The sequence below is a fragment of the Vitis vinifera genome, chromosome 18 (genome assembly GCF_030704535.1).
Source record: "Vitis vinifera cultivar Pinot Noir 40024 chromosome 18, ASM3070453v1".
NCBI classification, from domain to species: Eukaryota; Viridiplantae; Streptophyta; class Magnoliopsida; order Vitales; family Vitaceae; genus Vitis; species Vitis vinifera.
This window is the reverse complement of record NC_081822.1, coordinates 8809184-8877389: the sequence shown is the minus strand read 5'-3', so window position 1 is coordinate 8877389 and position 68206 is coordinate 8809184. Positions and strand designations below refer to the sequence as shown.

Below are 68206 nucleotides of genomic sequence, written 5' to 3'. Positions count from 1 at the left end.
TCTATAAATTTTAATTTTATGCTGAATATTTTTACTCAACAAAACTTAATAAAAATCTCAACAATTAAAACATCCTTGCAATTATTAATATTTTTCACAAAAAAATCAATCAATCCAGAAAAGAATTGAATTGAACTCGAATTAAAGCCCAAAGTAGGACGATGGAAGTGGAAGCATTTGCCTCATCTTTTTTCATTTAACATGGCTAAGAGCATTATTTTTCCACATGCATGATGTAAGACAAGTCCCCCACTTTTGGAGATGTCATCAATGATTAATTATGAGAGGCTTCTTAAATTTTTCCTAAATGTAAAAGAAGAAGATAGTGTATTATTATTATTAAAATTCATATTAGATGGGTCGCCAACATATGGTGCCAATAATTTTTTATATTTAATAAATATGACCACGTTTAATGATTTCTAATCATTATTTAGTAAAAAAATATATTAATAAAACAATTTTTTGAGAATTAAACATATATTTTCCATAATAATCCAAACAACTATTTTTTTTTTTTTTAAGTTTTTGAGATATTTGTAAATGTTGAAAATCATTGAGCTGCATGTGGTATATAATTTTTTTTTTTGTTTTGTTCTATACATCAAACTCCATGAGGATTTTAGAAATAATTGTTGAATTTTTTTTTTATCAATTTATACTTTCTATTTAATTTCTTTCTAAAACATTCTCTTACTTTGAAGACTTTCAATCTACTTTAATTTAGACATGACTCTTGTCTTTGCAAATTAATCTACATAATTTACTAAGTAGCACTAAGCATTTCATTTCTCTCCTAACCTATCACTAGGAGAAGCACTATCTCGTGTATAGGTGACACTACACTTGCATACAAGTCTCACATTTATGGTCATTTTGAAATTCATACTACCTTATAATTGGTGGAAAAGAGTAAAAAAAAAGAAAGAAAAAAAAAACTAAGTTACATAAAAGATAGATAATTATAAAGTTTTAAGTTACACATATAAAAAGGAAACACAACAAAAGAACTTGTCCTTTTTGTTTCCTTGGTCACCAAATAAGAAAACTACATGCATTATTTATATATAAAATAGGGACATGACATAATGACATGCCCTTTATTATAAGCACATAAGTAGATTCTATTTTACTTAATGCGATATCCTAGAGACATAGCATAATTGATGAGAGATTCCATCTCCTCGGAGTTGATTTTTCCGTCCCCATTAGTATCTGCATGGAAGAGTGAAAGATGAGCTCTCAGATTGGGGATAATTGAACCTAGTTCTCCATAGGCTGTTGCAAGCTCCTCCAAGCTTAGACTACCATCACCATTAGCATCATGCTTTTTGAAAATCTGTTGTACCTTTTCCCTAGAGATAGGTATGGTTACACTCTTGTGAATATGGAAGTGAATGGGAAACACAGAAAACATGTTATCAATTGTAAAAGATGCCTAGGTTGGTTTATGGAAAATCAAGAAAAAACTCTTGACTCTTATACTATAATCACAAGAGTATTCAAACATATATATAGAGGTGCCTTTGTCTGTACTTGTGGACAAGAATGTGATTCCAACTTATCCTCATGGATGAAAATTCTAACATGGAAAGGTTTGAACTTGAGATTAATGCATTGAAATTGCACCTTAATATTAACGTTTCTATGGATCCTATTATAAGATTGTATGCAAAAGTCATTATGCTGATTAAAAAAGAAATAAGAATCTATGTCCTTTTATATCATTTTTCCCTTAAATTACTGTAGTATAACACAAATTAAGTTGCCTAAAAATATATAAGAAACAAAACCTTTTTCTAATCATTCCGTGAGGTATTTCTAATCCTTGAATGAAAAATGTCTCTCTTTCCACTTTATAACCATTTTGTTAGGGTTCAAGAGGCCATTGAAAGAGGGAAAAAAAAATTTCCATTTTTCTCTTAGCACCTTCATCTTTGGAAATGGCAGAAGAAGAAGTTGCAAGTAACATAGAATTGTTTACTGGGGTATTTTATTCCACAATCAGTGTCGACCTGGTTAATACAGTTTATGATAGCATTTAATGTGGACAGTACTCAACTTCTTTTCTCAGTCAAAATATTCAGTGAAAGCTCCTTTCAAATTTAAAAAGAGATGCTTTCTCCAAGGTGGGTCTGTCTCTTAAAGAAGTGCAAGTGAATAAATATGCATGGACCTCTGATTTTCATGTCGTGGTGAGTCAAGGTGACAAGAAGATTGATACAAGCTGGGGTCAATCACTCATTAGAAGGCAGCCCTTATAAACCCAACCACTAGAGCATAAAAGAAATATGTGTAAATGATATGTTGCCTCTTTTAACTTAGAAATTAATTTTATTAAAAAAAAACAATGCATTTATCAATCATAACAATTGGAACTTCCAGGGTCTCCATCAATGGATGGATTGGATAGAGTCATTGATTCTTATGCATTTGGATAAGAGTCATAAGCATCATAAGAAAAGGCAGGTGGAACCCATTTATCCTTTTTCTTTTTCTTCTAACATGGCTAAGAGCATATTTTCCACTTTCATGGTGGGGAGCAGACGAGTCCTCTACTTTTGAAGATGCCACAGAATATATAGAACATGGGAAAATGGTGGAGTTGTGTTGGAAAAATCACTACACCCAAATGTAAGAAAAACAAATTACAACACTCAACCCAAACATAAAAATTAAAATAAAATAAAGAAGACAAAATATTTACATGATTCAATATAATCCCCACGTCATGCAGAAGGATTGATGGTCAAAACTTAAGAACAAAATGTACTCCCAAATTATTAAAATTGCAAGAAATCAAGTCTACGTGAATAAAGGATTGAATGAACAGAAATTCACCCTTTGATTCTTTTGGATTTGGATTTGGATGTTGAGAGGATTGGGGAATTGGAACTCTTTTTCTCATCGAACATAATAAGTACCACTTGCTCTTTTTTTGGAAGATGCCATAAAGGGTTATTTTCTTTTGAAGCTTGACGTTTGAAAGAAAAGTTTTTACTCTTCACTTGAAAATTGAATAAAATTGTGATATGTAATTTATAATTGATAAATTGCATATAGAATGAAAAATATTTGTTATTTAAAATATTTCTCAAATACGTGGTAGAGGTGCATAAAATTTAACAATCCTCACCTCAGACACCAATTTGATGGCTTAACTAGAGAAAAACATAAAATGCGTCAAGGAAAAAATCATAATTCCAAGGCTAATCAAAGCTCATAATTTCAAGGCCTACAAAGTTGTCAACTCCACAAAAAAAAAAAAAAAAAAAAAAAAAAAAAAAAAAAAAAGACATGAAAAAGTAAGAAATGTCATAAGAAACAGAAAATTACAACTCAACAAGTCCTCCTTCATTAAAGTTTCTTTATGTTAACAGAATCTAAACTCTCTCTTGTATCTTTTATGACATATTTAGATAATGATTCATAATTTTTATGTTTATCCATTACTTTCTATTTTTTTTTTTTGTTAAAATATTAAATCACTGGAACTTGTAATTAAATTTGTTACACAATAATAAGAATAAGCAATTAAAAAAAACAGAATAATAATATATAGATTTACGTATAAAAAAAACCTTAAACCAGAAAAACCATGGGCAAATGAAAAGAAAATCCATATCAAAAGAGAGTTGTGAGCGAGAAAATTTATGAGTAGTTACAATAGAAATATAATCATCATAACTCTATACACGTGTTCATACATACATACATACTGTTGCATCGCAAATTTTTCGAATCAGACCAAATAAAATTCGGGTCACCAAACTCTAACAGAATTATAGTATCATGTTAAAAGAAAATTTGAGAGAAACGCTCTATCTTGCCTACATGTTTGCATCTATGTCAACCAGTAAATGTGGGTGGGCTGTTCTTCACTTCTCAATATCTAGACGTGTAAACGGGTTGGGCCGGTCCAGGCCTAGGGCCTCTTATCTTGAGTTCGAGTCTGTCCCAGGCGGGCCATAGGCCCAAGTATTTATTAGTTGAATAATAATCTTTTAAGAATGTCAGGCTCACTTGTTGGGTTTTTTATGGCCTTTAATGGCTTGGGCTGGGGCTCTAACGTGCCAGGCTTCGATGCGGGCCGAGTTGACCTGAAATCTTAGACAGGCCTAAGCTGGGTATTATTTAAGCCCACGCGGATTGATAAAGAAACCATGAATGAGACGAGACCAGGGCTTGCAAAGCCTCGACCTCAGAAACTGAACTTCACTCTAAGAACTAAATGATATTTTCCCATTTCAAAAAGAATTTACTGGTTCTCTCTTAAACTGCTCCCCTCTCCTGATCTATTCTTATGCAAATCATAGCAAGAAAATCACTGCTCATGATTTCAATCTACAATCTAAAAAATGAAATTAGATTTTGTGAATTAGACATTTGTCAGAATAATTCAAACAATTGGCGTAGCAGTTGATAATTTGTAAATGTCCAAAATTCTTCAATTCTGCAGGATAGAGTTCGGTTTGTTCTACATATTAAACTTGCTCATTGGAGGTTATAACCAGGAGACAACTGTTGATTTTTTTAATTCTTTTTTTCCTTTTTTTAGCAGTTTATGTCTTTCATTTAATTTCATTCCAACACTCTCTCCAAGAGGATTTCAATCCCGTCCACTCGTAACACAGCTTAAGGCAACATCATTTTGTTTATTTACCAACTAATTAGAATCTATGTCTAAAGCCAACATCACTTTCTCCATATTGTTTGTGGCTTATAAAAAGTTAATATAAAAATCAGAAAAGTATAAAAACTCTATTCTAATTTATCTAAAAATTGTTTCATATTTAATAAAAAATTTATAATGCCAATATTATTTTTTAAATAATTAAAATAAAAAACAAAAATTTATTTTAAAACGAAATAAAAGTGTTTTTTATAGTAATCCTAAAATATTTTTTTAGTTTTTTTAATAATTAAAATAATTGATCTTTAAAGTATTAATAAATATTAAAAATATTTTCTAAAATCATACAAAACCACTTAAAAAATTATCAAATGCCCTGCGGGAGCATAAGGGAGCCTTGATCAAGGGTTGGGACACTTTTGGACCAAAGCCCTAGCCTCTCTCATTGACATGTGGCATCTTTTACCGTGAATCGTTCGTTCCATAGTTGAAAACACAAACTTTTTCAGGCTAGTTCCCTTTTCGGCCAGTTCATGAACCCAAATATGCAATGACCCATAATTTGGTTTTCTTCCTCTCACGGAAAGAATTTTAGGCCGGTGCCATGAACCAAAAAAGGTTGGACCGACTTGGAATCCTTCACATGGCCACGAGTAGCTCAAAAATGGCGATTCATTGTTGAAGTGCATGGCTCTGCATCACTCCGCTTTAGAGCGACAGACATCTCTTATGATGATATTCTTACAAGATGTTAGACAAATATCCTTTACGATATATTCAACGATGGCAGTTCAAATGAAATACCAGTACACTTCAGTGCGAACAGCTGAGTACTACTCTTGACATATACCTACCAGGTCAAATTGCATATATGCTTCGGGATAAAAAGTGGGCCCATGTGGAACCCGGTCACCGCATCCTTTCTTGTAGGTCACACTAGTTTTACTACTTGTATGGTTGGAATTCCTTTGCTTTAGCGGATATAATCAGCGATTCTGATATAATGCCTGAATATTATCACATGATTTTGTCTCCTGCAGACCACTCTCTCGTCGGACATGCTCAACTTGAATTGAGAAGTTAACTTTTCCTTAATTAATCGTGTTTGGTTGTTGGGAAATTTTATGGAAAATATGAGAGACCAAAAAAAAATGAAAGGAAGGAAAAAGTGGAGAAAATCGCAAATCAGACTTGAATTCAATAAATGATATTTATTATTTTAAACATTAAATAATTAAAAAATATAAAAAAAAAATTTAAAAATTATTTTTACATATTTTATCAAACTTATTTACCTTATTTTAATTTATATATATAAAGATTAAATAATTAAAAATACATGAATTTTAAAATAATTTTAATTGTATTTTATTTCTTATTTTTTATATGACAATCAAACACCATCAAATGTTATTCAACATTTTTTCTTTCTTTCTTTGTTCTCTCCAATAACCAAATATTATTTTTCTTTCCTCATAATTTTTTGAAAATAAGAGGTAATCGTAAAGTTAAAAGTACCCATTTTGTTGGGAGTTCTCAAGCCTCCAACTAAAATAAATGTGTAAAGGATTCTCTTGGCATAGGAAGCACATCCAACAGTGCTGTTAAGTTAAAAAAGAAACATAATCTATCATGTAAATAACGGATTGAGGATAGTAATAACATATTGACAACATCTCTTGCATTGGGAGGAACCAAATTTGAAACATAATATAAACATCTTCAAGGAAAGGCCAGGAGTTTGAAACTTGCTTCACGTCAAAGTTCCTTTCTCAAACAAACCTAGAATTAGCTGGAGTTCAAGTAACAACCTGGGAGGCTCAAACTAAGATATGTACAAAAGTAAGTACGCACCACAACATGCTAAAAGCCTAAAACCTTTCTTGTAAGAAATATTTAAGAAAGGCCTAACGTAACTTAAATCCCCATTTACTATGCGCATATTTGACGAGCTCGTTCAGCTCATCCTCGCTAATGAAATGGTCTCCATTAGCATCAGCATGACGGAGCGCTCGTCCAGCTCTCCACCCACTGAAATGCAAGCCCATCCCTCGGAAAGCCTTCTTCAGCTCATCCTTGCTTAGCCGGCCATCCTTGTTGGTGTCATATCTCTTGAGAAGACCCTTGAGCTGGTCTTCGGACAGGGGGAGACTTATGTCTCTGGTAATCGGAGTCCACAGAGGCATCTTGTTGCTACTTCTTAGGTTGCGTGACTTGGTTGTGAAGGTGGGTTTGTCTATTTATAGCGAATGTCGGGATATAGGACTTATCTGTTTCATGGAGTTTGGAGATCCGCTTTTTGTTGGATAACTACGAAGTGGGTCACCTTCTCCAGCAAGCCTGCAGAATTTTATTTTATTTTTTCTTCTTAAATAAAAATAAAGAATTACCCTAATTCTAAGCCAATTCATATTAGACCTCCTTTCACCGGAGCCAGTGATAAAAATATGAACCCTGGTTAATCAACGGAATAAATTAATTAATTTTAATTATTTTATTTTTAAATTTCATTCAATTGATCAACAAATATATAAAAACTATAATATTTTTTTATATCATTTATATATTATTCAAATATTAAAAAAAGTATACATTATTTATTTCATATCATTAAATACAACTAAATTAAATGAATTAGAATTTTAATATTACATATATTTTAAAATTAGATATATTATAATCAAATATGATAGTATTATATATTATCAAATAAAGCTTAATGTAATTTAATAATAAATATATATTTATAAAATTCATTTTTTTTATCTACGCACACAATATTATTATTAAATATGATAAACTATATCATACATATCTTAATTTTTTCAACAAAATAATTTAAAGATGTCTATTATTACTTCTTATATCATTTTTAGAGTTTTTTTTTTAAATATTTTCATAAGATTTGATCAATTTTAGTTTTATCAATATTTTGTGTTAAAATATTCATAAATATTTTCTAATATATTTCAATATATTTATAAAATTGAGTTACCTATTTAACGTGATTCATCCATATTTTTTAAAATTAAAAGATTCATACTTTTCCTCGTACAATAATATTAATTATTATTATTTTTAAATGTGAAAACTATTTAATTTCTTTAAAACATTTTAAAATATATTCTCAAAAAATCTCTCTCTCTCTCTCTCTCTATATATATATATATATATATATATATATATATATGATATAGACGCCCCTATAACACGAATCCACCATCAATTTTTATCAAATAGACTACAAAGGAAGCCAACACTTGTGGAAGTTCAAACATTTTGCATGAAGTAGTTCCAAGTTCCTATCACTCCCGACCAGAAAAGAAACAACAGGATGGGCAATTAGTAAGCCCATTACTTAACAAACAAATTTGTACATTATTTATCTCTCCCTCTCTCTCTCTCTCTCTCTCTTTCTTCCTGTATATATAAAAGTGCTAATTTGCGGGCAACCCCCATTTGGTCGCATATTTGACTAGCTCGTTTATCTCATCCTTGCTAATGTATCGGTCTTTGTTAAGATCAGCATGGCGGAGAGCCCTTCCAGCTCTCCACCTACAGAAACGAAGGCCCATCTGGCGCAAGCCGAGCTCCAAATCTTTCTTGCTTAGTCGGCCATCTTTATCGAAGTCAAATTTCTGGAGAAGACGTTGTTTTTGTTCTTCAGAGAGGGGAAGATCTAGACATTTGGGATTCCACATAGGCATCTTGTTAAGACTCTTGGCGTGGGACTGAACTGTTGGAAATGCGTGGTTGTGCATGCTACTAACCAAGTAACAGTCTATTTATAGCGAAATTCAACGGTGAGTGCGCAGTGAGACATTAAGAATATTTGTAAAACCATCAAACTCTGTGGGGTTGAGGATTTCCATTTATATACTTATACAAAACAAAGTGAGTTTGAATATACAGATAAAATAGGAAAGACAAGTACAAATGGAAATCGTATCTCCTAAACTATATCTCTTATAATCAAGGAGGATATTGATTTACTGGGATTCTCTACAGCCCAGGAGGATTCCGTAAATCAATAATTGATTTACTGGAATTCTCTACAACCATCATGGAAGTACAATCTGCCTCGTGTTGGCAGAATTGAAAAAACATGAGATTGCTAAATTTTAGAATCATTGAAGAATAATATCACAGAAAGTGCGATCAAGAGATCTTCTTGCTTTTTAGCTCTAACTTGTAACGCAATTCACAGTAAAATATGCAGATAGAGGAGGATCGGGTGAATGCAAAAAGAAACGGATCATTAAAGTGAAATCCATTGTATATCAAAAGTGTTTCACCTTTTTCTTTCGAGTCCAAACTAAAGTTTGGAACTCGCTCTTTATGGGCCTACGGAACCTAAAGTTTGGGGAACTTTGTCCAATTTGCAATCCTGTTAAGCTTTCCGCTTCAGAACTCCCTGTACAGACACTTCAAGGCAAAGAACCAATCAACCTGCAACCATGCAGTAGCTCATGGAAAATGAAAATTTTAGTCAGAACTGATAAATAGCCACACTTTGGCCCCAGTTCATGCAAAGACTAATTTTGATCCCAGTAAAGCATCAGCCCTTGCATAAACAATTTAATTGGGAAGAGATGGGACATGAGCTCTTTTCAGGTTATCTTGTTTTTTCTTAGATCACTGCTGGCTACTCCGAGCCAGTAGGATAGAGGCACGTAACTTCTCATCCAAGAATCCTATGCTGCCTCCTGGTGAGGGGAATAAATACTAGAAAAATAGATGGTTGCAACTGTATGTACGTGGTCGTCCGAGAATCATATTAAAGGTCAGTCCAAGGATCCATGAGCATTATAGATGTAGATTTTTATCCCTTTAAACTGTCATCTCATGTTCAAGTTCGAGAATCCTAATAATTAAAGAATCTTAAACCCATCATGATACGGGTTAACTGTAAGGTGCATGTAACAAGGGAATCATCGACTCAATAACTTTGCTAACAAGCCAGGCTATAGCTAGACTGCTAGAGCTACGTAGGCCCAATGGGCTTGGAATCCTCAGTTGATTTAACTGGGCTGGGCTTGGTCCACACCCTGTTGGACGCCCCACACTTGCCACTTCGGCGATCAGACCTTATCCACGCGCTCTTAATTTACGTGTACACTGTATACACCCTCCAGCTGCTGTGACAAAGTTGCTCCTACTTTCAACTAGATCCTTTTCATTGATTGGGCAGTTATTTTACCATTGTCACTGGCATGTGAAGATATACAGTGTCTCCACACTACATGTCAGATATATCGAATCCGAACCGGGGCTGTTTGTTCTTCTGCAACGTCGGACTATGGAGCCTCCAAAACCCTCAAATCCTCTGCTATCATTCTCCACCTTCATCCACCAACACTGCCTTCGACTTGGCGCCGAACTCGCCAGTCGACTCGATGATACCAGGCGACTCGCGGGCAACTGGCCGCCTCCGGCGCTGAGGCGTTCGCTTCCGCTCAGTTCTTTGCCGTTTGCGTCGATGTCGCAAGAGGCTCGTGGGGCTAAACGAGACTTGGGCGTCGCCCTGAGCTCCGACCACGTGGCCAAGAGCCTCGCTGGAACCGCGGTGTACACAGTTAGCAACTCTAACAACGAGTTCGTGCTGATTTCCGATCCCAACGGGATCAAGTCCATTGGCTTGCTCTGCTTTCGCCAGGAAGACGCGGAAGCGTTTCTCGCTCAAGTTTGTTTGTTTCTTTTTCTCCCTTTTTTTTCCCTTTGTATAATTTCTGTCCAGAGTAACGGAAAAAGGGAAAAAGAAAACGAAATTTCTCTGGTTTTCCTTCTCCGGATCGTTAACTAGAAAAAATCTTAACCAAATTTTAGGTTTTCTCTTAATGCTGTTTCTGTTTATCGTGATTTACAGGTTCAGTCGCGGACAAGGGAACTACGAAGTCAGGCTAGGGTTGTTCCCATTAGTCTTGATCAGGTATATATTTGGAACTTATGTAATTTCTTATTTTCTTTCCGTTTCAATATTAGTGTTGTAGGGTTTTGTGGTTCGGTAATGGAATTGGAATTGCCTGATAGTTTTGTGCATAGATTTAAACCCTTAATCTAAGGGAATGACAAATATTTCATGGAAATGCTTGAAATGCAAGCCTAGTGCTAGAAATTTGAAAGTTGATGATGTGCATTATCTAGAATAGAAGTGAAATATTTGGTGGATGGCATGTTGAGGATTTCAGATGGGTGCTATATCAGGGTTGAGCGTGTTCTACTTGTGGTTTCACAGAGAACAATGATCAATCTTTTTTACTAAACCTACTATAGTTTAATTTGATGAACTAGGTTCTCCTCATGGTGAGGATGCTTGTTAATCTAGCTGGACAATTTGCCCAGGCAGTTGAATTATTCAGGAAACTAGCACATGTAAAGCATCCACTTTTCTCTTTTAAATGACCCTTATATGTTGGGTTTTCTGTGCAAACCTTTTTATGGGACACTATAATAGATTCTAAATTTGATGATCAATTATGGATGGGGCTAGATTAAATATGTGTTTGCCTATGCGAACAAGTGTGCTTGTAGGATATTGTGATGCAGCCTCGACTTTTTTGATTGGTTGGGCTCTAGGTGAGAACAGGTGAGGTTTTTGTTTTACTCCTATTTTGCTCTTTTTAGCTTTTTGGCACCAACTGTATACTTCCTGTATGCCTTGGGTTGCCCTTTGGGCTTCCTTTAATATTTGATATATTCTCTTCTGTGTTTACCCATACAAAAAATAAATAAAATATTGTGATGTGGCCATGGATGATGAGTCCCGTCAATGAAGCTAAAAAGACGTTTTTAGCTGGCCATTGTGCTGGGTGTCCCAGTCCAGCTGAAAATATTCTGTGCTGGCAGGCTGGCTTGCTCCACCACATTTTCCTTAAAATATGTAAAAAAAAGATTTATCATAGTTATTTCTAAAATTTTAAAAATGATTTATTTATTATGTTGCAAGTCTTTCTATTCTCTAAAAAGACTTTCTAATTTCTTTTGAAAACAAATTCTTGGATAAAAAATTTAGAATATATTTAAAGTGCACGTGGGTTTTTTTTTTTTTAATAGTCACTTTGCATTCTCATAAAGTATTCTTGTTTTTTTTTTTTTCTTTTGCTTGAAAACTTAGATAATTATGTATTTTTATTTTTATTAGTAATGTTAAAATTTGTACAAGTTTTAAATTTTTGTCTAAATTACACTCTAGTAACAATAACAATAAATAAATAAAAATTGGAATATAAAAGTAAAATAGATAAAATATAACTTTGTTATTCAATATTTCAACAAAATGGAAAACGTAAATGTTCAAAAATTACAAAAAAAAGGTGAGAATTGTATTAGTACATCCCAAACAGGTTGACATCAACCCAACTATCAATTATATGCATTAGTTAATCTTTGAAAAAAATTTACATCATAAGAATTGGGAAAACTAGAAAAATATGCAATTTTTTTTTTTTTTTGGAATTGAAATTTCTTATATAAAGTTCTTATGCAAATAGAAAATTAAATTGAAATATCTTCATTCTTATATAGCCACTATAAGGGGATATTTACTCTTGGATGCATTTATGATCATTTATACATTTACACTCCAAACTAGCCATTATATGACCATTGGAAGGGCCCTTTTTTTTAGTTTTGGATGCATTATAGCCATTGGGAATTAAAAAATTTAAATAACTGTTGCCTATTGGCTTGGACCCTACCAGGCCATCGTGCCATCATGCTTGGTCCAACACTACATGAAGGATCCAGCCAGGCTAGCATGAACTAATCTTTTGGCATGCTAGGCCAATCTGCCCACCTGTTTCTACACCTCTAGTCATCAATGCCAAATGAATATCTGACAATGTGATGCAAGTCATAGGAAAATGAATATCTAACAATGTGATGACTAGTGTTGGAGTAGTAAATTGAGCATGTTAACCAATAACAACAATGCATGTAATAAACTCCATCTTTTATTTTGACTATTCTTAGTTAACCATGGATTGGATCAGGGTTTTTCCACCACACAGAGAATTTTTTAGGGTTCATAGGTTATAAAGCAGTTGCATGATTGGGAGTTAAAGGAGGTTGAAGCCTTTATTGGGAGGTTGCAAGAGAAGACCATTAACAGGGACACTAAAGATATTTTGGTTTGGTGTAACACAAAAGGTGGAATAGTCTCAGTGAAGTCTTTCTATTCCTCTCTGTTAGTTGGGAGGGTGGCCTTTTGGTACAGTTTGGAATTCCTAGGTACCATCAAGAGTTAGCTTATTTGCATGGGAAGCCATGTGGGGCAGGATTTTAACTTGGGATCAGCTTAAAAGGGAGGGTTGGAGGTGCCTAACAGATGCTATATTAGGAAAGAAGAAGAAGAAGAAGAAGAAGAAGCAATTGGTTATATTCTTCTTTGTTGATTGAAAGCAGTCTTATTGCGGTTGTTGATTTTTGCATTTTTTGATGTTTGTTGGGCGATTCATTCTTCATTGAAAACTGCACTTCAGAGCTGGCAGGTTTCCTTGTTGGAAAGAAGAGAACAAAGGTTTGGGAAGCTGCTCCATTCTGCCTTTTCTAGACTATTTGGAGGGAGAGAAATAGGAGAGCTTCAATAATATTGAAAAGGTTGGCCAAACAATTAAACAATCTTTCATGTATAATTGGTTGGAATGGGTTGCAGTGTCTATAGGTGACTACCCTTTGTCCATGGTGGACTTTGTGGATTGGTTAGGCTCTAAGGCATGGATATTGTTTTTTGTGTGCCCCTTACCTTGGACTTTTGTCTGGTTGGCATCCTTGTATACAACATGTATACTTTTGTGCCATTTAATACAATTAATTTTTACCTATCAAGAAAAAAAAAAAGAAGTGTAAGAAACAAGTCAAACAACCAATTGGTTAGAAAACTTATTTGTCTATAAACCACCCCTATAAACTCTCATTGTTTTTTCTTTATGGAATGGAAGTATTTGAAGAGAAATGGAAGGAATTTATTTGATACTCAATTCTAGTGTGTGGAATGTAAAGACTATATATGGTAAGGATTTTTGTTAATTTGGTTGTGTTTTTTTAAATTTTATTTTTTCTTTTTAAATTTGAGTTCCTCCAAAGAATTTTGGGTTATTTCAAACACAAGTTAGACCGAAATTTCCTATCATCCAACATTACCCTTTTTGTTCCCATCTTTTTTACAATTTATTATATGTTTCTTGACTCTTTTTATCATCAATCATCTTGTTTCTTCATCTACCATCACATAGTATTTTTTATATTTTTACGTATTTCAAAATCTTAAAATATACAAATAAATTCTTCCATCATTGTCTTGGATTTTTTTACATTTTCAAAATTTATATAGAATACAAATAATTTAATGATTTTTTTTCTATTTTACGTTTACATACAACTCAACAATTCAGAGTATATAATGATAATTCTGGACTTTTTTTTAATGAGTATACATTAGCTCTTCTTTTTAAATGGTCGATATAGAAGACCTAATGTATATGTTGTTCTTATTGTTAGGTGTTATTCATATATTTTTTTCTCGCTTATCCAAAAAAGGCAAAAAGACAAAAAGAAAAAAAGGAAAAAAAAAAAAAAGTGAAGTCCATACAAAATGAGCAAATAAATTTTTGTCTAGCATGTTTTAGATTTTTTACACATTGAAAATCTATAGAATACAAATAGATTTGATGATTTTCTTTTAGTGTTTTCGAGGATGGTAATTCAAAATGCATCTTTTAAAAAAATTTAAATAATAATTTGGACCTTTTTTTTTTTTTCTAATTCTCTTAAGAGTATGCATGAGCTCTTCTTTTGGACATGGATGTCTAAGTGAACCATTTCATTACTTTGGTTTTATTAATGGATGAGTAATATATTAATCATATTTAAAATTGTTTTTTCTTGTCATTGAACCAAGGTTGTGATAGTAAAAAGATCAATTCTTTTATAAAACCAAATGAAAGAAATGAATTATTTTTATTTCAATGTCAAATGCCGAACAAAATGAATGGAATAAAGTTTAATTCCTTTCATTTAACCTCTTTTAATTAAATGCTTTTTCTTTAAAATTTGGTTTTAAACATAGTGTAATAAACTCAAGCCACAATGCCAGGTGATTTGTGCCATATGGCTACCGCATCTGGTTCCAGCGGTCTCTTGAAATTCAATTGCTCAATTATCTCAGATTTATACAGATGAGGTGCAATCTTAGATTATTAACTCTAAATATTGGGCAGCCACCCAAGCTGGAAGCAGTACATATGTAGTTTTTTCTTGTACTGTTGGTAAAAGATTCAACCAAAATCACTTTTAAGCAATTATAAATGGGTTGGAAAGACTTGGCAAACTATGATCGGTGAATATAACTAGACATGATTATATTAGTAGATTGGTTTTTCTTTCACTTACAAATACTGTGGAGGATTTTTGGGTTTTGGAGTGGTTATCAATTGCTTCTTCAAAATATTAGTTATTGAATTTTCTTCCTATTTTTGTAGCTATTGGATGGTTGTTATATGTAGAATCTCCCCTATTCAAGATTGAAAGCAAACTGAAAAAGGACTTTGTTTCTATTATCTTAATTACCAAGGATTGTTGTTAAAAGGTATAAGCCATGAATCTTCATTTTAGTGATATGGGCTACAGATTGGTATTCAATTATACAAGTGTTATTTATTAGTTTAAGTGTGTGTCCACTTTTCTTCACTAAATCATTCCTCTCTTTATTTGTTAGTTTGATATAGATCCACATTATTTCTTGGCTGAAGTGTTGGCCTCTCTTTCTCTCTCTCTCAATCCCAATTCACAGGTTTATATGTTGAAGGTTGAAGGAATTGCATTCCGATTTTTACCTGATCCTGTTCAAATAAAGAATGCCTTGGAGGTTAGTGCTAAATATAAGTTATAGCTTTGGAATGTAATCTCAAAAGTTTTTATGCATTTGAATCACTCTGAGAAAGTGAGTACCAGTGTACCACACCATGCTACTGAGGTTGTTGATTCATTTCCACTAAAAAGCAATGGCAAAGGTGGTCTATTTCTTTCTTAGGTTTCCACCAAAATGGATAGACTACTCCTATATGGGAGAGTGTGGACTTGTTTGGGCCATGAAAAAGTTTGGCATCAATTTATTTGCTTATTTATATATATATATTAAAAAAAGTATGACTCTAATTTAACTGCATCACATCAGAACCTTGGCTCACCTATTCAAAGTTCAACAAAAACAAGCCCAAGATGGGCCCATGTGCATCTGCTTTGATATACACTGATTATCACTTCTCATTTGATTCTGCATAAGTAATTTATGCACATGTTGCCCGCCTGAATGAACTATCTTCATATTAATAAAAGTGTTGTCTTTTCCCTTTTCCTTGTATGTCTATTGTCATTCATAAATGGACCATATCAAAAGACAAGATGGAAAGGGGAATTGAGGAGGAGGGGAACTATAGGAAATTTTTACTCCAATTTTGTGATTATCCACTATTAAATGCCTTATCGATTGTGTAATGATCCAAGTTTTGGTATTTAAAAAATGAATGCTATGATGACTATTGATCACTGAACATATCCTATATTTATTAGTAGCTGTTTTTTTCATTAGACACACACACAACACACCTATGGTTACCAACTATCTTCTAGCGATTTTGATGAGAAAGTATACATTGAGCAAATATAAATAATGATGATAGAAAATTTAGGTAAAAAATAAACACATGACAATGCACAAACTGCCTTCTATGTGTGCATGCTTATTGGCAAGGAAAAATTTATTGGAAAAGTGCCTAACAAAAAGGAGGGCACAACCTACATACATAGGTGGTATACAAATGATGCCAAAGTTGAGGGGGAAAAGAAGAAAAAACACTCACCAGGCCTTAAAACACTAAGGGGCTCCCAACCAATCTATGAAATCAAACAAGGATAAAGGGCCAACATCCATAAACTGATGGCACCAAAGGAGCATGGTTGAAATGGGAGAGGCTTTAAGAGATTAAACCAATGGTTCCACCCCTTCTAAAGTCATGTAATTATATTCCTGCTAAATAGTGTCTAAAAGAAAATGTTCTTGCTAATAGTGTAAAAAAGGCATAATGAGGTGGTTCTCGAATGTTTTCCCCTCTTTTTCCCCCACAGCTCTTTCATGCCAAGACCATAGGATTTTTTTCACTATGTTAGGGAGAATGGTTTAAAGTAGTGCATTGGTCACTAATTTGGGAGGTTCCGATTAAGCATTGATATGGGGCAAATTTTGAATGTTTAGGAAGCTTTTGGTAACTTATATAACTTGCTTTTTTGATAATTTTGTTATGACCCACTAACACTAGGTGGATGTTGTCCGCTTTGGTCCTTAGCCTTCATGGCCTCCTTCTAAAGTTATGTCATTATATTCTTGCTAAATAGTGTCTAAAGTTATGGCCTCCTTCATGGCTTTAAGAGATTGAACCAATGGTTCCACCCCTTCTAAAGTTATGTAATTATATACTTGCTAAATAGTGTCTAAAAGAAAATGTTCTTGCTAATAGTGTAAAAAAGGCATAATGAGGTAGTTCTCGAATGTTTTCCCCTCTTTTTCCTCCCACAACTCTTCCATGCCAAGACCATAGGATTTCTTTCACTATATTAGGGAGCATGGTTTAAAGTAGTGTATTGGTCACTAATTTGGGAGGTTCTGATTAAGCATTGAGATGTGACTTGCGCTCTTTTTGCGCTTTTTTTAATACAATTTCTTACTTATGAAAAAGAAAAAAAAAAAAGCATTGAGATATGACAAATTTTGAATGTTTAGGAAGCTTTTGGTAACTTATATAACTTGCTTTTTTGATAATTTTGTTATGACCCACTAACACTGGGTGGATGCTAACACTGGGTGGATATTGTCTGCTTTGGGTCCTTAGCATTCATGGCCTCCTTCACCGCTTTAAAACATGTCCAACCAGTTCAGAGGTATCACTTTTTATGAATGTTAGGTACTTCTCCTCCTTAAGGGATGTGGGACATCCTAATCATGACCCGCTGACACTAGATGGATGTTGTCCGTTGTGCGTCCACAACCTTCACGGGTTTAAAACACTTCCACTCAGTTAAGAGTTGTCATCTTTTATAAATGTTAGGGGCTTCTCATCCCTAGGAAATGTGGAATGCTATAACTTTATACTTGATACTTTTGGTTATTTTTTATTTATTTATTTGATATTAAGAAAAGAAATAGATGTTTTTTTTTGGAACACTACATAATGCATATGTGTGTGTATATATATATATATATATTATTATTATTCAGGAGTTTATCGTTTATATATGAATAACTAAGGATTGTATCTTACAATACACAATACATTACTTTTTGACAAAACCGATACGTTATGATTTACATTTTGACAACCATGCTCTTGACCAAGCAGTTAATTGTGTTACAGGATGCATAGGAATTACACACCTTTAGAGGCTTAGAGGGAAGAACTCTGCAGGGTGTGCAACTTGTTTGTTTGTGTGACCCAACCAAGTCGCCCAAATCCAGCCAGGAAAATAATGGAAAACCTTTTGGCCTTCATTGAGTCTGTCAGGCATAATAAGAATCAACTGGCTGTATTGCTTTGCATCTCCGACCTATTGAATATACCACCTTTCTGAAACATATTGAGAAAAATGGTTTCCCATCCTTATAGCAACCACAGAGCACCCCATCAAGCTGCCATGACAAACTTTTATCTCTGAATTTAATCCATATTGAAATACTCTCCAGCATTTTATCCTCTATTTCTTTCAAATCCTATGTTGAAATATGATCTTCCAAGGGCTCACAGCTCTTCTCTTCTCCATGGCTCTCCTGCTCTCCATTCGCCTAGTTGTTGATTTCTATTTTTTCACTAAATCATCACATTGCTTGTGAGTAGGACATTTTGAACTCTGATTTCATCCTATTGCACACTGTGCATGCTTTGAGAAGGAAGACCACCCCCCAACAAGAGAAGAAAAATTGCTAGTTTCATATTTTTAGGAAGAGGCCCTTTAATGAAATGACTAAAGTTGCATGCTATTTCAAGAATTATCACCTACTTCGGTTGTTGGGAGGGGGTAGTTGGAACTGCTAGTGCCATATTCTTGGGGAAAGGCCTCGACAAATTACAAAAAGTCACCTTTAATGTAAAATTAAACGAAAATAGTGGCAATCTTGTCCACCCAAAGCTAGTTGTGCACACAGCATAATGACTAAGTCCAGGTTTTCTGCCACATGGACATTTATCATGACTAAGTCTAGTAAGCCCAGATGCTGCCAACGTACTAGACTTCTAATATGCAGGTGAGATCCTTCTAATATATATATATATATAAAACGAAAATAGAATTGAAGAAATGGAAAAAAAATGTTTGCCATGTGAGTATTTGAAACTTGGGAGGATATTTGGCAATAGAGGCCTCTGCTACCATGTAAATGATGGTGTAACATTTTATCATTATTTTGTCCAAATGTTAAATACTGCTTATTTATTTGCTTGTATCAGCTGAAACATCTAACCTTCATGTTTCTTAGCTGAAAGCTGCAGATATCAAGAGTGGGTTTGATGGGGTTCCTGTTTTTCAGGTATGCTGATTTGCTTATCAAATCTAATAGGCAGCATTGACATTATCACTTTTCTAGTAAGCTTTGAAAATTGTTCAGCATGTGCATCTCATTTGTTATGCTCAACATTGCATTTGAAATGATATCTATGATGAAAGAATTTTAGGGCGCAACCAGAATAGTGATGTGGGACGCATGCAAATGCTGAGGACAAGATGCAACCTTCTGATATATATATATTTTTAATCATGGATAGGATGTTTCTTCTACTTGAAATGCTATGTCTACATGATTGACCATTTATGGTTTGGTAGAAGCTGGTTTTTCTCTCTGAATGGCAGGAAGAATATGAAATTGCTTTCTGTTACAGTAATTTGCTTGGATTTTGGAACCTCTGCTACTTTTGTTCAGTTTGAGTATCCTTCATTATCATCTACCACATCTGCAATTTGTAATTATAAAGCTCTCAAAGCATTAACATCCCCAAATAAGCTCATGGGTGAGATGACCCATGGATTGTAAATCTCCACTTCCCTAATATATACTATGTGAGGCTTGTCAAAATATATGATTGCACATGGATTTTGTGGATTAACTCATTATGGTTTGGCCTGGAAAATTTGTTGGGTGTTTTGTTTTGTTTTAATTTTTAATTTTTTATTGTATTGGATTATACACTACAGCAGTGTCTTTGATTCATGTGATTTTAATCTCTTATCTATAGTCAGACCTGCTGGTTGTGAAGAAGAAAAACAGACGGTACTGCCCAATATACTTCCAAAAGGTTGGTTTGACTCAATGGGCTCCTTATGCACATTTAATCCAAACACACTCAATCTCAGATTCTTATAATTTCATGACTTACTGTGGATTCTTTGCTTGTTGCAAATGCAGGAAGACATAGTAAAGGAACTCTCAAAGGTCTCAAGATCATCGAGAGGACCTGGTGTCACCCAACATATCATGGTATCACTACTTGCCACTGCCATTGTCATTTCTCTTTCTGTTGAATGGTTTAGCTTCTTGTTGAAAAAGAGTACTTTCAGACTTAGATAAACAAAGATCTATAATTGATCTTCATGAGCAGTCCATTTCTAATATCTTATCCCTTGTTTTGTTGGGCATGCTGACACTTCCATGTTGACACCCATGTTTGAGTACAACATCTTATGCATCTTTTTCAGTGAGAATTTGTCATACACTGATATAAGGTGATCAAGACCTTATATGGTTAGCATTGTTTGAAATTGGTGAAAAAAAAAATGATAATGAGTTATAGGGGTAAACTGTGTTAAACGTTGCAGAAATTCTGGGTTTTCACCAGGAAGTCATAGGATTCAGCTCTTTATTAAACAATATTTTGATGTTTGTTTTCAAGTTTTGAAGAATTGTATTTTTTTCCCCCACAATAAAAAGGAAGGAATTTTTTTCCTTCTTTTGTGTGTGGTATAAAAAGAGCATGTATATTATTTTATTCAAATTGGCTACAATCCATTGAAGTGAACAGAGTGAAATCTCCAAAATAATTAGAGCATCCTAATCTGTTGAATTGTTCATATTTGATATTGGAACTCTTGGGTCTGATATTCTACATAGAAGCCATTGTTATTTGATAAAGAGATGTGGTTCTTATGAAATGTACAAAAATATACAAGGGATATTTGGGAACTATTTGAGAAGAAAATAACTCAGATGTGCAGAGAATCAGCACAGAAGATATTTGATAGATTGGCCTGTCAAAGAAAATAGAGCACTCAGAAAAAATTTGGGAGTTAGGATCCTCATCAGATATACCTGTCTCATCTTTTTTTTTTTTAGTTTGATTTTATTTATTTATTTATTTGTTTGTTTATTTTATTTTGTTTACCATTTTGCACTTTGAAGCATGCTTTCCTGCAACATGTATAAATTTTGTGACCTTTATTTGATATATATATATATATATATTTTTCAACAGGTAGGAAGTTTGGAAGATGTCCTAAGAAAAATGGAGGTATTTGGAATCAAGAACTGGATCTGATTGTATTCCTTAACTCTTTTTTAAATTTGGAATTCCCAACTAGTTTTTGTTTCTTTCATCTGATGCAGACTAGTGAGAAGAACTCGGGCTGGGAAGACCTGATTTTCATTCCACCTGGTAAAAGCCACTCTCAACATATTCAAGAAGTGACAAAAAGATGATATATTGGATATGCAATATCCACTGACCATCCCATTGCATGTTTGGATGTTTCTACAAAAGGTCAGCCATGACTAATCGGACTATCTTTCTCTTAGTAGTCTTTGTTAAAACAGATGGACTGATGCTAAATATACATGTAGTGTTTATGTACGACTAATCAGATAATATCTCCTTTTTGTTTTGGGTTGAGAAAATATATTTTTGATTTTCAGGTAACAACCTGGAGTGGCTCAAAGATAAAAAGTCGGGGCAGTCTTAGCTAAAAGGAGGAACTTTAATAGGAGAATGAGACAGCTAACAAGTGATTCAATAGGAAGGGTCAGTGCAAATGCCTGTGTTGGGATATCCATGGGACCCTGATATACTTTTGTGTAGAGATTCATCATTTTTCATACAATCTGTTCTTTTTAAGGGTACTTTAAAGATTAATCAGCTTATAAAAATAGCAACAGCCTATGCCCGCATAAATGAAATACTCTACTTATGTGGCAAGCCCGATCCAAGATAATGATTTTGGGCAGCAGTGTTGATTCTAGGGTTTGCCCCACAAGAATGTGTCTGAAGTGTGTGATCAATTATGACATCATTTTTCGGCCATCATTGTATTTCCTTTCATCATATCTTGGGCTCATGAAATGATACCATACATGAAGGCTCCCAGCTCTTTGCAAGCTGAACCTCATCAAATTTCTCAGTGTAGCGTCAGTCAGGTTCATTGGGCACTTTTAGACCTGATGAGCAGAAGCATGGTTAAGCAATTATTTAATGATATTCTTTACAAATCTCACAATTATTTAAGCAATTACACGAAGAGGACTATGATTATTTAATTTGGATTAAAATTAAAAAAATATGGGGGATTTTCTCCATTATTATGCAGCTGCTCCTCATTTAAATATGTTGTAACTTTAAGTATTAACGTATCCAGGTGAACCTGTGGAATGAATTCTCTGACCAAATTAGGAGATTTAGCCATTAATGTGGGGTAGGACGGTAGTCTAGTTCAAAAATTGTGATTTGGGGAAGAGTGAAGGCACAGAACAACCACAATTAACCCTCTAACTAATTGCTGCATTGTAAATGGTTCTCATGACTGTTGATGTGGAGGCTGTAATCAATTTTCTTATCGGTAAAAGGTTAAAACTAAAAGAAGTGATGTTGTTCTCCTTTCCATCATCATTTTTTCACTAGATCGATATCTCACAATCTTAGGTGGGTGGTCACTACTACTACGTGATCATACGTAATCTGTTCGGCCGCTTGCCCTGATCGATCGTCAACTTATCAAACGGTTGACATTGAGATTGATTGTGATTGTTTACCACAATCTCTCCGCATCTGTCATGTAAAACATGAACCCGAATCAATTTGGTGAGGTGTGATGCCGTAACCTAAACCTATTTTTATCTTTTAAAACTAATATTAAAAAAGAAATAGACGAAGTAATAAGTCATTTTTTTTGGAAAAAGAAAAAGAAAAAAATAAAGGAAAACTGTTGGGGGCTTGCACCTTCGCAACGGATAAAAGCGACATTTGGCTGTACGTAGGATATGACCGTCCAACCAAATAGTTGTTGGCGGGCCTGCTTTAGCGTAACCCTTAGGTTGCCCCTACCCAATCCTAGGTCGCCATACTACCCATGATTTCCTCCTTAAATTACTCAAATACCATGCATATTTTACACTTCTAAGTAAAACGGGAGGGAAATTCTACTTGGAGTAGATAGTTTGGAGAAGAAAGAAGGGTATATTTGGAATTTCACAAGAATACTCCAGAGTCCAGAAATACGAACACCAGCAGCAACATGAGAAAGAAGTAAAGTTTTTATTTGCTAGAAATCCAGACAAAGACAGTACACGTGGAACTGCCTAAGTGGTTCTGCTTGTTTTTGTAAACATTTCACTCAATAGTCTCATAGCCGTCCACTCGAGGGAAACTCCTTCAACAATATGTAAATCGTGATGATCAACTAATCTATATATAAATGTGAAGGTAGAGAAATTAAGGAGCTGGCTAGACAAATAAAATGGTGTTAGAAGGAGTGAGTGTTCCGAAGATGTTGATCAAGGTCACTCCTTCAAAAGCTTTGGTTCTTAAAATCAACCTGGTCTTCCTCGCTTTCTTCGTAGTTGTCTATGCTGCTCTTCTTCTCCGGCCATCTTTGTCTGTGTATCATGAAAATGCTGCAGCACTTGTCCGGTGCACTTTGCGGGAGTGCAATCACAAGGTAAGGTGAGCCGGTTCCTGTTGTTATTGCATTATAACAGAGTGAGTTTTTTTTTTTTTTTTGAATGATGCTAGATTATGCGTTTGGGATGCCCATTTGGTTGATCTTAAATTATGTAGGCGGAAAAGGGGGTTAAGATGAAGGCAGCTTTGGAAGAGAATCAAGCAGATCAAGCCATGGCTGCCAAAAGGAAAATGGTCAAGAGCGAGAAACCAAGCTTCTTGAATGAAATGAGGAAAGGGATGAGGATAGGAATGGTGAACATGGATGACGAGGATGTGGGTGAGTGGAAAGTTCATGGAGAAATTGTCCATGTCCATTTCCAACAGGTATCGGAGTTGTTCAACTGGACAGATTTGTTCCCGGAGTGGATTGATGAAGAGGAAGAGAAGGAGGGTACAATGTGTCCGGAGATACCAATGCCCGATTTCAGGCGTTATTGGGATATGGACTTGATAGTGGCCAAATTGCCATGCAAGTACCCAGAAGAAGGGTGGCGCAGGGACGTGTTCAGGCTGCAAGTTCACCTAATAGCGGCCAATTTGGCGGTGAAGAAAGGGAGGAGAGACTGGAATTGGAGGACCAAGTTGGTGTTTCTGAGCAGGTGCAGGCCAATGATGGAGCTTTTTAGGTGTGATGATTTGGTGAGACAAGAAGGGGATTGGTGGTTCTACCAACCGTCAGTGGCAAGGTTAGAGCAGAAGGTTTCATTGCCTGTTGGCTCCTGCAAATTGGCTTTGCCTCTCTGGGCAAAAGGTATGGAGTGCATCATCATTCACTAATTGTTTTATATGTGGCTGCATGATGGGTGTGTCAACGTATTGGGTATATGGGTGGGGAAAATTAGTCTGAAGGTTGCTTATGTTGAAAATATCCTTGGTTAGCTGGTTTTGGTCGCGTCCTCGGCCCATTTTGTACAGAATAGAGATGGGTTTTGTTTAAAATCTTAATTAAGGAAAAAGAATCGCATTCGCGCCAGGTAGGGGTCGAACCTACGACTTTCTGCTTAGGAAACAGACGCTCTATCCACTGAGCTACAGGCGCTTCGATGTTTTATTGTATTAGTAAAATATTTTTGTTTCTATTCAAATATTAAGAAAAGAACTTCCGCTCTTGATGCCAGGGGTGGACAAGGTGTTTGATCTGTCCAAGATCAAAGCAGACACGAGGAGTGTTAAACGAGAAGCATATGCCACAGTTCTACATTCCTCCGATACCTACGTTTGTGGAGCCATTACTCTCGCCCAGAGTCTCCTTCGAACAGGCACCAAACGCGACCTCCTCCTCCTCCTCGACAGCTCCATCCCTGTCTCCAAACGCGACGCCCTCGCTGCTGCTGGCTGGCAGATCCGACTCATCAAGCGAATCCGAAACCCTAAAGCCGAGAAAGACTCCTACAATGAGTACAACTACAGTAAGTTCAGGTTATGGCAGCTCACCGAATACGACAAGATCATCTTCATTGACGCCGACATCATCGTTCTCCGCAATCTCGATCTCCTCTTCCACTTCCCTCAAATGTCCGCCACCGGCAACGACGGCTCCATCTTCAACTCCGGCATCATGACAATCGAACCTTCCAACTGCACCTTTCGGATCCTCATGAATCATATCAAAGACATAGTTTCCTACAACGGCGGTGACCAAGGTTTTCTTAACGAAGTCTTCGTCTGGTGGCATCGCTTCCCCAAGAGAGTCAATTTCCTCAAGAACTTTTGGTCCAACAGTACAGTTGAAGCTGGCGTGAAGAACCAGCTCTTTGGTTCAGACCCGCCCAAACTTTATTCCATACATTATCTAGGGTTAAAGCCCTGGCTTTGCTACAGGGACTATGATTGTAATTGGGACATAGAAAACCAGCTTGTGTATGCAAGTGATGTCGCCCACCACAGATGGTGGAAGCTTCACGATGCCATGGATGAGAGCTTGCAGACATTTTGCGGGTTATCGGAGCGGAGAAAAATTGAGTTGGCATGGGATAGAAAGGTGGCTGGAGAAAGGGGACTACGTAACCAGCATTGGAGTATCAACGTTACGGATCCCAGACGGTTTCTTTGATCATCATCATTTCTACTTTTATTTTTTCATTATATATAGAATGGACTGTGTACGTAATGTTTTCCCCGTATAATTTATGAGTGAATAGTAGTCCCATACAAAAGATTTCACACACAAAAAAAAAAAAAAAAAACAGTGACTACCAGACCATGAATCATTTCAGTTGAGCTTGATCCATTAAAAAAACACCATGTGTCCCATACTATGGTTTGGGAGTAATTTAAGGAAAGCCTCAATTACTACGCATGAAATAGAAACATACACAAGACAGAAGCCTGGACCAAGGTAGCCGTTGCTTTTGTTTCTTTTCTAACCCACTTTTATGATTATAATCCCAGCTATGGAGTTCAATATTGGGGGGTGGCCCAGGCGGTTGGTGGAGCATAAGAAAAACAACTGGGTGCAAGACAAAGAGTGATGATAATGATTCACGAAAGTAACGCGGAAAGTGATATGTGGTTGGTTGATCAAATTAACTAAAGCTATTTAGGTACACCTACCACCAATTCTATGTTTCTGTCTCATGATATTCCCGTATAAGCTTTGCGAAACAATTTCACTTATTGCTTACTTAGTCGGTAGGCTATTCATCAGGTGTTGAAAACTCCGCCTTCCATTTCATAAATTCAACTGCGACTTAGATTTCATTGAATTTCCCTAGTACTCGGGCATGGATAAGATGCCGCCCAAGATTACATATATACATGTGTACCCTAATTATGTTGGAGCCCAATAATGGTGCAAGCAGCACAAGCTCTAGCTCTTGGACTGGGTTTGAGCCCAATTCAAATAATGTTTGTTTAATGGTTGACATTGGGCTTGCTAAGCCCAACTAGAACCCAAAAAATGTCAAAGAAACCCTCCGAAATATCCCATGTTCCTGTCCAGGCTGCTACTGTAGACAGACCCCCTCCTGTCCCGCTGCTTCACAGAAAATAAAATAAAATATTTCAAACAAAATCCGGGCCTTCTCACACATCCTACTACCAAAATCAAAAGCCCTTTTTACACGGCCCGCGACTGATCCAACGATTCTCGAATGTGAACACACATCGGTGCCCTGACGTAAGGCTGGCCCCACCCTCTTCAACGGTGGGTATTTTGACCATATGCCAGATTGTTATCCAACGCGCATGCATAAAATCCTATCAACAAACACCATCTCCGCTACACAACTAACCACGCTGCCCATGGCCCATTCCACAGACAAAACAACTTGTAAATTGTAATTAAAACAACTCACGGGGTACAAGAGTCCAGCAAAGAGCGAGTTCTGCTCACGCGTTCCAACGGGAAGTTCGGGCATGATTCCCGCTGGGCGGTGACTTTTGTTTATTTTTATATCTTTAAAAGAGAGGAATTGAGCTCACCTACGTGAATCATCATCCAAAAATTTAAAAACCACAATTTAAAATAAGGAAAGAAAAAAAGGATGAGAAAATAGTAGAAGGAAAATCCAATCTGGAAAAGAGAGAAGCAGAGATTATACAGATGGATCTCAAGTGTGAGAAGGAGTAGGCTCCACGCACGTGTATGGCCTCCGTTATTATGCCTTTCCTATTTATATCAGTGATTTTCCACCTTAGTTTGAATCCTAAATTGAATAATAATCTTTGGTTTTTTATTTCAGAGAACATTAATAGCGATTCAATTCTGCTCGGTCGTTTTTTTTTTGTTCTTTTCGGTTTCTCGTCAATCAGGTGCGTTTCTTTTCTGTTTCTCTTTTTTGGTTTTGATCTTTTGTTTTAACTTAATTATTTTAATTTGTTGTAATTTCCGAATCTACAATTTAATTGATGTGATTTTTCGTTAGTTTCTGATTAAACTGTAACGATCAGTTTTGATTGTCTTAAAAGTTTGTAGAAATAAATTGAAGTTTCAGCGGCAAACAAAGGAATTTATTGATTTGGAATATACCTTGAATTCCGAAGGCATGTATTGAGATTCATGAAGAATTATTCATTTTTGGGGTTGAGCAGTTCTGATTACAGTTCATCGCGAATCTGATTTTGATTTCGTTTGTCCATTTTTTCTCGGTTTGCTTGGCTGGTTTTTTTTCCCGAAAAAGAAGCCTGAATTTGGAATCTTAAACTAAAGGTTGGGATTGGGGCTGGGGTTGCTGTTGTTATATTCCGCGTTTTCTTCTTCTCCTAAGAAATCTCAGCAACCAAACGGGCCGTAGTGGATTCTGATGATACATTCTCATCCATGAGCTGTTGTTTATGTAGAAGATTAAGCTAATTTGATTTGTAGCAAAAAGGTCTTTTTTTTTTTTCTTTTTTTTTGTGAGGATAGTAGGCTCCAAGTAGTTACAACCTCCCTTTTGAGACAATACTCTGAGATTCAATCTTATTTTCAGGATCATGAAATGGTTTTTCTGCACACATCATAAATGGGTATTCTGTGAAGAAATGAGTTTTTTTTTCCTTATTTATTACTGCTTATTAATTATTATTGGTTTTATTATTATCTGCTTGTATAGGTTGTGACACGTATAAATTAATGAATGAAGAGTTGAAATCAATGAAAAGGATCATGAGCCAGTGAGGATATGATAACGATAAAGGTTATGTGAGTAGACAACAACTCAAGTGAATAACAAGACGACTAAAGGTGAAGGATGAGAAGTGAGACTCTGAGTAATTGTGGTGGAATTTATCTGTGGAAGTTTTTTATGGTCTTAGTGTATTCAAAACACTTGCATTTGGAAGTGCCATTTATTAGTTTAGAATTATTAAATTTTAAAAGAAATCCATTATTAACAGAATTAAACATAATTTGTAGAGATTTGTATGTGATTTAGTTTTAATCATTGTGGTCGATAAACCTTCTGGCAAGGTTGGCAAAATCGCTACAGAATTTGGAAAGCTTTCTTTTCAACATAGATATCGTTATGGATTGGGGTTGTGTACAAAAGAAGATTCAGATTTGTGATTATTTAACTGAAAATGTTTCATTTTACCAGTCATAAAAGCTAATTTTGTGTGCATGGAAAGCCTACAGAAAACAGTATTTCCACTTCTTTTTTTTTCTCAATGTTGTAGGTATGGGATATGCACAGTTAGAAGTTTATTTAGATTGTGGCCATGTGCAAAGGTGACTTAATAACTACCCTTAAGAAGGTTCATGGTTCAAGTTGAAGGTGTTTTCACAAGAAAAGGAAGACCAAAAAGGATGTGAGTTGAGGTTGTGAGAAAGGATACATTGATATGTGATTATAACAAACATTTGGACATGGGTAAAGCTAAATGGCAAACTGTGGAAATAAGGAATTCTGCTGCACAACTATGCGGATGAGAGATTGAGGACTATGTTTATTCATTTCTCATATTTGTAAAAGATATAATTAAGATCAAACTTGGTAGGGACTACAATGGGAGATTCCTTAAATTTGGTAGTAGAGATATATCATGTGACGCATCCAGATAGATAGAGATTTTTTCACTCTCCGGGTAAATATCTTATTGCACATTAGAAGCTTGATATTTTAAGAGGATAGGATGTTGATGCTGTCACTAAATAATCAGAACCACTTGGGGACAAAAATGATATTTATTGGAGAAAGGTGAGGAATGTTTTATTAGAAATAGTGAGGATTTGTGCAAACTTTAATTTCCATTCTTTTTCAAGAACATATTTTTCAACAAACAGTATAGGGATACATTATTCAAACCACACTAGTGTTGCTTATCTCGTAACTCAAGTGATATATTAGAGGTTGTACTTATGTATTTTCTGCATTTTCTGCAGTCAATTGATTTAATATTATACTTGACATAATGTAGGCATTTAATGCATGCTCATGGTAATTTTTTGGTTAAAAAAATGGAAAGTAACTACAATTTAGAGGTCAATTCAAGAGCTTAGGTTACCAAAAATACTAGACAATACCAAATGTTTATTAGAGTAGTATTAATTTATTCCAAAATCAAACCTTTTTCGGTTTCATTCGTGAATTCAAATTGAAGGCCATATTCTGTAGTACACTTTATTAAAAACCTGAGCCTTTAAAGGAGTTCACCATAAATATGAACATAGCAGAAGGTTACCACTGGCTGTTCCAAAATAAATAAAGTTAATTCTTTGCCAATTGGTAACATGATGGATAGTCTCACTTTTTTATCATATCTTTAGAAAATAAAGGTTTTGGTCATGTACACTTGGACACTTGGCATGAAACTCTTTGCAACTTTTAGTTAGTGTAAACAAAATGCATCATTATTTTTAGCACTCATTTCTTCTTTTTTGTATTTCTGGGAGTAAATAAATTTCACACATCATGGATATGTAAAACAACATAAGGAGATCTGCTTGAATGCAGTCTTGTGAAACACAAAATGATTAAGTCAAATGATCCTGTGTGCATATCTAAAATCATATCTACAAATGGTTTTCAGTTTGCTGGGCCCTATATCTCCCTTGCTTCATTGCCTCATGATCTCCGTCACACCTTTGCTCCCTCTCTCAACTGTGAGATAGGTAGTGACCAGTCTAGGTCATCTGTTGGCACCAATCCTACATTTTCTCCTCTCATTCCCCTCTCTCACCTGCTCCCTGAGCTTTCCCATCACTTTGTTTTTATTTTTGTGTTTTAACTACTAAAGGGAAACTTGGCTAAGTGTTTATGGCTAATCTTGCCCACAAGGCCCGGCTGCCTGGCTTGGCATTCAACATGTTCTCTTTCACACTACTGTCTATCTTCCTTCTGTCCCAAATTTCTCAATCTCATTTTTCAATCCTAAGACAATGACTAAAAATGATGATGATAATGCTGAGTAGGCTGTAGTAAAGTCCTTTAGATTTCAGGGATTGTACTAGAGACTAGGAGTCAAATTTGTCCTCATCAAGGTTTGGGGTTATGAGTCCCTCATATCGTGCAGATCTTTGGACCTAAAACAAAAAAGAGAGGAATAATAGATACAAACAAGTATACATAATCTGTGACATATCTGTCTTCATTGGAATTAAACTTGTTGAGTTTCTATGAAAGTTCCAATTCTAGACTTCTAAGGTGTTTCAGGTAAATTTTTTCTTTCCCCTATACCAAACATATGAAGTTTAATTCTTAAAATACAAATATTTTGAGGAATACTTGTGAGTTAGGCAATGGTTTTTGGTAATTTTTTCATTTTTTTTTTCTTTCTTCTTCTTCCTTATTTTTTTGGAGGGTGGGCTAATGTTTTATTGTTTCAGATAGGCACTTCTAGCACTTGTTGGGATGGAGGATGCAAAAAATGCTGAAGAGAAGTCTCCAACTGAACCCTCTTTATCCTCCCAAGATAATAATCATTCCTCTAATGAAAGTCTAATCAGCCCAGTTATTAATGGAGAAGTGGAATCTAACTCAGAAGCATTAACAGTGGATACTTCAAAATTAGCAGCTGTTGATGCTTCTGATACCCCATCACTGGGACAAGATCAACTACCTCCAACAGACATTTCTACTCCAATGTCCCCTGTTACAGTTGATGAGGCAGAGCCTGACCATCCGGGTACAGTTAAAGGAGATTCTGAAACAGGAGTTGTTACCTCTGATGGACCACAATCTTGTGATGGTAATTTTGTTACCAATGCCCATGTTCACGTTGATGTTATTCCTTCTGCTTCCTCCCCTGAGATCAGAGATTCTACTGGTGATGACCATGTTGGGCAATCCGATGAGCTTTCCCTGCCGCAAGTGATGTTTTCCAATGCTGCTGTTGGAACACCAGAACCTTTCAGCGCTTCTAAACATGTAAAACAGTTTGACGTAACCAGGGCCCATGTTGATACAGCAGCGCCTTTTGAATCTGTTAAAGAAGCAGTTTCCAAGTTTGGAGGAATTGTTGATTGGAAAGCCCATAGAATCCAGACAGTGGAGGTATTTATGTTTCTCCACTCTTGTCATTATCTTGGATTACTAATCTCATTTTAACATGTTCCTTGTGGTTTGGACACCTAACATTTTCTTACCTCAAGCATGCGTTGGTTGCACACTTTGAAAATACTTTTGAGAAACTGAAAAGGCATTGTGTTTACTTTCTTGCTTATTTCTAGGAATTCAGTGAAAAGCGTGTTTTTAAATTCTGTTCTATATTGGTATTTACTGAACATGAAAATTGCATGGTGTTGATGATGATGGCAATGATAATGGTGGTATAGAGGCAGTGGAGAGGTGATGGCATTTTAGGAATACTTTCATTGATGAAGAGGGTGCTGACGGCAGTAGAGGAGGCGGAAATTGCTGCTGTGGCAGTGGTGTCAAAGTTGTAGAGCCAAACATGGTGTTGGTGGCTGCAGTTGCAGTGGTGGTGGATGAGACAATTATATTGTATGGTGCTGTTTACATTATGTGATGACATCTATAATGGTGCTGGTGGCAGAGACAATGGTGGAGGTGGTTGTGATTGCTATGTGACAGTTTGTTGGAGGAGGCAGTAATAGGGAAAAGGCAGAAATCTAGAGCAGTTGCATTTCGATTTTACGGAAAAGCAAATTATGTTCCCTTTCTTTCAGAAAAGTAGTTTTTAAGTTCGTTGCCCAGCATTGATCTTTTTTTCTCCTTTCTTCTTTCTTTTGCTTTTCTGCTTCCAAATTACCCAAATACAAAGAGGTTCTTTTGGAAGCCTAACCTGACTGTACCTTGATTTTAATTGAGTTGGACTGGCTTCTGACAAGATTTATTTATTTTTGATTGGTTGATTAATTTGTTGGTGCAATTTCTATTTCATGCTCTGGTTGCCTTTATTATTATTGTTGTTGTTGTTGTTATCATTATTATTTTGATTTCATTTTTCAGTTTTGTTTGGGAAAGAAGGAAGAAAAAGATGATAGATGTTAGGTTCTTTTTATCTTTTGGGTATACAATTATACTTTCTGAAATTTATTCACCTTACCTCTTTTTTCTGTCATAGGATCTGAGGTTTGTTTGGAAATTGGAATGCACAAATTAGAGTTAGCACTTAACCAATAGTTGTGTTCTGTGCAACACTGTCCCCACGAGCAGGGATTGCATCCACATCCATCAAAAAATAACTTTAAATTTCTTCCATGGATGTGCAGAGGCGCAAGCTTGTGGAGCGAGAACTTGAGAAAGCACGGGAGGATATTCCTGAATATAGGAAACAGGCTGAGGATGCTGAAGATGCAAAAACTCAAGCACTAAAGGAGCTGGACAGCACAAAGAGACTCATAGAAGAATTGAAGCTGAACTTAGAGAGAGCACAAACTGAAGAACATCAGGCAAAACAGGACTCAGAACTTGCCAAACTCAGGGTGGAAGAGATGGAGCAAGGAATTGCTGATGAAGCTAGTGTTGCAGCCAAAGCACAGCTTGAAGTTGCTAAAGCCAGACATGCAGCTGCAGTTGCAGATTTAAAAGCTGTGAAAGATGAATTGGAAGCACTGCGTAAGGAATATGCTTCTTTGGTGACTGAGAAAGATGTGGCTGTGAAGAGGGCTGAGCAGGCTGTTTCAGCGTCTAAGGAAATTGAGAAGACAGTGGAGGAACTGACTATTGAGTTGATTGCCACAAAGGAAGCCTTAGAATCTGCACACGCCACCCATCTGGAGGCAGAGGAACAAAGAATTGGAATGGCTATGGTGAAAGAGCAAGATTCTCTCAATTGGGAAAAGGAATTGAAACAGGCAGAAGAGGAGCTGCAGAAACTTAATGAGCAAGTTGTGTCTAGGAAGGATCTCAAATCAAAACTAGACACTGCTTCAGCCCTGTTGCTTGATTTAAAAGCTGAATTAGCAGCCTACATGGAATCAAAATTGAAGCAGGAAACCAATGAAGAACACTTGCAGGGTGAGCTAGAAGAACCTGAGAAGAAAACTCATACTGATCTACAAGCAGCAATTGCTTCAGCCAAGAAGGAACTTGAAGAAGTGAAGCTCAATATTGAGAAAGCAACAACTGAGGTCAATTATTTGAAGGTGGCAGCCACATCATTACAATCAGAGCTTCAAAAAGAAAAGTCAGCACTAGCCACAATTAGGCAGAGAGAAGGAATAGCATCAGTGGCAGCTGCATCTCTTGAAGCTGAGCTGAATAGTACCAAGTCAGAGATAGCTCTAGTTCAAATGAAGGAGAGAGAAGCCAGAGAGAAGATGGCAGAGCTTCCCAAGCAATTACAGCAAGCTGCTCAAGAGGCAGATCAGGCGAAGTCACTAGCCCAAATGGCTTGGGAGGAGCTGCGGAAGGCAAAGGAAGAAGCCGAGCAAGCCAAGGCTGGAGCAAGTACCATGGAGAGTAGATTATTAGCAGCTCAAAAGGAGATAGAAGCTGCCAAGGCTTCAGAGAAGTTGGCACTAGCAGCTATCAAAGCACTGCAGGAGAGTGAATCAGCTCGAGACACCAATGATGAGGATTCACCTACTGGAGTAACACTTGCTTTAGAAGAGTACTATGAACTAAGCAAGCGAGCCCATGAGGCGGAGGAGCAGGCCAACATGAGGGTGGTGGCTGCCATGTCCCAAATTGAGGTAGCAAAGGAGTCCGAGCTTAGAAGTTTGGATCAGCTGGAAGCAGTCAATCAGGAGTTGGCTACTAGAAAGGAAGCCTTAAACCATGCATTGGAGAAGGCTGAGAAGGCCAAGGAAGGGAAGTTGGGTGTGGAGCAAGAGTTGAGAAAGTGGAGGGCAGAACATGAGCAGCGGCGCAAGGCTTCTGAATCTGGTCAAGGAGTGGTAAACCCAATCAGAAGTCCCAGGAAGAGTTTTGAGGACAGAAGCTTGGAAGAGAGGAAAGAATCAAAGAACTTTGACCGGGGCCCAGAACCTGCAGCTGCTATCCATTACAGGGCTAGCCCAAAGCCATATATGCAAGGAAATAGCACTGAAACCGAATCATCTCCAGAAACAAAGTCTATGAAGAAAAAGAAGAGGTCAATGTTCCCCCGGTTCTTCATGTTCTTCACCAGAAGAAAGTCACACTCATCAAAGTCAACATAACTGCTCTATTCATACCAAGATATGCTTTCCCCCCCCCCCTACTGCTGCAACCAGAATAGGTGGATTTGATCTGACGAAAGTTTTAAGGTGATGTACATGTTGGTGATTATTTTATGTATGATAAGTTGATTGGATTGTAATTTTGATCAGAAGGATTATATCTGTTGATGGGGCTTGAGAAGAGATAATAAGTTGTTAGCAGTGCTTGGCTGGAGAAAGAGAATAAAATTGCTGTGTAGTGTATAGGATTGCTACTTCAAATCTCAACCCCTGTTATGTATCTGGTAAGAGTTTGGTTTTAACGAAAGATTTTGGTGTTAGTCTGTTAGGTACTCCATTCTTCTCGGTTGAAAACTGCAACATTCAACTGCAACTTCTCTATTTATTCTGCCGACTCTTCTCCTGTACAAAATGCTTCCTTCAATATCTTTACAGAAGCCGGTTGGAAGAGCGGAGGACTGTGGTTTTAATGTCATCCTTGGGTCACTGCCTCCAATCCCATCAGCCGCCTGAAGAACTTTTATTCTTCTCAACAAACTTTAGACATTTTTCGCTTTTATTCATTTTTCCATTTTTAGAGAACTTTGATGACTTTTTTTTTTCCTTTTTAAAAAATTTTAACATTTTTAGAAAACTTCAAATACATATTTTTATATAATTTATTTTTAAAAGCTTAATATTCTTATAAGAAGTTGTATAGAAACGACATGGTAAGAAATTACTTATAGCATCTAAAAAATTAATAAGGATCCCAATTATCAACTAAAAGGCTGACCACGAACCTCAATTTGACTTTTGCATAAGGTAAAAAGGTTTTTTTTTTAAAAAAAAAAAAGAAAAATTGATAGAACAAGGTAATGAAGAGATTTACATTTGAATTTGTAAAGCTTAATAATAGAGAGCCAACTCGATTGATATTTTAAGAAGTCGAGGAAATTGTCTGAATAATAGTCTTGTGCCATGGATTGGAGAGGTGCTCCACCAGGTTCTCAATTGGGCCTGCATGAGTTACAGAAGCTTGCACAAAAACTCCCAGCATGGCTACCATTGCCAGCCGTCCTGCAATGGAGAAGTACTTTCACCATAAACACCCATTAAGATAATAATAATAAGGGGCCACAAGGAAGATCTATCTGAAACCCAACGAGCAAAAAAAAAAAAAGGAAGAGCAAATCAAACCATTCTTGATCTCCTTGAGCTTCCAGTCATGCGCGTTTTTGATATCCCTAGCCAGGCCAAGAGGATTTAGCAGAGGACCACCGGGGTATCTGTTAGTTAATTGTCGTGGCATTATAAGAACTTACTAAATTCAAATCAACTTTGAGGAGAAAAGAGTGATTGTGGCTTATGTAGGTATTTGTGGTTGGCAACATGAACATACTGGGCCAAAAAAGCGTACTAAAAGATAGATATAAGACTTAATATGATATGATGAGATAATCTTAATGTAATATTAGAATGATTAGACTAATGAAGCAACATTTGAAACTTTCCAAGGGATATGGATAAAGATGTAAAGCATTGAAACAAACCCGGGTTCTAAGCCTTCTAGTGCTGCTTCCAATCCAAAGAAAGATCCTTCCTTTGCCTGAGATCCAGGATTAGTGAAATCCATATACCTTTTGGTTTCAACAAATCTGCATTATTAATGGGCATCATACAACAAATTCCAATTACATAAAAGTTAATGGAGATTGTGTCGGAATCTTATAGACAGGATGAAAGAACATAGACTGAAAACTAGGAATCTCTTTTCATGCTTCTCTTTTGGGATCGTTTGTCATTCAAATGGATTTTTTGAGAGAAACAGAACAGTTTAAAAGACTGAGAATTGACAAAGATTCTACCCCATCAGAATTAGTTGGACTATGAACAAAGCTTCCGTGCTTGCAAACTCAAATTTAACAGCGCCCGCCTCATACCAGACTGGTAAATTGCTGATTCCTGTGACTCGGAGTAACTGCAGAGAAGTACTCAAGAACTAAGGGGTGGAATAAAGGTAAGAAATATAATCTTGGCCAATTTGCCCAGAAAATTCATGACAATCAATGAATTAAAATCTTTTCAATCAAAACGATGCCTATCATATCCGTATCTGGTAGTACTGAAAAGAAAATTCAGTGGATACGGTTTGAGGGATTTTTTTTTAATTTTTTTTTTGTGTGTAATATTTGTATAAATTAATCTCTTGAAAGAATACATGTGACATACAATTCAGGAATCTATTTTGAAAATGAATTCAACTGAGCTGCCCCCATCGCCAAGTCCCAGGATTTACTTCCCTCTATTTTTACTCCTAAAATGCCTCTGTTGAACAAGTCTAAACCCAATAGACTCATCTTCAATCCCATCTCAAAAGTAGATAATTGATTGAATTCCAATTGTTCTTCCAGATTCACCAACATGATATATATACCTATTCCAAAAAACTTGTTTTATTACTGCTCAGTGCATTTTTATGACTGAAATTCTTGTATGACAACCAAAAAGAAAACAGAGAAGGCAGAAGAAAAACAAAGTCCAGAGAACTTGCTGAAATACTCACATCTGTCACAAGAATTCCAGCAACTCCAGCCATGGCAAAGCGAGCATGAACCAGTTCTGCCTGCACATACCATCTCAAATTTTCTGGGTCCTCTCCCAGTCCAAGTGGGTCGAACCCAAAATCTCCAGCCAAACTACAAAACACCATCAACAATTATGATAGAATTAAAACCAATCTACAGTCTTTATCTGGGGTTGAGTTTTATTGACTAGGAATTAAGAGCTCACGTTCCATTAAGGTAAGGTGGAGGATCAAGTCCAGGAAGCCATGTTGGCCGTTGTTGGGCCTGAACCACAGTCCCATGACTGAAGCGGCTAGGTCCAGGTCTAGCAGGCAAGAACCTGTAAGCTACATCCAATGTGGGTCTACATGATTTCCTTCCAAGCAAAGATAGAGAAGATGAGGGCTGAACAAGAAAGCCTGTGCCTACTGTAATGGCCATTTTTTTCTCCCTCTGACAGCAACTCCTCACCAGAAGAGCAAAGGCATAAACATGAGGCTTAAAAACATCTAGTATCCAACCCTGTAAAGAATCCTGATAACACGGGCCCACTTATTCACTTTGAGCCCTTTGATTTACTGCTCTGGATCTGTCCAAATACGGATTCAGCTGCAGTCCAACTAAAATCATCATTTTGTCCTCCAATATTCCATTTGACATTTAAAAGCCACTGCCAATATCAAATGTACAAAGAGTGATGTCTTTGGAAATTACTACCATAATAAAATTGCTGGGCTTGCAATGAGTTACAAACATGTACGAAATCATATTACAGTTAGGAAAGTCATTCTTGAAAACATTTCAAGTAGCAAAGCAGCTACATAAAGTACAATCCAAAAGTTCTAAAGATGAATTAAAGTAACATAAGGGACATGTTTTGGAATGTCATCGCTTGCTGGATATACTGAAGGAGCTCACTTTCATGTGGGTAGCAACCACAAGTGGAGCCTCAGGAGAATCGCTGACAGCAAATTTGTCATGCATGAAGCGGCTATCAACTATGGAGTCATCTTTGAGAACAATTTTGTAGCAGTAACAGCTCTTCAGGCCCTCCTGATTATGGTAGCACTCATGGGAGCCATTCTTCACCTGTTGAAAATTCCATATCACACTAAACTTTCCTACTGTGGCAACCAGGTGGCGCTCCTGCTTCCCATTCTCTGTGACCTATGGAATTTCAAAATGTTGGACCACAAGACAGTTAAAAGCCAAAGAACCAATCATAAGGATATAAGAGAAACATGCTGCATGTATAAGAAAGAATACATTACCAAACTTGCTCAGCGGAAAAGCAAAAACTATTTAACAATAAAAAGAAATGGGAACTTCTGCATCACTAATCCTGTTTCAGGAAATAGGCAGGAGAAAACAAAACTTCTGATGCAGAGATAAAATGAAAATTAAGAAAATAATTAGGGTAAGGCATAGTGCAAAAGTAAAAACTTTTGGATTGAAAGATTTGTATTTATAATAGGAAATTATTAAACATTCCTACATAATTTACAAAATGATCTCAACAACTATAACAACTTGCTACTATAAATTCTTTTATTGTTTTCTTTTATCCTCATTGGAATAAAAGCATTTAAGACTTTTTATTATTTAAAAACTAGTAACTTCTAGGTGAAGCTTTGGAACATAACTTATATATTTGCAAGATTCCCAGCACCCGAGCATCATTAGATTACTCAAGCTTTCTTGATCTCACAAAACCAACCTTGACAAAGCTAAGCAGATGCAAAGAAGTCTCCTATACCAGAAAGGTAACTTATCATGTGTTCTAAACTCTTGGTGTCTTTGCCAATGAGGTGTGACAGTCACCTATAATAGCTATCCAAGGAACTCTCCCTAGAAGCCTGATGTTGGAGATTCCACAACCTCTAGACAGTAGCTATATGTTTAAAATTCTAGTACTCCAATTCTACACTAATTGAAAACCTTATGCTCAATTTGAGAGAAATCTATATTAATTCAAAATCTAATAGAATGTTTCAACCATTTGTAGAAGCTTCAGTTTGAAGATCTTGAGAAAATATGTCAGAAGGCCAAGATCTAGAACCTTCCACCCTTCTATAAATACTTGGAGAGGATTAAATATGCATTGCTTGACAATATGCGACAAAAGTTTTTTATACTTGTCTTTGAGTTTTCAACATAATGAAAACCAAAGAAAATGGAAGAAAAAAGGTATTCAAATTAAAATGGATGTGATTAACTTTGAAGTTTTAACAACTTAATGGAATTTTCAAATTTTGGATTAAAGATATTTGTTAATTTTTTTATTAAGGCATGGATTGATTTGATAATGTAACAATCAACTTCCTCCATTATCCTGCTAGCGTCTCTAGTTCAAAAAACACATTGTGGAAAGCTCATCAACCATATTTGAGACAGTTACTAGTTAACAAATGAAACAGGCTTCAACAAGTGCCCTTTGGTTGAGAAACACTAGAATATCAGTCTAATACCATTAAAAAAAAAAGCACCATTCAATTGAAAATCATACATGATGGCAAGGTTATAAAAAATATTAGTTACTTCGCACATTTTTAAAGTCAACGCATTTATTAGGCAATCAAAATGCTCAAGTAAGCAACTGGTTAGCTGTACTACATGGAAAATATTTGATCCAATCTGGCCATAAAGAAATAAGTTTCTTAGATATACAATTACAATGAACTTCAGATACATTCACAGAGTCAAAATCCCAGGTTAAAAGAATGGAACCATGAGTGGACCACCCGGTGGAAAACAATCCATCACTTTGATTTACAATGGACAATGGTCTTCAATGGGATGCCATGCAAGAACTATGCTCCAATGGAATATTTCTTCAAGAATATAAGTAATAGGTAAACAAAATGATTCTTGTGTTAACTCTTTTAATAAATTTCTTCAAGAATTCATAGTGGGCTTCTCATAAACAGATAAACTCAGACATCCTTACATGGAAGATTTGCAATAAATCCACAATCTTTGCACATCAAACGCAATCTTACTTAATAAACTCACCAAAATATCCAACCTTATCATAAAATACAGTTAGCAGCCTAGAATTTTGCAAATATGCAATTGAATCAACAGTCAAATATTGGAGTAAATCCTAAGACCGTCATTGATGCAAGGAAACTTCTACTCAAGAATACGTACTGAATCAAGAAAATAAAAGCACAAATAATAATGAGAGTGAAAAAAAAATGATATTCCAAGAATTCCTTATCAGAGAAAAGGTGGAATCAAGCAGAAATACAAAAATTATAATAACACTGAGTAATTCAACAACAAATCTGGTCAAGAAGATATATCAAGAAAGCCCCTATTTTCCAATGTGAATAGCCAAAACAAGAAATGAATAGTGAAATACATTAAACCGCAGGCTGGCAACAAGAAAAATAAAAAAAAATACTAGCAAACGTAAATATGAGAAAGAGAAGGTGCAAACATACCCACGAAAACTGAGCACCGCGGAACTTATTGTTTACTCCAGCGAGATGCGAATCCAAAGGAGTGAGCTTCAACAATCTTGGGGCTGAGATTCTATTCCCCATACGCCCAGCAAAACCAGTCTTTGTCCTTCCTTCTTTGTCAATGAAAAGAGTGCTGATGAGGATCAAATAGGTGTCTGTTGTGCCCAATATCCACTTCCCGTCAAATGTAACATCCACATGAGTGATAGGTGAACCAAGGCCAGGAAAAGCAGTTTTTGCCTGCCTCATAGTGTTGTTTGAATACAGTCGGATCTTCCCGTCAATAGACCCAACAACAATTGATCCATCCCCAGCTGTTGCAAAGCACTGAAAGTTGGTACCCCGAGAGAACTGATGACCTTGGGTCCAATGCAATACAGGGGTACTAGCATCTGATAGATTCTGAACCATCCCATTTCTATCACGCATATCCCACCGACAGAGCCTGTTGTCATCTAATCCTAAAAATGTGGATCCCGAAGGATCCATCTGGGCTCCCTTACTGTCATTTGTAATATCCCTCATGGTAATATCAGTCCCATCCTTCTCAAACTTCCACTCCGTAACAATCTTCCCAGTTTCAATATCAAGATGGTGAAGCCCCCTTGTGTGGGGCTTCCCCTCAGTCATGGGACTCATAAGGAGCATATTAGTTTCAGCCCTCATAAGAAGAGCCTTTTTTGGTGTCGAATGCTCCAAGCCAAAACCACCTCTACGATTCCCATTATCAAAATTCACAAATACACCTTTCCCCTGAATCCCATGGCTGAAATTCTTTACAACCTGAATCCCAGAATCGTTCACCAAGAAACTGTTGTCCAATGCACCCAATGCCAAACTTTGTATCCCCCCTCCATTGGCAGCCTCCTCAAACTCTTCCCTCAAATCCTGACTTGCTCTCGCAGGAGTTGCCGGATCAGGGCTTTTCAAGTAACCATCCTCCGCATCTTCCCATACGGAATCATCTGCCACTTCTGGCTTCACCCACCCAATAAAATCCTTCCCATAAACCTTAAGCTTGTTGGCATCTGTTGATTCAAATCCGTACGTGTTTTCAAACAAACAATCCTGAAATTTACCAACAAAATTCCTGTACTCATCTTCACTAAAGAACTTCATCGCCCACACACCCTGTGACACAAAATCAACGCGACACTGGTCCCCGAAAGTCTTCAATTGCATTTCCAGGGCCACCTTGGCTCGAACCTTGGAACCAACCTTCAAAATCCACCAAGATTCTCCTCCCTCTTCATCATCTTGCTCATCGTCGTCTGAGCCGCCATTTCCACAAGTCTTGAGAAAGGAATAAGAAGTGAGTTTTTCTGAAGTAACCCACTTGGCTTTGGGTGTGTTTCCCCCAATGTAAAGATAGAGCTTGACGGCGTTAGGGAGAATTGGGTGGTTTTGAGAGGGGTACTTGAGCTTAAGGGCTCTGAGCTTGGCTTCGACTTCGTCGAGCGACGAGGGAGTCTTGGTTCTCCGCTCTGAAGATCTCTCTCCATTTTCTTCTTCTTCTACAACGTCTTGGTAGTTTTCTTCTTCTTCAGATTCGGAATCGGAGATCTCCAGATCTTCGCGACTGTGAGCCCCGCCCATCTTCGATTGATTTGTGGTTTGTTAATAGAGGCAACGAGAACTAAGAGAAAGAAGGAGATGAGATCTGGGAGAGATGTCAAGGGCGCCTAGTTCAAATTTTGAAAATTGGAGCGTTGTGATTACTTTTTTAGGGTTTTGAAAGGGGGCCCTCAAAACATGGCAAGTTACCGTTACCCAGTATCGCCGGTTCGGCTCCAGCATAACCGCGTTACCGCAAAAACATTAAGCAGCTCAAATGGGCCGCGGTCTGGACTCTAGGGAATGGATTGTATGAGAGGGATTTTGAAAAAAATACAATAATTTTAAAAATATTATAAAATATGAGAATTTATTGTATTATAAGAACTTGTAAATGGTCATTTATATTGATATATATCTCTTTGTGACTCCCTATAAAAGGGGAGATACCTCTAATGAAAATCAATTTTATTCTCTTCCTACATTCTAATTTCTTTTTTTTGTTTTTTTCTCCTTTCATTTTATTATTTTACAACACATTATCACACGAGTAGTCTTTACAAAAAAAATAGAAAGATTTTTCTTTATTCAGAAAAATAGAAAGACGTTATTCTATTCAGAGAAATAGAAAGACGTTATTCTTATTCCCTTCAGAAAAATTAGAAAGATCTTCTTTCTTCTTTCTCACAAAAAGGTATGTGATAAACTTATATCATGATTTTCTATTTTATTACCATTTGATCTCCATTTTCATTTATTTTATTTGAATACATAAATATGTATAATTCTTATAATAAGAAGTTATGGGGTAAATTTATAAGTAGAAGTAATGAAAAATATGTGTAATTCCTATAACCAGAAGTTATAGGGAAAATTACAGAATTATGGATATATGACCAGAAGTTATGTATATGATCCTTAATTATTAATTTTTAATTATACTGTATAACTGGATGTTATACCAAACAATATTATATAGTCTGAAGCTATAAAATAAATAAATAAATATTCATAGCCTGAAGCTATGTATAAATCTATATAATGAAAGTTTATAACTTAAAACTATGCACAAATATACACAATGAATAGTTCATAGCCTGAAGTTATATACAAATTTATATAAAAAACAGTTCATAGTCTGAAGCTATGTACAAATTTAAATATTTTCTTGTTCTTACAAAATAATCATGACCTAAAGTTATGAAAAATGTTAACTTTTAATTTATTTAATTTCTTTTAATTATATTGTATAACTAGAAGTTATACATAAATAGTTCATAGCCTGAAGCTATGTACAAATTTGCATATTTTCTTGTTCTAACAAAATGATCATAATTCAAAGTTATGAAAATATTGGCTTTTAATTTTTATTTTGTACTCACTTATTTTTTACAACAGGAATTATGGGAAACAATTTTTATTAACAATAGTTTCATAGACAGAAGTTATGCATACAATTTATAATTCTCTTGTATAACTAGAAGTTATTCAAAACAAAATTGTCAATGAATCTTGAAGCTATGATCAAAGAATGAAATCAAGCATCCCTGCAAGATTGCGCAAAAACACTTATTTTCCTTTGTCATCATCTCCATGAAGGTTTAATAAAAAATGAGTTTTGATGAGAAATCATCAGTCTTGTTCAACTAGATCTGAATCATTCCCTGAAGTGAATGCAATATTGTCCCAAACTCGTGGACGATGACGAAGACGTGGTCGTGGTCGTGGTCGTGGTCATGAAAGAAATCCCCTATACCATAGTTCTTATAGCAATAATTCACCAAATTCTCAAAAAATGAAAGCCTCATTGCACCACCAGAAGTGGAATAATACTGAGGTAAAACAAGAAAATGAGAAGTGTTTACAAGATAAACCTCCTAAGAACCATGAGAATAATTGTTATATATGTGGTATGAAAGGGCATTGGTTGCGAACCTGTCGTACGCCCAAACATTTGGTCGACCTTTACCAAGTATCAATAAAAGTAAAAGGAAAAGAAATAGAAATGAACTTCATTGATAGTGATGGCCAAGTGGATCTAACCCATTTAGATGTTTCAGATTTCTTTGAGAATCCTAATGAGAAAATTGACCGTCTAATTGGTGATGGAAATGTTTGTTATGATTAAACATTATGTTTTATTTAGTTCTTTGCAAATAGGTTCATTTTGTTATCATCTTTGAACACATTGTTCATCTTTTATAGTTTATTTCACATTTTATTATTTATCATTTAAATTCTTTTCTTTATTTATACTTGAAGATACATAAATCTCTCTCATACCTTGATCCATTACTACAATTAGTTTGATTATTGAAATACTTCCTAGTTATTTCATGTATAAATTACTCCATACTTAGAAAATCAAATGTATGAGATATTTACGAAATATATAACTTTAAATTATCTTTTTGTATTTGTTTTATTGTGTTATATGTGCTCTCATTGCTTTTACACAACTTATTAAGTTAAATTATCATCAATGACTAATATTTTTCCATTGATTTTAACTTTTTCTCTATAATAATATTTATTCAACTCTATAAAGACGAAGTCTTTATGACAATGTTTTATGACTTGTTACTTTGATGAAACTCTTATCTCATTAATTGCACAACATTGATGACAAACAATGTTAATACTATATCAGGTGATAGAAACCTAATTAAAGGCTCCAGAAGAGCTTATACCATGTCACTAGTAGTATTTGATTCCATGTGAATGACACTTTATACGATACTAGATCCAGAAGAATCTTGTAAGACCAACTTGGTCTCCTAGGGTAAAAGATCATATTTATGTATATTATAAAACCAGAAGTTTTTATTTAGTGACTAGTCTATCTATACACTTAAAATGTAGAATGACTTGTTGTGCAAATTATAATTTTAATGAGACAATTATCTTGTCGTTAGGGAGAGAAGAGCCAGTTTCAGAAAAACAGAGTAAAATTATTTGGAATGCATTGACTTTGACTCATCTTGATCCCCACAAATCAATGTGAACTAGAAGTTCAAAGGATCACTCATTTGCAAAATCTTGCAAATCAATTACAGATGCATTCATTGATACAAAGAAAGTGACAAAGTCATATATCCCGGCTGCAAATACTCTAGCACAGATTGATGTCCCTATAGGATAATTAACAAATTAATCTAAGATACGCTTAAAGTGTGGTAGACCTGTCAGCTCAAATGATGTAACTCCCCGGAAGAGGAGTACCCAAGAAAAACTTGGCACTCTAAAAGATGCCATAAAAAAATAACTGATCAGTTTAAAATTGATAAATCTATAGCCCCAAAAGAGACACAAATAATGTAGAAAGCCCCTGAAGAGGCACATGTACCTGAAAATTGTGAGATCTCAATAAGTTATGTATACACGGAAGAAAAATGTTATCAAAATAATGTTATTATTAACAATATTTTCACTTTCCAAGTGGTCTCCGATATCATAAGAAATGATTAAGATCCTGAACCACAAAATGTGGAAGGATGCCGACATAGAAATGATTGGCCAAAATGGAAAGAAGTTATACAAGCAAAGTTAAAACTCATTAACAAAATGAGAAGTTTTTGGACCTGTAGTCCAAACACCTAAAGATGTAAAACTTGTTGGGTACAAATGGGTATTTGTACGAAAAACGCAATGAGAATAATGAGATCATAAGATATAAAGTGCGATTAGTAGCACAAGGTTTCTCGCAGAAACCCGGTATTGACTACGAGGAAACATACTCTCCCGTCATTGACGCAATCACATTTCGTTTATTAATTAGTTTTGTAGCCTTAGAAAGACTAGATATGCGTCTCATGGATGTTATTACAACATATTTATACGGATCCATGGATAATGATATACACATGAAAATCCCAGAAGGATTTAAATTGCTTTAAGCGAATTGTACAAAGCTTCGTAGCATGTACTCAATCTAGTTACAACAATCCTTGTATGAATTAAAGCAATCTGGAAGCATGTGGTACAATCGTCTTAGCGAATACTTGCTAAAAGAAGGGTATATGAATAATCTTATATGTCCATGCATCTTCATTAAGAAATCATAAACCGGATTTGCAATTATTGCAGTGTATGTTGATGACTTAAATCTTATTAGAACTCTTGAAAAGCTCACAAAAACAACAAATTACTTGAAAAAGAAATTTGAGATGAAAGATCTTGGAAAAACAAAATTTTGTCTTAACTTGCAGATCAAGCATTTTCAAATGGAGTTTTAATACATCAATCAACATACATTAAGAAAGTTTTAAAGCTTTTTTATATTGATAAAGCGCATTCTTTGAGTTCTCCAATGATTGTCAGATCACTTGACGTGAAAAATGACTCATTTCGTCCTTGCGAAAAAGATAAAGAATTACTTGGTTCTGAAGTACCATATCTTAGTGCTATTGGTGCACTTATGTATCTTGCCAATTGTACACATTCGGACATTGCTTTTTATGTCAATTTATTAGCAAGATATAGTTCTGCTTCAACTCGAAGACATTGGAATGGTATTAAACATATATTGTGTTATCTTCGCGGAACTACTAATATGAGTTTATTTTACTTAAGGGAATCAAAGCAATAATTTCTTGGATATGCTGATGCAGGATACCTTTCAGACCTACAAAAAAGTAGGTCACAAATAAGGTATGTGTTTAATTACAATGGTACTGCTATTTCATGGAGATCTGTCAAACAAACAATTGTGACCACATCATCAAATCATTCAGAAATACTAGTAATTCATGAAGCAAATCGTGAATGTAAATGACTAAGATCTATGATCCAACATATTCGGGAATCATGTGGACTCTCCTCTATCAAAGGTGACCCGACAATATTATTTGAAGATAATGTTGCATGCATTGCACAAATTAAAAGAATGATACATTAAGGGTGATAGAACTAAGCATATATTGTCCAAGTCTTTTACTTTCATTAACTCCAGAAGAGTGATGAAATCGTTATTTGATGAATAAGATCAAGTGACAATTTAGTAGATCTATTCACAAAGACATTATCAACTGCAATACTCAAGAAGCTCATTGGAATACGCGGACTCAAAGATCTCCATGTTGTGCTACTAGAGAAAATATAATCATGTCTACATGAGGGGGAGCTAATTGATAAGAACATCACTAGGCTGCACTCTTTTTTCTTCCGTCCAGGTTTTGTTTCATTGGGTTTTACTGGCAAGGTTTTTAACGAGACAGTGGTAGTAATCCAAAAGAATATTGTACTTTTTTTCCTTCACTAGGGTTTTTTCCTATAAGGTTTTTCCTAGTAAGGTTTTAATGAGGCATATTCTTATGATCATCAAAGGGGGAGTGTTATAAAATATGAGAATTTATCGGATTATGAGAACTTGTGGATGATCATCCATATTGATGTATATCTCTTTATGACTCCCTATAAAAGGGAGATACCTCTAATGAAAATCAATTTTATTCTCTTCCTACATTCTAATTTCTCTTTCTTGTTTTCTTCTCCTTCCACTTTATAATTTTACAACGAAAAAACATTTATTAAACTATTTCAAGATTTAGAACACTTTCAAATTCCGTTATAAAAGAGTTTAAGGCCAAAATAATATTTTGGAAGAAAAAAACAGTGACAATGGATTCCTTCCCAAAATATTTTTCAAAGTAATTTTTTCTAGTCACGTGATCATGAGTTTTTTTTTTTTTTTTTTATGTGAAAAATCATCATCAATGACTGTGATTTTAAAATCCTAATAACTATAAAATCACAATACTAATTGTGATTTCAAAAAATATTATAAACCATACTTGTTATAAGTTTTCATAGCTGCTATTATGATTTTAAAATTTTCTTTAGAACCACAATTAATAACTGTGGTTTTAAAAATATTTTCAAAATTTTAAAACCATAGTTAGTAATTATTGTTTCAAAAATGTTCTTAAAACCATTGACTTTTCTTTAAAACCATAATTAGTAACTTTGGTTTCTTTTATGACCTAAATAAAAGAAATTTTAACTAAATAAATTGTTATAACCATAACCAATTTTTCTTTTATATAATTAAAAAATTATACATTTTAACCATAACCTAAGTTCAAATCACACTTAATAAGGAAAAACCTAAAATCATAATCATTAGTTTTAATTCTCATATGAAAATATAAATTTTAAAATATTTTTCTTTAATTCATATGTGATAAAATTCATAAAACAAATAAATATCTTATTTACCATAAATATATAAAATTTTATGGGAGTACATGTAGGTGAAATTATTTTCTCAAAATTTCAAGAAAATTTTGAAAAAATAAAATAAAAAAATAATTTTAAAATAGCAATCAATGTAAATAAAATTTTTGTTAAATATAATTTTAAGACCACAGTTAATAACTGTGATTTTAAAGAAAATTTAAAAAATAAAAAAATACATATGTAACCACTTGTAGATTTAAAAATAATTTTAAAATCCGTAACTATGGTTTTAAGGATATTTTTGAAACCATGGTTCATAACTATGATTTTATGATTATTAGGATTTTAAAACTAGAGTCACCAACAGTGATTTTTTACACTAAAAAAAATAACCCACATAGATGATTACGTGATTAAAAAAAGACTACTTTAACAAATATTTTGGGAGGGACACTATTCTAACTTTTTTTTTTCTTCAAAAGTATTATTTTAGCCTTAAACTCATTATAAAAAGTGTTGTGAAAATAGTCTAAAAATACCATATTTAAAAAAAAATCATTTTCAATTGATGTCATAAAATTATTGTATTTTTTTAAAAAAAAAATATCCATGTATAATAATATGACCACAAGCCAAGTCACACATTCAATCCCAACTTTTTCTTATTAATTTTTCCTTCTTTTGTTTTTTATTAAATAATAGATAAATAAAAGTAATATTTTTCAAAATAACAGCCATAATGCTAAATTCTAATGGCTCTAGTCTTCTAGACTCCACAAGTAACAAATGTCTTATATTTTCCAAAACTACGTTATTGAGAACCATTAGGAGAAAATCATTTACAATATTTGATCACACCCTTTGGCCTAAGAAGAGACGGTAGGCTTAGTATTGTACAAATATGAGAGCGGCTCCTTCTTTGACCTTGTTGCCAAGGAAAAACTAAGATGGATGACAAAATTTTGCAACCTAAGTTTAATATTGTACTTGTTACCGTAACATTGAAAAATCACAGTTTTGTTACCGTAGCAAAAACTCAGCCATTTGCATTAGGCCAAACTGAATATGGGTCATGAAAAATCTATAATCCTAAACTCCAATTTCTTCTTTGTTTTTTCAACCTACCATTTAAGCTATTCAAATTTCAAACTTAGCACAACTGTAATGAAGTTCTCAACTGGTGTTTGTGCGGAAGCAATTTGATTCTGTGTATCTGAATTATTTTCTGCTGATAATTTGCAGCAAGGGCCAGAGACAGGGTAGAATGAGAAGAGAGATACAATATTTGAGTCAGAAGTCAATGTGGAGAAGAAAGCTGCCAATAATTTGTATTCAAACTCAAGTCGCTCAAGCACAAGCTGTTATTCATTTTCTCCAAGGAAGAAACCTCAATTAGGCTAATTCCAGAAGATCCATCTCCGCCAGTATCTTTCATCATTTTCCTCACCCTTGCTACATCATCCCACCTTCCTTTACTTGCATAAAGATTTGACATCAACACATATAATCCACCACTGTAATAATCCAATAGGAGTAACCTTTTGGCCAAACACTCCCCAAGCTTCAGCTCTTGGTGGATGCAACAAGAGGTAAGCAAAGCTCCCCATATGGCAGAATCAGGCTCAACCTCCATATTCTTGACAAATATTACTGCTTCCTCTAAAAATCCTGCTCGACTGAGGAGATCAACCATGCATGCATTGTGTTGCAATCCTGGAATCATACCAAAGTCTTCCCTCATACTTCGAAAGTATCGTTTTCCCTCCCAAACAAGCCCCCCATGGGTACAAGCAGATAATACTCCCAAAAAAGTGATTCTGTCAGGTTTTAGTCCTTGTTCTTGCATTTCAGAGTAACAACTGAGAGCTCTATGTTCATGCCCAGATAATCCATAGCCTGAAATCATTGTGTTCCATGTTGCCAAACACGGCTCTTTAATGCTCTTAAACACCCTCTCTGCACTCTCTAACCTTCCACACTTGATATACATGTCTACAAGAGCAGTTTCCAGAAAATCTTCCATGTCAAGATTGTTTCTGAGAACATAGTTATGGAGCCTCTCCCCAAACTGCAGAAAACCAACTTCAGAACACCCTGCTAATAAACTAGCAATAGTAATGGCATCAGGACTGTGTCCATACATCCTCATCTGGCAGAACAACTCCATAGCATCACTTGTTCTTCCAACCTGTATGCAGGCCGAAATCACTGAATTCCAACTGATTAGTTGTTTTTCACCCATCTCAGAAAATAAAGAGAATACTGTTTCTATGTCACCAAACTTTGAGTACATGCTAATCAGCCCATTCACCACTAAACAATCAGCACACAAGCCAGTCTTCAATCCATAAGCATGGATCCCTAGCCCAGACCCAATGAAAGTAGGGTCTGTGAACCCATGAAGAATGCTAACCATAGCAACCGCATCTGGTTTCATTTTTAACTGCAACATTTGAGTAAAACACTCCACCACCAAACCCATATTGCCTTTCTCAGCGTAGCCTGAAATCATTGCAGTTAAGGAAACCAAGTTCCTTTGAGGCATTAAATTGTAAAGTAGTCCCGCTGATTCAATATTCCCACACCCAGCATAGGAACACACTAGTGAAGTGATGACAGAAGCATCAGTGGCAAATCCGGTTTTAATTACATAACAGTGAGTAGAATCCAGATGAGCATTTGCTGACAGAAGACTTATGATTGTAACGTAATTGACTTCCACCCTTTCCTTTTGCATTTGTTTAAATACAAGCATTGCCTCGTCAAATAGCCCATTTTGGCCATAGGCACCAATCATAGTATTCCATGAAACTTCAGTTTTCTCAAAGATTTCTTCAAACAAGACTTCGGCCGCTTGCAAATCTGCACATTTAGCGTACATCGAAGTTAATGCATTCTTCACTCGGCAATCCAAGTCAAGTCCAGACTTAATTCCAAATCCATGAATAGCCTTCCCTTGAAAGATTATATCTGGCCGACCACAAGACGGAACTAAACCAACCAGCGTTCTCTGACAAGGAGGAAAGCCCTCTCTGAGCATTTGGACAAACACTTCCAACGCATCATAATCATATCCATTGCGAGAATACCCACAAATCAACGCATTCCAAGATACAACATCTCTTCTGGGCATTTCTTCAAATAAATGTTGGGCATAATAGATGCATCCCAATTTCCCATAGAAGTCGAGAAAAGCAGTGGTCAAGTACACATATTGATTAAACCCAGATTTTCTGAGGTGGGTTTGAATCTGATTTGCTTCTATTTTTGTATTTGGTGAATCAATAACAGTTGAAGAAGAAGCATCGGCAACATAAGCTTTGATGAGCAAAGAGAAGGTAAGATCACTTGGCTTCACGTTAGACTCTAACAATCGACGAAAAGTAATAAATGCCCATCTCGAATCTTTGGTTTCACTACATGATTTAAAAAGAGAATGGAAGACGGAGATATTTGGAATAGATGGAAGAATGAATTCGAGTCCAATACGAGGGAGAGTAGTACGAACATAGTGACCTATGGTATAGGCCGAGCTCATACTCTAATTTTTGGCGCGTTACAGCTTCGGCAATTCATTGCAATTGCAAGTGCCAACTGGTGGAAAGATAAGTGCCTGCTTCGTCAATGGCACGCGGTTTGATGTTGGAGCATTTTATGGAGTCGAGCAAAAATAATTTATTTACAGGATATCTACGGAGCAAATTCCTTCTCGAAATCATTTCTAAATTAGTGCGTGTCACTTGCTGACTTACCTAATATCCCTGTCACAAAACCGTAATTGATAGCTATTATTTTTTTTTAAATTAACTAAAATCGTAATTACTACAATTTTAAATTTAAACCTAAAATTGTTATCACTATAATTTTAAAGGCAAATTTAAAACCTTAATTATCAATTATAGTTTTATATTTACAATGATTATGATTTTATATTTAACAAAAATACAAAAGTGTAATTATTTATTATGATTTTTTAATGTAAAATATATATATATATATATATATATATATATATATATATATATAGAGAGAGAGAGAGAGAGAGAGAGAGAGAGAGAGAGAGAGAGAGAGAGAGAGAGAGAGAGAGAGAGAGAGAGAGAGAGAGAGAGAGAGAGAGAGAGATATTTTTTTTTTAAACTATTTAATTTGAAAATTAGTAGTGTTTTTTTAGAAAAAAAAGAATGTGTTTGATAATGATTTTAAAAAATATTTTTAATTTTTTTTAAATATTAAAAATGTTTAAAATGTTTGCACAATTTTTTTATATATATATATATATTATTTATTATAATAATAATTATTTTTATGGATTATGAATTATTTTTAACATTTGAGAGATGATGCTCGATCTGAACAACAAATTGGAAGGAAAAAAAAATTAAAAACATACCATTACATTGAATTGGGATAATCTGAAACACAGTTGGGTTATTGAAGCCTTGGAATTGAAATCAGGAATGGGTATTGCAATTCTTGCGGTGAGGCGTGGACCTGTATATGCTAACCGGAGTGGTATCAAGGGAATGGACCTGGATATGCTATATGCTAACCAGCAGTGGTATACACCCCTTGATAAATTTAGATTTTCAATTTTATCCAACCAACTTGTAAAATTAATACAAAAGTCGGCTACCATATGCATAACACAGAAAAATGGAGGAGGTCTTTATGAATGTTGATAAGATTAAGGATACAGTTATACAAATGGAGGCTTTAGTTTCCTAAGACAAGTATGAAAATTTAAGCCTAAAATGAGTATTACAAAGCAACAGAGATTTCAATTATGCCAGCCTCTCCCAACATGTCTGCTCTCACATCTTTGAAGGCTTTGGAAAGATATCAGGAGTGAATTTCTGTGCTGCACTCAAACTGCCCTTTATCTTCATTGCGCCCCTGCACCCCCGTCCAGATTAATGAACTTCCATCAGAAACCAAAAATCAAATAAAATAGTGTTATGACAAGGAGAGATTTAGAATGCAGTGAAAGAGGGCAGCACCTCATAAAAGCAATTTGGGGATTCATCTTCCCAGTGGCAACCTTAACAAAATCTTCATCCTTGAAAGAAAAGGTGGCATCAGGCTTCCCTCCTTCGTACGGCCCTAGATTACCAACCAAAGAAAATGTCAAACTCCACGTGATTCATCCTTCCTTCCAACTTCCGGCGAAGTTTTTGGAGAATGTGCAATTAGTCAATTTCGAGATGTTGAAAGAAGATGCAAAATTCGACCTTTCAGCGTTTCATAGGAATTATAATAGAAAATCAAAAGAGGGAAGAACGGAACTCGCAGATTGAACAAAATTATAATAAGACCAATTGATAGATCGGAGACCCTAACCTTTGGTAACTTCCCCTTTCTTGAGATCAACAATGTATATTTCCTCGTTGAATCCAATTTTCTACGATCCGGCAACAAAAGTATTACATTAGGATTAGGATAAAAATACGTCTATACACAAGGAAACAGAGGGAGAGAGAGAGAGAGAGGGACCTTAGGGGCGATGTTGATCTGATAGACGAGGCCGATCTTCTTGGTGAGTTGTTTACCGGCGTCGGTGGCAAGGTGGAGCTTCATCTGCTCCAACACGGCGTCGGACTTGAGGGAAGTGGAGTTTGCCATTAGAAGATGGTAATTGATGGAAGGCGCCCGGGGTTTTGCCGGTTAGCGTAGATGTATCATTTATGGGAGGAGTCGGGTCGGTCGTATAAGGTTATATGGAAAGTGGGAGACGGGGATAGGATTGGGGTGTTAGGTGACGCATTCATGAATTAACTGCAACGACTCAAACCAGACGATGAGGGATGGACACGCAACCCAACATTTTCTGTTATTTAAAAGGATTAGCCTGACCTCTGAGTCTCTTCGTCACTGTGTCCAAAATAAAAGTCAAATTTTCTGGCTCTCTTGTACAGTTCTACTCCTCCAAAGTCCAGTGGTTCCCGACGGATCAATTTGGGCTACATGGGCCGGATTTTAGATGTTCCCATTTCAAACCAATCCAATATGCTCTTGGGCTCTATCAATTTAAAAGCTATATAATTAATCCCTGTGCTTTTTCTTTATTTTAGTCGGCTGAAACTGAACTCCTCATCATCCAAAGCCCTTGTACCCTCACGATTTCAATTTTCTTTCTTTTCCATCGCAGCCCAAAGCCCAATATTCCGAGAATCATGGTGCTTGGGCCTCCATCCTTCTCCATGAACCACTGCAAACTTAACCCAGAGGACCACAGAAACTTCATTACTTGCTTCCAGGCCAGCCCAAGCTGCCCAACCCTTTAGATGGAATTACATATACCAAAAAAGAATATGGGGATAACATATGGAAGAACGAAGCGGATATGGTAGAACGTGTCATTTTCTGATTCGAAACAGGTTCAGATATGTGGTGCTGGCCGCAGCTATTGCCACTGCCACTGGTAAGCTTGAATCACTTCTCCAATTTCGCCCTTCCATTCCAACCATTGAAATGTTTCAATTTTCTCTATCTTAGTTTGTCTTCTTTGTCATCAAACTGCGCATCTGCGTTCTCTAATTCATACCTTTCTCAGTAGGTTTTGATCAGGATGGAGTATAGAGAAGATGAGATTTGACAAACTAACAAATTTGCGTGAGAGTGATAGTTCATGCTTTTAATCAAACATTTTGCTTCAATTTTATATGGGCATGTTTGAGTGTTTGGTATGAGCAGATAACTGAAACGTTTACAGTTTGCCCTTCCCAGTTTCTGTTTCATTGATATATTCATAGCTCCAGAGATCTCCCGCCTCAACCCATTTGAGCAAATACACTTAAATATGGATTCTATGGTATGCTTTGCCATACTTCTGAATCAGACTCACAAGTAGCCTTCTTAACTTATGATCCTTCATTTTACAATTGCAAACTCATCTGGTTACAGTTGATTTGAGGTTTCCATTGTTTGATCTGTTCCCAAACTGGTTACAATTGAAGCTTGCTCTAACTCTGAGAAGATTTGAGTGGTTGCTTGATATTGAGCATACAATTATATTGGGCACAGCACCAAAAATCAGAACTCTGATGGATTAAAAGTGTGTTAGAGAGATATATACTCTTCATAATAGTTATAAACCTGCCAAAACTTGTGTCCAGGAGAAAATTTGAATGTAGTTGGTTTTCGATCTCATAATTTTTATTAGTCTTCAATCAAATGATCTGTTATATTACATGACATTTGAAGTTTCTTGCAAAATGATATAGTTCTGGGAGGGGGAGATACCTCCCAGGCTTGCAGTTATTTAAGTCTTGTAGTGATCTTTTGCCTTTAAAATTTGGGGTGCAATGGCTGCTTCTTGAAGTCTCTGTCATTATACTATGATGGAAGAAATTTGTTAAATTACTTTTTCCTACAAAGTAAAGGGTGCATGAGGGGAAGTGTACTGCTTGTGGTGGTTGTGAGAACCTGTAATCATCTATATACCTTAAAAGCACTTCATTTTTACACGAACAGTTAATTCGATGTTGTTTTTTTCATTTAGACCTTCTTCGCTAGTTTCAATTTATTTGTCTTTGATACAGACATCATAAACTTTTACTATTAGAAGATCATAATGGTTAGACTTTCATTTTTTGTAGTAATGGATTTTTATTTTTTATTTTTTTTTTGTGGATGACTCAGCTGAGGGAATAGCATAGTAATGCAAAGAGTATTTTGAAGATCAATTACTCCTATATTAGCTAACATATATCAAAAGTTCAAAGGTTGATCTTGGAAGTCTTTGGATCTCAAGCGGTCTGTACATTGATGTTCTGGAGCTCTGCTATTTGCAGTCATGCAAAGGCAGAGTGTTCTTTACAATAAGGCCTCTTTCAATTTTGGAAAGAACTCAGATGGTTTTGATACCAGAATTCCCTGTATACTCCCCAGCTTGCTTCCTGACAGAATCCATGTTAGATCATGTTTTCTAAGGGCGGAAATTCCATCTAGCATTAAAATTGAAAGTTTGGACTTCACAAAAATTGGCTGCACATTTCGCCAGGCAGAAGTTAGAAGTGTGGCTTATGAGAATGAGGGAGAATTATCAGATGAAGATGATGAGCTTTGTCCTGTTGACTGTGTTAGAGAATTTAAGACAGATGAGGAATTCTCCCGAATTCTGGAAAAGGCCAAGGAGACTAATTCTCTAGTTGTGGTAGATTTTTATCGCACTTCTTGTGGAAGCTGCAAGTATATAGAGCAAGGCTTCGCAAAATTATGCAAGGGATCTGGCGATGAAGAAGCTGCGGTTATCTTCTTAAAGCATAATGTACGTATTGTTTTCATGGACTCAAAGTTGATTCAGTTTGCAAGATTAAGTTTTTTATCAAACATATTTGATGTACTTGATAACTTGTATTAAATCATTGAGTCATCTTAAATTATCAAGTTATTTACGAAACACCCTTTAAATGTTAGCTGGAGCAGTTGATTTGATTTAAAATATGCCTTTCCTAGGATCCAGTGTCGGGCACGGGACTCTAGGCACCTCAAGATAGGGGCTTGTCCTGCTTCCACCAACTGTTCATAAAACTGAGCATTGGATTTTCTTGCGAACAGTCAACAGTTGTTGGGTCTTTCATTACTTTTTTTTTTTTTCATTAGCTAAAAATGAGGTTCTCATTGTGCTCACTACTGCAGGTAATTGATGAGTATGATGAAGAATCTGAGGTTGCTGAGCGACTCAGGATCAAGGTAAATTTCCCTTGAAATCAACATGGGTCTGATCTCTTTATTAATCGAGTGATTTGGCAGTAACTATCATAAAAATCACTTTTTAAAGTATTGAAGACCCAAGAAGCTAACATTTCATCGACTTATTTGGGTTGTTTTATACGAGGTTCCCTGAATCTGAGCTGAATTGAGTGATTTAGTAGACGTGTGAGTCTGTCCAATGGGCTTAATAACTAAATAAATTAAATTCCCTACCTAGGTGCTAGGACGAGTTTGAATGGAAATTATTCTAAAGCGTTGAATCTGGGTTTCCAGAAGGACTGAGAATGGTTGTTGATAGGTGGAAACTGCTGAGAGGAAGATGGAAGTTGAAGAAAAGTAACAGAAATTTGTTCATAATTTTTTCCAGCCTCTAATAAGTGTCAAAAGTGGAAGACATTCATTTTCTTCTTTTTGGTCCATGTTTCTCCTTCATTTTAAATTATGAAAGTACCATCAATTGTTATCCTAATTGAAACTGCATATATTTGAGTTTATTTTATCAAGTTCTCTTGAACATCCGGTCAACCATTTATTATTATCAGTTCTCCTAGTCTGTGTTCCACTGACAGTGAGCCGAAACTGATAACGATGCTGCAGGCAGTGCCCCTCTTCCACTTCTACAAAGATGGGGTTCTATTAGAATCATTTCCAACCCGAGACAAGGAGAGGATTATTGCAGCCATTCTCAAATACACTTCTCCTGCATCCCAAGATGTTTAAGCTACTCTGGTTATGTTTCCAAACTTTGCTACTGTATAACAGTAACGGGTACTGATATGAGAGGAATATATGATTTAAGTGCTATGAAGCATTCCCCTTCTGTAATATAATGTCTAGCAATCTTATGAAACGTTCAGTCTTTCCACTTGGATTAAATTGATGTTGGCTCAATAAGATGAAATACTTGTCCATTCTTCTGCTGTCTATCGAGTAATATGTTCGTGTCAAGGTGGATCAACTGTGGATATACCAGTGCAGATCCAAAGTTATGTAGCTTGACGCATACTATGAATATTTGGTATGTGATCTGAAAGAATGCGGGTGAGGGAAGATGGAGAAGGATCTAGGTGGAAGAGTCCTTGGGTTGTAGCTTGTAGGGCAGCGGATCTTTTGAAATATCATGAACAGATCCACGGGAAAAAAATACCAACAATTCTGAGGCCAGGCCACCGAGCTCTATTAGCCACATCTTGGTAGGGTCCAACAACAAAGAGCTTGCATTATAGTCAACAAAGTTTGGGTCCTTAGGGGGGTGCCGTCCAGCTGAGGCCACCACCCTTTTTCGGCCTGCCAGTGACACCACAAACACGTGGCTCTATTGCAGCCTCTGACACGTATCCCTATTGCACCACATGTGCAGTCGACATCCGCGTGGCAATATACTCACATGATTAGTAACCGAAATCCAGGAAATCAAAAGAATTGCATTAGAACTCTTTCGTTATCATTATCATTATAATATATATATCAATGAAAATGCTAGTCGTACAAAATCAAAGTAGGGATAAAAAGGACATCTCTCCAACCCAGATGAGTTTTTGGGTATAGAGAGAGCAACAATCGAAAGCGCCCGGCCAAAAAAGAAGATGGTAAGAATGAAAACGAAGTCAGGGGAAGGGAGGTGGCATGCGCGATAATTATAGGCTGCTTTTAGGTGGTAGATTGTTTCCACAATCTGGCTGGAAGTCCATTCACAGGGACTGGGAATGGCCCATACTGAATCCCGCTTTGGAATCCCGCAACTTCCCACCTGCAATAACACATAAAACGCCCTTGCTTATTCATGAACAGCCTCTGTTGCTTAGCTCTTGTATAATTTCTTCTATCATTATTAGCTCTCTTATTTCAAAATTAATGTTGTAAATAATTGTTGAATATCATGCATGTTAACACACTAACATGATATGTAGAAAATGATGAGGTGTTCAATGGTTGGGGTTGTCGGAGTAGCGTTAGTGTTGGAGGGCAGAGCTCGCAGTAGAGGGGACCATATTAGAGAACAAGGTACAAATTCGGTTAGATGTGTGCTTGCCCTTTGTATGGCAGACATTGGATTTTAGTACTGTGATTAAACATGATTTGAACAATACCTGAACTTGGTCACTAGGTGGTGGGTCATAATAAGCATCTCCAGCTTGGCAAGCTCGTTTCCGGGGCAGGCGTGTACTCCATTGCCAAATGGCACAAATGTATTTGGTTTTGGCGCAACCTACAAAACACACCACATAAATATGAACAAATCAATTCATTGAAATAAAAATATACTTAGCAGTAAACACGTACCATACTTGAATTTGTGTAACTCTTACCTCAAATCTAGAAGGATCAAACTTCTGAGGGTCAGGAAAGAACTTTGGATCGTGATGAATGTTCCTGAAGAGTGGCATTACTTTCCAACCTTTTGGGATAAGGTATCCTGTGACACAGTACTTGTCAGTCAGTCCTTTAAATTTCATTTATTCAGTTACTATGTTATTAAGAGAGTAGTTTTTGGGCCAAAATAGACACATTTAGTTGGTAAATACGTAGTCCTGTCATGTTTTAATCTTACCCTTGAATTCCACATCAGCCACTGCTTCTCTGAAAGTGAAAGATATTATGCTTGCCATTCTCAAGCTCTCTAATATGACCTGATCACAAGTCCATGTTCCTGTTAATTAAACCACTCGTGCGCGAAATGCCAGTTCAAAGATCACATGATTAACAAAGATTTTATCACGGTTGATGTCTTAGACTTTCTATGTCGGAGGGGGCCATGGACTTGGTGTCATTCAATTCACCCATACCATACCTTGTGAGTAACTGGCATGTTTCTGGTCTGACTCCATGTCAATGGCCGGTTACCTTCCTCGTTAGATTTATTGATTGCTTTCTGTTCAGCCTGTGAAAACAGCATCTGTCAGTATCAACTATAGTCATTGTCACCACCTTATAAAAATCGAGGTCTAGACAAAGTAAGAGTGAGAGAAGCTACTACTTGTTGATCTTAATCACTCATTACTATTGTTCTATTATAATTATATGGAAAAGAAGGCTGCTTCGCGATCTTACCTTTACAGCCTCTAGAAGTTTCGGATCATCATGGAGGTACTTGAGAATCCATGTCATGACACTGGCTGTGGTGTCTTGAGCAGCAAACAGCACTCCGATGATGTTGTCTGCGATTTGGTCATTGGTCAGGGTTTCACCCTTTTCATCTTTAGAGTTCAATAGACTACCCAATAGATCCTTGTCGGCTAACCTCTTCTCCTTTCTCTGACCAATAAGCTCGCTTAGGATTTTGCTTAGCCTTTTCCTTGCCTTGAGAGAATCAATCAATAGGAACAGTGAGTGCAAAAGTCACATAATAATTTGAAGAGACACAAAAATGAAAAAATAGCTAGTCCCTGTTGTGTTAATAATATTTTTGCCTACCCATAGTGCCTTTTTGTACGGAGTCCCTGGGATGTTTGTGGGGAAGGAATTATAACCTCTATCAACTATGCAATAGTTCTTCTTTAGCTCTTCTCTGTAGTGGGCCTCCAAACGGCCGAAAATTGCAAGTATGCCGACTTCAAAAGAGAACTGCAACAGAGTGAATTACAAAACCATGAGGGGAAGGTGTTCTTCTTCTTTTAGAGTACTATGAATACACAATTATAGAACATGCATCTGAGGTTACCTTTTTTATTTCATGGAAGGTGTTAAAAACATGGCCCCCCGCCCACGAGTCCAAGGCAGAGACGGCTAGGGCTTCAATATCGGCCACCAAGTTCCTAATGGCTTCAGGAGACAAGGAGCCTTGAACCAGCTTCCTCAGCCGATTATGGTAATCTCCTTGGTGGAAAAATAAGGCAGATGGCCCAATCAACCGTTCCTTACTTTTGGGGTATGTGGGCTTGAACAAATGAGCTTGTGTCACTAGCACAAACCGAGCGGCTTCAGGGCTAGCCAGCATAACACAAGGGCAGCCAAGTATATGGGTCTTGAAAATCTCTCCGTACCTGAACCGCCATGCCCAAAACACTTCAAAATTCATGCAATAACATGAAGACAGAGAAAGCTAAAAACACAATATACAGAAAATATATACGAGACCTTTTCTGTTTGGCAGCAAAAAAGACACTAGGATCTTGAGAGTAGAGTTGCAGAGTCTCTCCTATATAAGGCCAACCCATTGAACCCGGAGGAAGCTTAGCTCTGTGCTTGGGTTCTCTCTTCTCTCTTCTTAAGATGTAGAAGAGTAGAGCCAGGAGAAAGATGACAACATATGCAAGGAATCCAGGCTTTTCCATTTCTCTTTGAGCACTGAGGTTGATTGTGTGTTTGTAGTAAAATGCAGATATGTGAGGTGGTGATGTTAGCAGTGGGGGAGGGAGATGCCGTTATTTATAGGGAGAGTGGGACTGGAAAGAGACAAACTATTAAAAAAAATTTCCAGGACAACGTCTTAGACTCTTAGGGTACTAATTTAACAATGCTAGATTATACATTTTTTTTTTTAATCACCTTCCATGATTAAATATTGGATGACAGTTGTTTACAATTTTACATTTGCTTTTGCGGGTAGCCAAATATGATTAGTCAACTTTGCTCTCTTGTTATGCCTTAAGCAGCTATCGCAGCCATCAGTATGAGCCAGTGGGTGCTAATTAAGCATTAGGGGAAACCTGGAGATACTTGTGGTCAACAATTTGCTGAATCACTCCTTCCACGAAAATCCTAAGTATCTACATTCTAAAAATAAAAATTACCAAACAGGTGATTTTGTTTCTTTGAAGTACTTGTTAGAAGAAAAAGAGTTGATAGCAGCGTTTGCCTCTAGATGCTCCTAGACTTCACTACAAATGTAGGGAAGGGAAATTATGTAAAAAAATAGCAGGTTGAAAAATGGTTAATGTAGATGGTGGAGTTGAAATCAACTGGAGGAGAGGATCCATGGACATAACTTGAAGACAGGGACACATCTCTCGCATTTAGGAGTTAAGGAAAGGAACGGAAGTGATTATCAACCTTTTTGGTAGGTACAAGTTAGGACACATAATCAAACAATACCACCGTCCTCTTTTTTTAAATCCAAGAATCAACTATCAACCAGACATTTCCATTGACTTTGAAACCCTCTACTAATTTAATTTCACGGAACAAGAGACGTGAGAATAAATTGGATGGATAAGATGCAACCTGACTCAAATCACATGGGATCAAATGCTTCCAGTATCTTTAAGCCATTTCTAGAACTTGGCCATCTACTATAAAAGGGGACAATACACTTAACACGACAGATTATACTCTAGAAGTGACGATCCTCTTCATTTTCACTCGGTAGAAGAAGAAAGAAAGATCTCCTCCAACTCGGGCTTGGACGGTTGGACCCATGAGCCTGACTTCATTGACCTCCAACTCCACCGAATTTGGAGAGGTAAAGGAAAAAATAAACCACCCACACAAAACAATTATTACATGTACTTGACAACAAAGGGTGGGGTTTAAAAGAAAAAGAAGAGATAAATTTGGATTTTAGTCTTTAATAAAATTGTGGAGTGGAGTTAGAGAGTTAAATAAAAAGAGGGTTAGAAAGTAAAAGAAGAAAATGAGGAATCTAGGTGGGGCTGGAGACTGGAGGTGGCATCCAGCTCGCATGTTGAATAGGATCTTAAAAATGTTCCTGATAGGATGAGGCCTCATCAATCTATGGTCATCTCAGATTCTGATGGACCACCCATTGTCGTTCTGTACGGAGAACCTAGGGCGTACGTGGAAGTTTCCTGACCTTGGGGGGACCTTACTTTTACTCATACATTCATACATACTCTCTACCCTCCAGCCATTCCTACTTCCTACTCAACGCCCCCATTACCCTCTGTAGGAATAGTCGGTGTGTTTGTTCACGTGAAAGGTGCTTGTCACTGTTGTTGCCAGCTGTTAATTAACACTTGTCGATGTCCAGATGGTCCTCTTTCTGTCTTTCATAATTCATACCATTAGACCCCAACGCCTTCCCATTTCACCAGCCCCCCCTTTTTTCTGGTCACTTAAAAGGGTCCATTCCCACGTGCCTACTCACTTAATCATCTCCTTTATTTCTTCTGCTCTGCCTATTACCATCCATCCTTTTTCCTAACACCACCACGTCTTGCACACTCTGTCCCTCTAATTCATTTACCACATGCAATATATGTGTCCATATATATACATATGCATGTGTGTATATATATATATATATATATATACATAATTTGTACTTACTGATCTTCTTCCATTATTATTTATCTCTCAAAAGGTATTTTTTGTCATCCACCCATTCCCCATTTAAGACACGTAGCATTATCATACTTTCATGCTACAAACCTTTCAATTCCTCCCTTAAAATAAAAACTTTAAGAGGCAGATTAACATCCTTTACATGGAATATTCATAGGGCTAGCTCTAGATTGATACACACTTGGTCATGGAAATTCTGTCCCAATTATCCAATTTACTTGGTAGTAAGATCTGAAGAGGAACAGGTGGCAGTGGGTATTATGTAAAAGGCATAATGATTAGAACATCAGTGACATAATGAGTCTAGGCCGGGGTTTGGGAATTACTGGACCAAGATTCATCAACATGTTGATATTTGGCACGCACCCAGGACCAGTACACTTGAAATCCATCGCCACGAGTACAACCGGATCATATTCTCTCAATCAATATTCCGAAGACTCGCATTCTACACCTCTCCCACACACTTTTGAGGAGACAACATCCCACGCTGCAATCATCAGCTTCGAGGAAAGAAGCCCATGACCCTGTGACAACCCATACATCCCAAAAAGATATTTAAAATGAATTAATAAATAAATAATATATGAATCCTTAACTTTAGCGATATATGTCCAGCAACTCCAACTAGCATGACTGAACCCCATCTTTATCCAATTCTTGCATCATATGAAATCAGTAGAATCTAGCTAAGCACCCATGCATGCATGCAGTAATCAATTAATGACTGGTAAGCCAAGATCTAGCAAATGAAATCACAAGACAACTTTTGCATTTATCTAGTTCATATATTTCAATGTACCGTAATAGTTACAATTAGGACCTTTTAATCCCATCGTATTAGATAAACATTAGATAGAAAGTTTTAAAAGCACTGATAATAATCATATAAGTTAAACCCTATCGCCCACCATAGATGTCATTCAAAAGCACTGAGGTGTCAGTCAAATTTGAAGCAACTTGGAAATGCGGGGAAATATTCTTGTGACATGAAAATATTGGATGGCTACATCACTTAGACATATGAAAGTGAGAGCTGGTTCTCACTTCCCATGTATATATCCTTTTGAGTACAACATGCTTAACTCAATGGATGCTAATAAATAGTTGGTCCAAACATATCCTTATCTCAATGGCTTTAAATTCGACAATTGTTCTTTTTTTGTTTTCGGTTTGCTCATTTTTGGAAATGTGCGTCTTCAATGTCGAAAATCATGCATGGGAGGAATGCTACATATCTGTGTACTACTACATGAATTAACAATCAGCCTAAATACTTGTCGTGTTTTGTATCCCCCTCGTTCCTTCAGTGTCAAAGAAGGGCTCAATATTGGATTGATTTCTGCAACCGTCACGTGAAAAAGAATATCTCAATTATATGGGGCAGGTGTCCACGGATTACATGTTCAAATGTACCATGAACATATCCTGAGTTCACCATAAACCGACAGCGTAGAAATTTCAAGTACAAGAGTGAGGAGCTCTTGGGCTTTCTCTTATCTGAAGCTGAGGGAGGAAGACGTTTTTTATTTTTAGCCTGCACCAGATCTTTGACAAGATGGAAAATTCCAGCATCGTATTTGCTACGGCCTATGATCTGATAATTACCTTCGCCCAGTTTCTAAATTAGATGTACACTTGTCTTGGTGCCAAGCCAATGAGCATATCTAGTAGGGGTTCCCATTTAATCCTGTGAAGTACTGACAGTTTTTTAGCCTGCCATTGTGTAAAATAATGACCACAACGGTTGTGATTACCATGAATTTCTTGGGAGATAGAGAGAGGCCTACGCTTTAGCTAGTGTAACGTTTAGCGTGTGGCCCGTAACTGTAGCAGCTAGATGGTTGAATAGATAAGGAGTCAGGCTCCATTGAGGGTGATGCACCACACCAGTCACCAGGCCACCACCCATATCAATATTCTGTCTCGTGTGGAAGCTTTAGATCTGAGTGGGCCATAGAAAATGATCCTATAAAATATGCTAATATGTAGACTTGTTCAATTTCAGACCAGACATCATGTTGCGATGTGATCAAAAGTTAAGGCTTTAGAATTGCTGTGGAAAAGCACGCAAGGGCCAATGGATTGAGATTTAGATTTAGATTGATGCAGTAGACATTTTGTCATGGCATGGTGGTGGCTGAATCATCAAGAGCACGATCAAACAATGTTTTAAAGGCCATTACTCTTTTGAGGCCCTACTACTCTCATCATACTTGCAATGAACTCCTGTTTTAATGGTGGTGGCAAGTGGTCTTTGTCACCCAAATCTCCTGAATCATACACATATTTCTAAGGAAGGGTTTGTAAGATACATGGCACTCCCATTATCCTATCTTGGATATCATTGCAAGCAGCACAACCCCATATGGGGGACACAACTTCTAATTTTAGGCAATGTCAAATTTAGGTATGTGCTATATTTGACGGCTAAAGCTACAGTCCCTCCTGTAAAATGGAAAAAAGGAAACTCAATTGCTTAACGACTGTGACCACGGTTCAAAAATTGCCAGATGGCATGGAGAATCCAAGTTAGACCTCAAAATTGAATATGTAGGACAAAACTCCTAGTTGACCATTTTTAGGGTTTCCCCATTTAGTTTTATATTGCTCTAGTTGTGTGCGTAGATACCGTCGTCTGCTTAAATGGGTACCATTTAATTATAGCAATTCCATTTGAAGAAGAGCGCATGAATAGAGAAGATGGATCCTGACCATGTCCCATTCATACAAACTATTGGACTTTCATGTTTCCCCTTCTCTTGCCACATGATTCTCACAAATATATGCAGTGTATTTATAGCAAAAAAACAAACGGAGACCCATGCAATGTCCAGGTTTGGATAGGCCAGTCTTATTTTTGAACCAAGCACGAGCACTACCAAACTGAAGCACAGCTGCCAACCATGGTCTCATGATGCAAGCAGAATGCTAATTCTATGAATGTTGTAGCGACTCTGAAATTTATGATTGTCCTACTCCCCAGCGTGCCTAGCAACACTAATTTAACTGTTCAGCTTGGCCCAGGCCAGTATCGTACCACGGTATTTCATTTTCATTGTGAGAGCATAGTCAAAGGAAATGAAAGTAAAGGCTAAAAAGGAGGAAGATAATATACCCACAACGTCTATATGCATTTTTTTTTTTTACTTGAACCAACCTATAATATAATATACATGATCCGTTATGCTCCACGTCTAGCTTCTATCCGAGCACAAGTTGCCAACATCATTCCCAGCATTTAGTGGACAAAATAACAAACACAAAAATATTTTCATGGCAGCTGCAACTTGCAGACTACCCCTTCACTTTGCACTAGGGCCAAAAAAGAAATATCATACGAAGTTAAGCTTATCGATAGTTAGTATTATAGACAAAAGGAAACGAGTAATGATCATGGATGAAAGGCGGTAATGGTCTGCTAGCCAGGGCTCAGCCTTTCATGTCAACTTAATACATGCTAGTTTTCAATAAAAATTTGGAAAAGATGAAAGAAAAAGAAAAAGAAAAAAAGATGGTTGGATACTACAATTTGGTAACATACGGCGATAATGACAGAAGTGCAGAATTGAATTGATGGATGAGTGGAAAGGCAGAGAGATATTGGACTGCTGTTCATGGGCATTCGAAAAAAATTGTGGTTGAGGGGACGACTTACCTGATCACCGTATCCAATCATCACCCTTGAAACCAATAAGATCTTAGTTCACGGGCCCCCCACGCAAATTCAATATGCCACATCACAGTTCCAGCTGGAGGATCTCCGAAAGCGTGTGAATTATTGCTAGTTTTAAAGTGAATGGGAATCTGCATATATCAACTGGGGAAGGTGTAGATGACGACAGGTCTTCCATCCTCCACTTATCCCTCCGTGACTTAGGTAAAATCCTCCTTGTGGGCTCCCAATCACCAGAATCATTATTTTCCATTCCTTTCCATTTCGTACATGAGGTTTTTCCATCTCAGATATTCATAGTCATCAACTTCCAATCTTTTCCCTTAATTTTTATGGGTTTTGGCTTTTCTTTTTTCTTTTTTCCTTTTTTTTTTTTTTTTTTTTAACTTTTGCACTGTTGCTTTCCCCCCACCCCCACCCTCCACCCAAAATGCGAAACACAATCATGGGACTTCGGTCTCATTCTACCTCACCTTCCCTATGCCCATGAAAATAACACCAGGATGAGGGAATGGGATGGGAATGGCCCCAACCAGTCAAGCCGATTGATGTCATGGAATGGAACCCCCACCCCTCATCTCATCCCTTTCTCTACCACCCTTCCTTGCTCACTAGTTTGTTCCCGCAGTCGTCATCCTTGTTCCTTTCCCCCCTTTTGTAGGACTCTCATCCTTGACCAGCTGCAGTTTCTCCCATCCTCCAATACATGGTGAATATCTATCCAGAAAAGAGAATTCCTTAATCTCATAACTTCAGTAGTGATCGATCCCGGGCTCAAAGGAGATTGATCAGTATTCTTTTCATTTCATTTGGCAGCCCGAATGGCCATAAATTTTCCCAAGTTTTACTAATACCCCTTGGTTGATATTGATGCTTGGCATTCATCAAACGAAATAAGAATATATTGTCCCTTATCATAAACAGTGTATAAAGCTATACTCAAGTTAACATTAAATTGCAAACGTAGTATATCTTCTTTCCTCCCAGTAAATGTGATAATGTTAACCCAAATTCACCACCAAGAGTGTAAACTCCCAACCTCTCCCTAATAATCAATATCCCAATACACTTGAGAACAACCTTGCAAGTCCTGGGTGTACATGGTTGCCCATTGACAACCCCTAGTATGCTGAAAAACATGACATCTCAGCTGTATCAAGCTAAATTATTTAAACCTATGCTTGATTTCACTTACGTCCATGGCACATAAAAGCCACTATTTTTGGCTTCTCAAGAGACTAGCTAG

At 36.3% G+C, this 68206-nt stretch overlaps 9 protein-coding genes and 1 non-coding gene across 18 annotated transcripts; 4 read left to right on the top strand and 6 right to left on the bottom strand.

The window, feature by feature from the left end:
- The first annotated feature begins 9831 nt into the window (after nucleotides 1-9831).
- On the top strand, nucleotides 9832-21963 carry LOC100255735 (protein TIC 22, chloroplastic). Of its 2 annotated transcripts, XM_019216702.2 has the most exons (9): nucleotides 9832-10316; nucleotides 10500-10562; nucleotides 15423-15497; nucleotides 19155-19205; nucleotides 19909-19968; nucleotides 20079-20150; nucleotides 21142-21177; nucleotides 21273-21426; nucleotides 21579-21963. In XM_019216702.2, the coding sequence occupies exons 1-8, from the start codon at nucleotides 9933-9935 to the stop codon at nucleotides 21363-21365; spliced, it is 834 nt and encodes a 277-aa protein (XP_019072247.1). In that variant the 5' UTR covers nucleotides 9832-9932; the 3' UTR covers nucleotides 21366-21426; nucleotides 21579-21963. The 2 variants fall into 2 exon arrangements, with proteins under 2 accessions (XP_019072247.1, XP_019072248.1); XM_019216703.2 differs by lacking the exon at nucleotides 19155-19205.
- Nucleotides 21964-23170: 1207 nt separating this feature from the next.
- Nucleotides 23171-25724, top strand: LOC100266116 (UDP-glucuronate:xylan alpha-glucuronosyltransferase 2). 2 transcript variants are annotated; one of them, XM_002282726.4, is made up of 3 exons: nucleotides 23171-23593; nucleotides 23713-24349; nucleotides 24717-25724. In XM_002282726.4, exons 1-3 carry the CDS (start codon nucleotides 23393-23395, stop codon nucleotides 25649-25651), a joined length of 1773 nt encoding a protein of 590 aa, XP_002282762.1. In that variant the 5' UTR covers nucleotides 23171-23392; the 3' UTR covers nucleotides 25652-25724. The 2 variants fall into 2 exon arrangements, with proteins under 2 accessions (XP_002282762.1, XP_019071805.1); XM_019216260.2 differs by having other exon boundaries at nucleotides 23511-23598.
- On the bottom strand, nucleotides 24565-24637 carry TRNAR-CCU (transfer RNA arginine (anticodon CCU)). The gene has a single exon. It is a non-coding gene; the product is annotated as a tRNA-Arg (tRNA).
- A 1061-nt stretch (nucleotides 25725-26785) lies between the features above and the next one.
- Nucleotides 26786-34905, top strand: LOC100260913 (protein WEAK CHLOROPLAST MOVEMENT UNDER BLUE LIGHT 1). Of its 2 annotated transcripts, XM_019216680.2 has the most exons (5): nucleotides 27022-27182; nucleotides 27282-27351; nucleotides 28134-28264; nucleotides 30845-31511; nucleotides 32693-34905. In XM_019216680.2, the coding sequence occupies exons 4-5, from the start codon at nucleotides 30870-30872 to the stop codon at nucleotides 34583-34585; spliced, it is 2535 nt and encodes an 844-aa protein (XP_019072225.1). In that variant the 5' UTR covers nucleotides 27022-27182; nucleotides 27282-27351; nucleotides 28134-28264; nucleotides 30845-30869; the 3' UTR covers nucleotides 34586-34905. The 2 variants fall into 2 exon arrangements, with proteins under 2 accessions (XP_002282770.1, XP_019072225.1); XM_002282734.5 differs by lacking the exon at nucleotides 28134-28264 and having other exon boundaries at nucleotides 26786-27182.
- Nucleotides 34906-35416: 511 nt separating this feature from the next.
- On the bottom strand, nucleotides 35417-37621 carry LOC100255844 (photosystem I chlorophyll a/b-binding protein 5, chloroplastic). Its single transcript, XM_002284688.4, has 6 exons — nucleotides 37358-37621; nucleotides 37131-37263; nucleotides 36433-36545; nucleotides 36118-36222; nucleotides 35765-35853; nucleotides 35417-35644 (listed from the first exon to the last, which is right to left on the bottom strand). Exons 1-6 carry the CDS (start codon nucleotides 37570-37572, stop codon nucleotides 35505-35507), a joined length of 795 nt encoding a protein of 264 aa, XP_002284724.1. The 5' UTR covers nucleotides 37573-37621; the 3' UTR covers nucleotides 35417-35504.
- A 208-nt stretch (nucleotides 37622-37829) lies between these two features.
- LOC100250552 (protein CYPRO4) lies at nucleotides 37830-42338 on the bottom strand. Its single transcript, XM_002284696.4, has 2 exons — nucleotides 40578-42338; nucleotides 37830-38298 (listed from the first exon to the last, which is right to left on the bottom strand). The coding sequence occupies exons 1-2, from the start codon at nucleotides 42192-42194 to the stop codon at nucleotides 38017-38019; spliced, it is 1899 nt and encodes a 632-aa protein (XP_002284732.1). The 5' UTR covers nucleotides 42195-42338; the 3' UTR covers nucleotides 37830-38016.
- Nucleotides 42339-49512: 7174 nt separating this feature from the next.
- On the bottom strand, nucleotides 49513-52050 carry LOC100250665 (pentatricopeptide repeat-containing protein At2g04860). The gene has a single exon (XM_010666270.3). It carries the CDS (start codon nucleotides 51865-51867, stop codon nucleotides 49627-49629), a length of 2241 nt encoding a protein of 746 aa, XP_010664572.1. The 5' UTR covers nucleotides 51868-52050; the 3' UTR covers nucleotides 49513-49626.
- A 920-nt stretch (nucleotides 52051-52970) lies between these two features.
- Nucleotides 52971-54226, bottom strand: LOC100245425 (sterol carrier protein 2). Of its 2 annotated transcripts, none has more exons than XM_002284699.5 (4): nucleotides 53820-54226; nucleotides 53667-53727; nucleotides 53327-53429; nucleotides 52971-53222 (listed from the first exon to the last, which is right to left on the bottom strand). In XM_002284699.5, the coding sequence occupies exons 1-4, from the start codon at nucleotides 53946-53948 to the stop codon at nucleotides 53141-53143; spliced, it is 375 nt and encodes a 124-aa protein (XP_002284735.1). In that variant the 5' UTR covers nucleotides 53949-54226; the 3' UTR covers nucleotides 52971-53140. The 2 variants fall into 2 exon arrangements, with proteins under 2 accessions (XP_002284735.1, XP_019072242.1); XM_019216697.2 differs by having other exon boundaries at nucleotides 52971-53247; nucleotides 53820-54191.
- A 354-nt stretch (nucleotides 54227-54580) lies between these two features.
- LOC100267745 (thioredoxin-like 4, chloroplastic) lies at nucleotides 54581-57952 on the top strand. Of its 5 annotated transcripts, none has more exons than XM_002284707.5 (4): nucleotides 54581-54747; nucleotides 55968-56595; nucleotides 56967-57020; nucleotides 57639-57952. In XM_002284707.5, exons 2-4 carry the CDS (start codon nucleotides 56122-56124, stop codon nucleotides 57759-57761), a joined length of 651 nt encoding a protein of 216 aa, XP_002284743.1. In that variant the 5' UTR covers nucleotides 54581-54747; nucleotides 55968-56121; the 3' UTR covers nucleotides 57762-57952. The 5 variants fall into 5 exon arrangements, with proteins under 5 accessions (XP_002284743.1, XP_019072241.1, XP_019072239.1 ...); XM_019216696.2 differs by having other exon boundaries at nucleotides 54620-54747; nucleotides 57611-57952; XM_019216694.1 differs by lacking the exon at nucleotides 57639-57952 and adding an exon at nucleotides 57259-57557 and having other exon boundaries at nucleotides 54620-54747.
- A 511-nt stretch (nucleotides 57953-58463) lies between these two features.
- LOC100245540 (abscisic acid 8'-hydroxylase CYP707A1) lies at nucleotides 58464-61459 on the bottom strand. The gene is made up of 9 exons (XM_002282752.4): nucleotides 61119-61459; nucleotides 60703-61024; nucleotides 60456-60605; nucleotides 60093-60341; nucleotides 59833-59922; nucleotides 59593-59671; nucleotides 59351-59457; nucleotides 59132-59250; nucleotides 58464-58791 (listed from the first exon to the last, which is right to left on the bottom strand). Exons 1-9 carry the CDS (start codon nucleotides 61313-61315, stop codon nucleotides 58692-58694), a joined length of 1413 nt encoding a protein of 470 aa, XP_002282788.1. The 5' UTR covers nucleotides 61316-61459; the 3' UTR covers nucleotides 58464-58691.
- Between the last annotated feature and the right edge of the window lie 6747 nt (nucleotides 61460-68206).

What these genes read in the sequence shown, in the direction of transcription:
- LOC100250552 (XM_002284696.4), bottom strand. Translation starts at nt 42,194, where the DNA reads ATGGGCGGGGCTCACAGTCGCGAAGATCTGGAGATCTCCGATTCCGAA. An exon ending in GCGGTGCTCAGTTTTCGTGG is followed by an intron (nt 38,299 to 40,577) that starts GTATGTTTGCAC and finishes GAAATTCCATAG; the next exon opens with GTCACAGAGAATGGGAAGCA.
- LOC100267745 (XM_002284707.5), top strand. Translation starts at nt 56,122, where the DNA reads ATGCAAAGGCAGAGTGTTCTTTACAATAAGGCCTCTTTCAATTTTGGA. An exon ending in TTATCTTCTTAAAGCATAAT is followed by an intron (nt 56,596 to 56,966) that starts GTACGTATTGTT and finishes TCACTACTGCAG; the next exon opens with GTAATTGATGAGTATGATGA. An exon ending in CTGAGCGACTCAGGATCAAG is followed by an intron (nt 57,021 to 57,638) that starts GTAAATTTCCCT and finishes ACGATGCTGCAG; the next exon opens with GCAGTGCCCCTCTTCCACTT.
- LOC100245540 (XM_002282752.4), bottom strand. Translation starts at nt 61,315, where the DNA reads ATGGAAAAGCCTGGATTCCTTGCATATGTTGTCATCTTTCTCCTGGCT. An exon ending in CGTACAAAAAGGCACTATGG is followed by an intron (nt 60,342 to 60,455) that starts GTAGGCAAAAAT and finishes GATTCTCTCAAG; the next exon opens with GCAAGGAAAAGGCTAAGCAA. An exon ending in AACTTCTAGAGGCTGTAAAG is followed by an intron (nt 59,923 to 60,092) that starts GTAAGATCGCGA and finishes CTGTTTTCACAG; the next exon opens with GCTGAACAGAAAGCAATCAA.
- LOC100255735 (XM_019216702.2), top strand. Translation starts at nt 9,933, where the DNA reads ATGGAGCCTCCAAAACCCTCAAATCCTCTGCTATCATTCTCCACCTTC. An exon ending in GCCCAATATACTTCCAAAAG is followed by an intron (nt 19,969 to 20,078) that starts GTTGGTTTGACT and finishes TTGCAAATGCAG; the next exon opens with GAAGACATAGTAAAGGAACT. An exon ending in ATGTCCTAAGAAAAATGGAG is followed by an intron (nt 21,178 to 21,272) that starts GTATTTGGAATC and finishes CATCTGATGCAG; the next exon opens with ACTAGTGAGAAGAACTCGGG.
- LOC100266116 (XM_002282726.4), top strand. Translation starts at nt 23,393, where the DNA reads ATGGTGTTAGAAGGAGTGAGTGTTCCGAAGATGTTGATCAAGGTCACT. An exon ending in TGCGGGAGTGCAATCACAAG is followed by an intron (nt 23,594 to 23,712) that starts GTAAGGTGAGCC and finishes TAAATTATGTAG; the next exon opens with GCGGAAAAGGGGGTTAAGAT. An exon ending in TTTGCCTCTCTGGGCAAAAG is followed by an intron (nt 24,350 to 24,716) that starts GTATGGAGTGCA and finishes TCTTGATGCCAG; the next exon opens with GGGTGGACAAGGTGTTTGAT.
- LOC100260913 (XM_002282734.5), top strand. Translation starts at nt 30,870, where the DNA reads ATGGAGGATGCAAAAAATGCTGAAGAGAAGTCTCCAACTGAACCCTCT. An exon ending in ATAGAATCCAGACAGTGGAG is followed by an intron (nt 31,512 to 32,692) that starts GTATTTATGTTT and finishes ATGGATGTGCAG; the next exon opens with AGGCGCAAGCTTGTGGAGCG.
- LOC100250665 (XM_010666270.3), bottom strand. Translation starts at nt 51,867, where the DNA reads ATGAGCTCGGCCTATACCATAGGTCACTATGTTCGTACTACTCTCCCT.
- LOC100255844 (XM_002284688.4), bottom strand. Translation starts at nt 37,572, where the DNA reads ATGGCCATTACAGTAGGCACAGGCTTTCTTGTTCAGCCCTCATCTTCT. An exon ending in CTGGAATTCTTGTGACAGAT is followed by an intron (nt 36,546 to 37,130) that starts GTGAGTATTTCA and finishes ACTTCTCTGCAG; the next exon opens with TTACTCCGAGTCACAGGAAT. An exon ending in GCTCAAGGAGATCAAGAATG is followed by an intron (nt 35,645 to 35,764) that starts GTTTGATTTGCT and finishes TCTCCATTGCAG; the next exon opens with GACGGCTGGCAATGGTAGCC.
- LOC100245425 (XM_002284699.5), bottom strand. Translation starts at nt 53,948, where the DNA reads ATGGCAAACTCCACTTCCCTCAAGTCCGACGCCGTGTTGGAGCAGATG. An exon ending in AGATCAACATCGCCCCTAAG is followed by an intron (nt 53,728 to 53,819) that starts GTCCCTCTCTCT and finishes GCCGGATCGTAG; the next exon opens with AAAATTGGATTCAACGAGGA. An exon ending in CCCCAAATTGCTTTTATGAG is followed by an intron (nt 53,223 to 53,326) that starts GTGCTGCCCTCT and finishes ACGGGGGTGCAG; the next exon opens with GGGCGCAATGAAGATAAAGG.